Here is a 72089-nt window from a genome sequence, read left to right on the forward strand (position 1 = left end):
ACATGAAATTGGTCACTTGTTCACACATTTAATATTTTCTACATGGTGAATGGCACATAGTGCACTATTATAAGGGATAGAGAACGATTCAGACAGTGTAAATATGCTTTCCATTTGGGTGAATGAAGTCTGGTTTCACATTAGTGTCACGCGAACCTTCGCAAACAGTCTACTCCATCTATTTTAAAGCAACATGGAGGAGATTAGGAGGAGAAACGGTTAGAGATTAGAAGGAAACTAAAGCTTTATACCGAGCTCAACGGCTCTGGCCAAGCTGTGGCAAAAACAAAAATGCTATTGGCTATTTTAAAAAAGGGGAGGAGCTGTTCGGTATGTCCCGCCCTGTCTTCCTGTTTCAGTGGAAATTACGTCAACACATTGAATAATTCTGTGTGTTTCAAGGAACTTCAGTGGGCCTTTAAAGCTCTATCGTGTTTGAAAACTACACTAAACCTTGCCCTACACCTAACCGATGGTGTCAGCAAATACAAATGTGAGATAAAAACACATTTGCTGAAGAAATCATGACATTTTAGCTTTTATACACCTTTTCCTAACAAGCATATAGCGTTTTAGATTATGGGAAGCACTTCCGGTTTGGAGAAGTTCCACTAAAAAAGACTGAAATAAATAATTTAAAATCATAAGATTGCATAAGGAATAACTAATGACAGGCCGTTGAACTATTAGAAAAATAATGCACACCTAAGGTGTATAATACCAAGTATACAATAAGAACTTATAGCAAGAGCTCTTTCAGTCGCTGAATTCTTTTCCTCCTGATTTTTTTTCTTTTTTCTTTCTTTTTTTAACCTTTGCATTCCCTTGTAACAGTATGAACGAATACTGAGCATTTGTGGTCAGCTCTCCCAATTTAATTGACAATATATCCCATGAATAATTCACTGGAATGCATAAGAATCTCTCGATTTCTCCCCAAATCCTCACATCTCTTTCCAGGTTTGTTTTCACACAGATGCTTTAAAATGTAATCGTCTCCCCTTTTCACTACTAATCCCTATTAGCAGTGTTTACTAATGTTTCTAAAGAAGGTAAATCTGTCAAAATGACAACTTTGGAATATTATCACTCAATGTTCAGTGATATTCAACACGTCCATATTAATGCGGAAATAATCAATCTTTTATGGTCTGTTGTAGTAACTCTTGTTAATGCTTTTACACGTTTAAATTTCCATTTAATTAGTTGAAGCATGAGTAGAATAATGTCATCTCATTGTACCTAGTTTTTGGGGTACTTATTGCATTCATAGAGCAAACTTTTCACAATGTTTTCATCCAACATTGTGAATTTAAATTATGCGCAAAATTGGAATATCGCATAAAACATTTGTTTTATGCGATATTCAACGTCACTTCCTGATAAACTGGTGCTAAATATCACTAAGAAAAATGGAAGTTGCTGCAGTAAGAGAAGCCACTGTATAAAATAATTTCGTATATAATAAATTACTAGCGCCTCAGAGTGCGTAGATGAAACGCAGTAAAATTATCTTTCCTGCTGTTTGGGAACACGGTGGTGTAAGACAGTTCTGAAAGGTAATACCAAACTACTTTGATGATGGACTTTGCTCAGGCATTTCAGAACAACCAAAACAGCATTTCAGATTCTGCGCAACGAGATCGGTCCACTGGTTAGTCCAGTTATGCTGTCCCATCGCAAAGTCATGTCTTTATGCATATCAAGGAATTGATTCAGTAAATGTGTTTCCATCATAGTTTATGCACGTTTTCTTATCAGATAAAAGGTTTATCCGACTCATTTGAGAGCATAAGTTTTTTATGCAGATTTTTAGAATTTATGCACATTTTGACATTTCCATCTAGCGTTTTATTATGCAATATCCCAAAACGCACATACAAATAGGTGGATGAAAACATAGCTACTGATTGTTTAAAGTTTAACAGAAGTTATTCCCATAATTTGCGCAAAGCATCATGGGGAATAGGAAAAAGGTGGATAACGACTTGTGCTGTACCAGTAGAGCTGCTGAATAAGTTTACTATACCTATGTTTCCATACACCTATTTTTAGGCACATTTTGGGATATTGCATAAAAAATGCTGGAAGGAAACGCATATATTCTAAAAATGTGCATAAAAAACCTATGCGCTTAAGTCGAATATTTTTTTTTTATGCGATAGGAAAACATGCGCATAAACTAAGATGGAAACACATTTACCAAATTAATTCCTTGATGCGCATCAAAAAAGACGTGACTTTGCAATGGGACAGCATAACTGGACCAGTGGACCGATCTCATTGCACAGAATCTGAAATGCTGTTTTGGTTGTTCTGAAATGCCTGAGCAAAGTCTGTCATCAAAGTGGTTCAGTATAATTACCTCTCAGAACTGTCTTACACGACTGCGTTCCCAAACAGCTGACATCCGTCTCTGAAACCAAGATAACATAACTGAATTTATTGCATTTTATGCACACTCTGGGGCACAAGTATACAAAAATGATTATACAGTGGTTTCCCCTAATTTTCTTAGTGATATTTAGCACCAGTTTATCAAGAAGTGATGGTTTTGTTCTCTTCGACTCACTGAATGGAAACGCTGCCTTATTCGCAAATGTTTTATGCGATATTCCAATTTTGCACATAAGTTAAATTCGCAACTTTGGATGGAAACAGTTTCTGTCAGAAAAGCCATATGTGGAGCTGGATATGTGATGCAAATATCATAATGCATTAGTTTACAAATCATGTGGTAAAAAGTTTGTCAAGGTCATAACAGCAAGGAAATGCATGAAAGTAAGTTTTTATTAATCAATAATCTGCATATGTAAAAGTGTTCGATTCAGCTGCAAACTGCAGTGAACTGTATGTATAGATATGAAAGTTTGAATCATTGATTGTTATTTTCCTGTTTATGAAGCTGCTTTGAAACGATATGTATTGTATAAAGGGCTACTATATAAATTGGCCTGACTTGTTTTGCTCACCAATAGGCCGAAAACACAAATCACAAATTGTCTCAGCCAAAGAGTTTGTTCTACACCCTTAAACTTAAGCTCATAACTCATCCCACATCTTTTATGCTACAGGCATGAATTATTCCTCAAATCATGCAGCTATTACTTTTCTAAGCAATCAGATATGCAGCTTATGGATAATAAACAGCTGAAAGTGCATTAAACGGATTGGATACGAGTCATATCTAGAGACTAGAATAGATACTGACCTAGCAACACCAAGAAACCCTAGCAACCGCATAGCAACGTGTCAAAACCACACAAGGCACATAGCATGGCGAGCACCGGTGCTTGAACTAACATAACCTTATTCATTCACTCTTCAAAATCTCTCACCGTCTGAAACCACAGGAGACTGGTCATTTAAGTCATCCAAAACACTTCATTAAAATAAACCTTAGCTTAATATTAAAGTTATATCAGCTACAGAGATGAGTCAAGAGAGGTGATGTGGAATGGTCAGTGAGTTAGTACTGAGAGTCGCAGTATGAGACGGTGAAAGAAAGTCTTTGAATCAGGTGCATTTCAAGGTTGAAGTGGGTCTGACAGACATTCATTTGAGATTAAGAATAAAACCTGAGGGGGAAAGAACAATGTCACACTGCTGGTGGACTCAGAAAACACTCTTCTCTACATTTTGGAGGAAATTGTTTGATGTCTTCTTTTTTAGATGAGTTACAAAACTTTAAACTTGTGCAAAATAGTCAAACGCCTCAAGACAAATTTCTGAATGATTTTAAACTCTAAAAGTGGACTGGTCAACCTGAATGGGAATGAGAAATGTTTGTTTGTTTTTTTTACCTACAAAGATACGATAAAATAAATCTTACTTTCCTGTTCCAACTAACCAAAAAAGAAGTCATTGTCAATGCTTCATTTATTCTTTAAATCAAATCACAACAAATGCCTCTTTCATTTCTCAATCGTTTATTCTTAGCAGAAATAACATCAAATGAAGAGCAAAGGCAGTTCACACCAAAGACAATAACTAATAATTGTTCTAATTCTATGAGAATAGCAACCATAACGATAACGACCCAGAGGAATGATATTGTTGGAATCACTTACAGAATGATCATTTTCCAGCTGATGAACGATAAAAACATTGACAGGCAATCAGAATCCACCCGAGTCTAAAAAGCGTGTGCATTTACAGCGGAAGACACCATAACTGCGTGCGTGCATATAATAAACAGAATGTTATCGTCTGTTGGTGTGGAAGCTAATATAGTTATCATTATAGTTATGGTTCTTTGTGTGAATGGCCTTAGGTCTTCTGCTTTTTAGTTGTTTCTCTTGAGAAAACATAGTAATCTCACGTGTCTCCTGTAGAGTTTCAGAAGAGAGCAATGCCACTATACACTGTAAAATATATATATATATACACACACACACTGAAAAAAATTGCTGCTTATTCAAATTACTTCATTAAAATGAGCTAAACCAACACAATTCCTAATTTAATTTCATTGTGTTCAATCCACTTAAATATATCTAATATTGAAGTTTACTTAATCTGTTTGTGTTGGGATTACATGAATGAATTTTAATTGAACTGGGTGGTGCTTGTTAGTTCCCAGCATGCATTGCATATAGCTGAATCAAGAGAGAAAATGTTGAAATTAGATGTTATTTTATGGGTTTTGCAGTAAGATGAAAACGGGGGATGATTGATATTGTTTAATAGTGTTTAGTGTTCACTTATATTGTAATTATTAGAATGTTTTAAAGTCCCCCTGTGGTGAAAATCAAGTTTTTAATGTTATTTATATGTCTATCTGGTGTTTTTAACATGCTTTAAGACAATCTTAAGCATGTTATTGTGCTATGAATATATAGTATATATAGAAAAAATATATAATATATATTGGAACTATTGATACTGTAGCTGTATAAGGGGTGGGAAAATAAGCTTTTGCTTCATTCCGCTCCTTTTCGGACGCATGTAATTATTTGATAATTATTCTAAGATATTGTTTTTTTCTTCTGTATGTGGTAAAACACTTATTGTATTTTTATATTTTATTTTATGGTGAGTGTATGATGCATATTACGATGTTATGATGAACTGTATGCCTTTCTCTACTGACATTAAGGTGTTCAAAGCGTTTCTAAGGATACTGATTGTTAGAAGGCAGCTGTCTGACTCGTGAATGTGAACATGGTTTGTGTAACATTAGCAACACATTATTAGCTGTTTGATAATGTAGTCAAGCAAAAGGCTAATCATATTAATTACCATTATGTGTCCGACATTGTAAAAAGCGATACCATTGTGCAGCGTTTACCTCAGTAAGTTGACCGAGTGGATCTCGTCTGAGCTTGTGTGAGAGTGGAGGCGGGGCTAATTAGCATATTCATAGATCCTTGTATATTAAATGAGGCAATGGTGTAGAGTTACATTCAAGCTATTCTAAGGCATTAAGAATTTTTTTCACAGGAAAAAACTTTTAAATATGTCATTTTGGTGATTAAAGATGAGTTTTAAAGGATACAATTATTGAGTACAGGGGGACTTTAAATTTCACTGGGTTACCATTGTGGAGAAGAGTGGAGCATTTGCTTAGGCTGTGGACTGGCACTTCACATTCAATTGCTGCTTTGCCCTATCGTTAGTTAATAGGCTGTTGTCTGCCAAGTAGAGTCTAATGATTCAATCACATAACACATATATGAAGTTGAACTGAATAAATGAACATATTGGATGGATGAATAAATGATTTGGATGAATAAATTATGTCAGGGAACCTCACAAAAATTCACTTTGAGACTACTTAATTGGGTCACTTAAAAATTACTTGTTGAAGTTACATGAACAAATGTGATGTCTGGGAATCTCCTTTTATTGTTTTTCACTGTAAATTATGATAATTCATAGTTTTTAATGCCAAAAAGCACACATTTGACAGTAATTTTACTTTAAAATACATATAATGTATTGTACATATTTGGTATAACTAACAGTTAAGCAAATAAGGTTTCTACTGAGGCATTTTTATGGTCTTTTTTTGTTAAAATGACAAACATTTATACGCTCAAATTTTCCAATATACCAAAGTCCGTGATTGAAAGTCAGAGATCATACATTTCTCAGTTAATATCCATGCTAATTTTACAGCACTGCACTCTTGTGTGTCAACAACCGTCTGTTTTGAGACTTAAAAACCATTTTACATGAAACTGAGAACTCAATTATGTCTCCTGAGTTATGCACGAGCAACCTCTAAGCAATAAAAATTTCCTTTTGGGTAAATGGTTTGTACGGTTTCCACTTTGATATGTTTTTTTTTTTTTTTTTTTTTTTTTTTCAGAGAGGATGGCGGAACAAATTATTTATTTTCAGTGACAGCACAATATGCTTAAGGTGTCACAATAAACTAAGCAATATGTCTTTCCTTTGGGACTGAGCCCAGAGCGCTGTCTAAAGTGAGAAATACAACGCTTTCCTTCAGTTTATTCAATTAAAATGCAATTGTAATTTATATACATTTACATGGATTTATTCCACATCAATGCCATATATAACATGGCTGTGTGGCCATAATGCGGAAAAACATCATGAATATTGGCATAAAAGTTTTCCAATCGCACATGGACTAAATGAATCAACCGTACAACTCTGAGTTGTTTTTCTACCCAAACGCTGGGTTGAGCCTGTTGGGTCAATTTGTGGGGTTCTTTTTTTTTTTTTCATGGTTGGGTAGTTTTTGTGTAACCCAGCTGTTGGCTGGTCAATCTCACTGACAGTTGAAACAATACACCCCTCCCCACCCGCAACAACCTGATGCAACAACGCAGCGCTGGCTTAGTTTACTACAGCAACCCAGCTGTTGGGTTCAGTGTTGCCAAGTCTGCAGTTTTCCCAGAGAATTGGGCTACTTTAACACTGTTGCTGTGGGTTGTTTTACATGTCCAATCCCAAGCAACCACAAATAACATGATATTTGAGCGCCTGGAATGCAAATTTTACCAGGGGAACCCCACCAAAAATGCAGATTTTACCACCCAGAATGCAATTTTTACTGGGGGACCCTCTAAAACGCGATTGGACTAGTTTTGGGCTAGTTTTGAGTAGCAATTGAACAGATTTTGTTGTGAAAACCTGCCAACCCTGGATGGGTTACACAGAGCGTGGGCTTTATATCGTCTATAAAGTCTTTACAGTGCTTGAAATCATTTTATTCAATGCAACCCGCTGTGCTTACGACAGGAATATATGTAAAAAAGCATATTTTTAAGCATATTTTGGGTTCATTTTAAGCCAGCAATATAGTAATTTTTGATCAATAGTTGAGTTTAATAAAAACAACCCAGCATGTTGGGTCAAACGTTTAACCCAGCCAGCTGGGTAAAAATAACCCAGCGCTGGGTTTGTCCAATTTTGACCCAGCGCTGGGTTGCCAAATAACCCAAATTGGGTTGTTTTTAACCCAGCATTTTTTAAAGTGTAGAATGAAGTCTCAATACTTAGAACACATGTAATTCCAAATACCCTAAACAACTTGAATTCAATGGAGGTTGACTGGAGTTCATAGGTTCACCATGCCATTTTGAGACAAAAGCTCATTTCAGAATAGCTCGGCCTGTTATGCAGTCAGAGAGTGGCTTTACTGATAAATTGCATCTTGTCATTTTCAGAGCACTGTTCCCCATTCATTGAGACTGAAAGAGATTATCGATTAGGTAAATGTTTTAAGGGTTTCATGATGTGAACCGCAAAGAAGAACAAAAGCAAATTTGGAACAGGGCGTCTCTCATTTCTGTCCTTTCAGAACAAACCAAGTGAGGAAAAACTTGCTAAACACTCACAAGTGCCACATGAGGTCTTCAATCGATCCAAAAGACTCATTCCTGAGGTTCCATTCTCTCTTTCCTTATGCCTGCCAGGAACTAAAAGCTTTCTCATCTCACGCTCGTTCCAGACTCATGGCCCTATTCCTGCAGCAGTATCAGCCGCAGCCCGGCGGCTCGCCTGTCTTCTGAACCATTTCTTAATTACTTTCAGACGAGACCTGACAGAGAGCGCTCCCTCTGATTAACTGGACGCAGCGAAAGCTAATACCTCCAGCTGCATTCATAAAGTCCATTAGGGGAGTTCTGGAGCATTGCAATGATATTGTTCTCCATTTTTTTCCATTGCTTTCCGCCATCTTGAATGAAGTGCGCTCTTGTTGTGCTCCCAGTGGGTCATTTTATGGCAAATCAGAGTAGTTTAAGCACTCACAGTGGGTGAAATTAAAATACACCCGCAGTCTATGCTGGAAGAGACTTTCAGAACGTATATTATCACTAGCGAAACAACCTCCTGAATACGTTCATGCAGTGATTAAAGTGTGTTCATAAAGTCCAGCCGAGGAAAGTCTTTAAACAACTGCTGCACACAAATATTGTTGCACAAGTTATCCCAAAAAGGGATAGTTCATCATTTACTCATTTACCCTCAGAGATTTTTGAATTTTTTTTTTTTTTTTTTTTTTGGTTACACTTCATTTTGATAGTCCACTTTAGACAATCTACTAACTATAAGTAACTTTGAAACTACATGTCAACTACCAGTCATTACCAACAATGAACAATATAACTTTCCTATAACTTCATAAATTTACTCAATTGTCCTATCCAATTAAAAGCCAAAAAAAGACATCAACAACCCAGAGTTAAAATATGTAGAGAGAAACTGGCAGAAAAATAAAAGGTTATTGAACATCCAAAAATGCACTTCTCAGGCAGACAGAGAACTTTTGTGTTACAGAAACTGACTCTGACCTCTCCTATTTAACGGTTTGAGGTTTCATTATGGTTGTATAACATCATACATTTTAAATGCTATGCATTCAGTCAGCCTCAGTAATCTTATGGAGTTGAGGTGGCGTTTACAATATTGTTTTTGACATTAAAAGGTCAATACACACACACACACACACCCCTGCCATATACACACACAAACACAAAACACACACAAAACCTTAGAGTATAACATGAAGACGCTTGATAAAGCAGAATAAAGTATGTATAAATGTCATGTCTTTCTCCAAGGATACCTTATTCCTGAATCAAAGAGTTTTTTAAGGGACTACAGATTATTAATTCATGCTCACTCTATAGAGACGCACTGAAAAATGTTTAAGAGGCTTATTGAACAGGGGAAATAAACAGTAAGATGTGTTAACACTCCAGTAAATACCAAAGACGCATGAATAAAGTCCATATGAGTCTGTCACCACAGGTAAAAAGAACTAAATGCTTTTAGAATCAATTCTCAATGTCAGTCATTGTCAAGAAAAAAACCTATAACCATAAAACCCGAATAAATCATGCACTGACAGCAGTAATTATGCAAGCGAACAGTTTTTTTTAGTGGTTTTACTGGCACATAGCTCATTTAAGTAATTACCCAGAGGTCAAAGCAGACAGTCTTGCATAAGCCAGGGCAAGTCGTTTTTTGAGATTTGGTCTTGTATTTTCCAGCGCTAATGTGATCAGAAGCATCGGGATAAAAGTTATAGCTCATGGTCTGCAGAGCTGTCGGAGGGCACTCTTTCAGATTACAATATCAGCTCAACGTGTTAAAGGTAGAGCTCATCTCTGCCTTTTCTTTAGGCACAAAAAAGAGTGGCTATAAAGATGAAAAATGGCATGAAAAGTAGCTTAGCTGTTAAGTCGGTGCTGGACTCTTTACAAAACTTCGCTGAGAAGAAAATTGATATCAAAATGACTGCTTCAAAATGTCATGCTTCATGATAAACGACCAGATAAATCTTTAAAACCTTTTCATCGCAGTGCCACGTTTCTTTTCAGTGACTCAGTAGTAGGAAAATAAACTTCTTTTAGACGTTTCTGACTTTATAACCTTTACGCTATATTCCAAATATTGATGCCGTTTTCATTTTGAAACTCAGGAAGTGTTGTTGTGCTAGGAAACTTTGACTTTCCCCTCCAAAGAATCCTCTAGGAGCTACACACAGACCGCTGTGTACTTCGGCTGTTGAAATTAGATGTATTTTTCACACAACCTGACATTTAAAAAACATATTCTTTAGGGATTCAGTACCGAGTACATTCTGTCCTGTTAATTTTGTGATTCACATGTATAAGTGCCTTTAATGTGAGGTTAGGACAAAAAATAATTACAGACTTAAGCCAAAAATCAGCACTGTATTATTACATTAATAATTTTACACATATATATATATATTTAAGGTTACTTGAAGCTACTTGAAAAATATGAACTAGTTTAAATTCAAAGCCATTTTAAATGACCCTAATCAAAAGTAAAGTATTAACTTCAGCAAGTAACTTGCCCCACAATGGACATCCTGTAAATGATCCCTCAACTCATGCTGAGAGGTTTATTACTTTTACTTTTGTAAACAACTGGCCTAAAATGGGTGAAAAGACATCTTACATTGGAGGAGGCATCTCTGTATTTCCTAAATAACAGAATATCAGATACATGCACAGTAAATTCAGAATGTCTGATCTGTGCCAAAATGTATTGATGGTAAATATCTATTAATAACAAGTTACCACTTTTGGTCAGTGATGATATTAGTCAGTCACTTTTCTTTATGATGATGACAAAAATATATCACCTGATCATCTCCATTTCTGGCTTCCTTTGTGACAAATTATGTATTTTGGTAAACACTGTTACAAAGACATACAAATCCAAGAGTCAAACTGCCAAACTAAAGGAAACACTGATCGCCATTATGGTGACCAAACATTTTCAATAAAACATCAATATAAAAAAAACTCTTCAAAAAAACATTAAAAAAAGAACAACAAGGTGAAGCTCTGTCAATAAGTTTAAATTGGCCACACAAACAAAATTTTGATTCTGAAATTTGTCTTTTTCGGATTAGATGTTTAGACATTTATTTCCCCAAATTACATTTGACAGACTTTAAGTATGCCAAATATTATTACAAATTATCAGCCACACTGTTTTCAGATATAACAAACTTTTTTTTGTTTTCTTTGCATTATTCGAGAACTGAAAACATGGCATCTTTGTTGTTATTTTGACCAGTTGTCATTTTCTGCAATTAAATGCTCTAAATAACAAAGTTTTTACTTGAAATTTGGAGGAAATGTGTTATTATTATTAATTATTCCCTTTCCTGGCATTCTGATTCAAAATGTTGTGTGTTGCGGCCAATTTAAACACTTTAATTGCAAGGAAGCCATTTTCTAAATTCTAAATTTTATCCACATTGACAGAGCATTGCTATGTGAAGCATATACACATTTCTTGTATCTGATAGGACGAGAGCTCTTCCAAGCACTTGGACTTTTCACAATTCTATTTCTGTTTCAACTCTGTATACTATTTACAATCCGTAATTCAAATTTGGGAAGTAAAAAGGAATGTAAAAGACATTTCATAAATGTTTCATTTACAAGGCAATTAAATTCTCAATCAATCATAGTAAAATCATATAATACTGCAATGATAGCTGCTGTCACTGTACTGATGATGATTCACGATGAGCGGCATATGGTAAAATGATGCGCTTAAAAAGTTTAAGGGAGTTTATGAGGGTATTTTAGACTAGTTTTAAAGAATAAAAGACATTGTAAATCTGTGTTTTCAGCAAGAAACTGAGGAGAAAATGAACAAATAATGCACTAATGATAATGCTCATGTATTTTCTCCCATACAGCTCTCTTACTGAACTTTACAGAACTCCTCTCATGGTCAATTAGAAAGCAAGCAAGCCTTTAAATCTAACAGCTGAGGACATAATACTGTAAACGTACAGGTTACACACTCATCATTTGATCATATACATCCATTATTACCTCTGCGACTGCACAGAGGTAATTTAATGTTTAATGAAGAAACTCAAGTGGTTGAGAATGAGTGTTCTGTATTAAATATACAACACGCATGTTCGGCCAGGACAAAGATATCACAGATCGTAATCAGATGAGTCATGTTATTATGACCTTTAAAAGTCATTTTAAACACATATTGCTCTGTATCAGAGCTGATTCCGGTCCAAACCGATGGAGCTGCTAATCTGTGATTAGCTGGTGAGTCAACAGCAACTCCTGACTTTGGCTGATGATGAGAGAATTACAACATAATTACATTTGACATTAATTAGAGATCACGAGAGCATCGCCTACTGTCTGCCAACAACTTTAATTTATTCAAAGGGTGATTCCGATGAAGCATTAAATAGTCAAAACAGTCCTCAAGGCACACCAAATCGTTATAAAACTATTTCACTTTTGCATCGATGAACGATGGTTTCCTTTCTAAACTTCTGCAGGGCAAACTTTAAAATCATATACTGTCATATAAAACTTCTGATATTTATAGTGCCCTCCGTGGAATCAATGAGAAATGGGTGCTTATTGTGCACAGACTGTCATCATTTACACACCCTCGTTCCAAACCCACATGTGTCACGAATATGGCTCCTTCGGCCCTTCCTCCGGACCACCGGAGGGAGCCATCACCGGAATACTGATCAGTTCTCATTCGGACTACGTTTCCCATGGGCCCTCACTCCTGGGACTGATTGCACACACACCTGCACCGCATCACACTCACACTATATAAGACACACTCACACACACACACATCGCGAAGTCTTGATTTGCCGAGGTGATCATTTCTGAGCGTTTTTCTGTGGACTGTTTATCTGTTACCGATTGGACTGTTTATTCCCTGCGACCCTTTGCTGCCTACCCTGATCTGTGCCTGTTTCCTGGACTGTGATTGTTTGCTGCCTGCCCTGATCCTTGCCTGTACCCTGACTCTGTTTGTCTGCCGCCTGCCCCGACCATTGCCTGTTACTGTTTATGCCTCTGCCTTTGCCCTGTCTACTCTGTAAGTACTTTTAATAAACTAGCTGCAAATGGATCCACATTCTGTCGACCCATCATTACAGAAGACTTCGCCAATCAGCGATCCAGCAGCCCTCATGCAGATTTCGTCAGAACTAACTGCCCAGGCCAACCAGCTAGCGGTGCATCAACATCAGCTTAACCGCTTAACTTCTCTTACCGAAGAACTGGTGAAAACGCTCCAAGGCCTCCGATTTAGCCCTGCTGAAATCGCCACACCGCCGCCCGTTGTTCCCGCCAATCCAGGCTTCGCGGCCTCCCCTGCGGTCAACCCTCGCCTAGCGCTCCCAGAAAAGTTCGACGGCAGTCCCGCCAGATGTAAGGGGTTCCTTCTCCAATGCTCCCTGTTCATCAACCAACAACCGTCTCTGTATCCCACCGAATCCAGTCGGATATCGTTTGTGTGTTCCCTGCTCACTGGCAAAGCACTGGATTGGGCCACCGCGGTGTGGAGAGATGACAGTCCTGCGTTCCCCACCTTCCAGGACTTCTTGCGAAGCTTTAAAGAGGTCTTCGAACATCCCGAAGGAGGCAAGAGCGTCGGCGATCAGCTATTGTCTCTCAGCCAAGGTAAACAAACAGCAGCTGAGTACGCGCTCAACTTTCGCACTCTCGCCGCTCAGACGAACTGGGTTGAGGACACATTAAAACTGCTTTTCCGAAGGGGTCTATCACTGGAATTACAAGCCGAACTCGCGTGCCGGGATGAGGGAAGCTCGCTCAACGCTTTCATCGAACTGGCCATTCACATTGACAATCTGCTACGCACCCGACGACCCGTTCGGCTATCCGCCTCAGCCGGACCCGCTTTGGAACCCATGCAACTCGGCTACACTCCGCTACTTCCCGAAGAGAGAGAAAGGAGACGACAACTACATCTGTGTCTCTACTGCGGCCAGGCCGGCCATATCAAGATTAACTGCCCCGTACGACCTCAGTCTTCCAATCCCAAAGCGGCGAGTTCTGCACCACACTCCAACTGCTTTAAAATTCCCATTCAGATTACCGTAAATGGCCAACGTCTATCCATTCACGCCTTGCTGGATTCTGGAGCCGCCGGGAACTTCATGTCTGATGCTTTCATCAAAAGTCATAACATCTCACTAACAGACTGTAATTCCCTGTTGACAGTGGAGGCGCTAGATGGGAAGCCCATCGGCGGAGGCAAAGTGATCCATATCACAGACGAACTCGCTTTACAAGTAGGGGCCCTTCACCATGAGCTCATTCGCTTCTACGTTATCCACTCACCCAACAACCCCGTGATCCTTGGTCTGCCGTGGCTCAGAACCCATAACCCACACATTTCCTGGAAGGAGGGCCAGATTGTACAATGGGACGCCAACTGCCATGCAAACTGCTTGAAACAAATCACTCCCCTGCCAGTTCAAGCCGCTGCACTCCACGATTCTGACACCGAGAAATTAAACATACCCGAAGAATACTCCGATCTGGCTGTGGCCTTCAGTAAGAACAAGTCCACCGAACTTCCTCCTCATCGCTCCGGGGACTGTGCCATCGACCTGTTGCCTGGAACCACACCTCCCAAGGGCAGGATCTTTCCCCTGTCACAACCCGAGTCAGCAGCCATGAAAGCCTACATCAAGGAGGAACTAGCCAAAGGATTTATCCGCCCGTCCACATCACCGGCAGCCTCAGGATTCTTCTTCGTCAAGAAAAAGGACGGCGGATTAAGACCTTGTATCGACTACCGTGGACTCAATGACATCACCATCAAGTTCCGGTACCCCTTACCTCTAGTTCCTCCAGCCCTCGAACAACTCAGGCAGGCCACATACTTTACCAAGTTGGACCTTCGCTGTGCGTACAACCTGATTCGCATCCGAGAAGGGGACGAATGGAAGACAGCTTTTTCCACCACCACTGGTCACTACGAGACCCTCGTCATGCCGTTCGGGCTAGCCAACAGTCCCTCTGTCTTCCAGTCCTTTATTAACGACGTCTTCCGTGACATGCTTAATCGCTGGGTCATAGTCTACATAGATGACATCCTCATCTACTCCAACTCTCTCAAGGAACATGTTCAGCACGTACGGGCGGTACTCCAAAGACTGATACAACACAAACTTTATGCAAAAGCAGAGAAATGCGAATTTCACCAAACCTCCACAACCTTTCTGGGTTACATTATCAGCCGTGAGGGCGTGGCCATGGATGACAGTAAGGTGAGGGCGGTACAGGACTGGCCACAACCTCGCACACTGAAGGAGTTACAACGGTTCCTGGGGTTTGCCAACTTCTACAGGCGATTCATACGGAACTTCAGCGGTGTTGCAGCCCCGTTAACGTCCATGACCAAGCGGCAGTCCTCACGTCTCATCTGGTCCTCTGAGGCAATACAGGCTTTCCAAGAGCTAAAGGAGCGTTTCACGTCAGCACCCATTCTCCGTCACCCAGACCCTGAACTTCCCTTCATTGTAGAAGTGGACGCCTCCAGCACGGGCATAGGGGCCGTCCTTTCTCAGCGCCAAGGTAACCCAGAGAAGATGTACCCGTGTGCTTTTTATTCCCGGAAAATGTCGGCGGCTGAACGTAATTACGATGTGGGCAATCGGGAATTACTAGCTATGAAGGCAGCACTGGAGGAGTGGCGTCACTGGCTGGAGGGAGCAAAACATCCGTTCACCATTCTCACAGACCATAAAAACCTGGAATACCTGCGTTCCGCCAAGCGTCTAAATCCACGGCAAGCTAGGTGGGCCTTGTTCTTCACGCGCTTCCAGTTCTCTGTAACTTATAGACCAGGCTCTAAGAACACCAAGGCAGACGCGCTGTCCCGGCAGCATGAGGAGGTGGAACGGACAGAAATCGCAGAGAACATATTCCCTGACACCTTACTGCTGGCTCCAGTTCAATGGGACATTATCACAGAGATCACACATGCCAACGAACAGACCACTCCTCCTCCAACATGCCCGCCGGACCGCACCTACGTCCCAGCACAGCTTCGGGACAGACTACTTCATCACGTGCACGACTTCCCAAGCTCTGGTCATCCGGGTGTTACAGCCACTCTCCATCTGCTACAAAATCAGTTCTGGTGGGACTCCATGTTATCCGACACTACCCGCTTCATCACTAACTGTACACCCTGTCAAACCACCAAGGCTTCACACCAAGCGCCAGCTGGACTGTTACAACCATTACCCATTCCTCAACGTCCCTGGTCTCACATAGCCATTGATTTTGTCACGGATCTCCCAGAATCCCAGGGCCACACCACCATACTCACAGTCATCGACCGTTTCTCAAAAGCATGCAGACTCATACCACTGGCCAAGCTACCCACAGCATTCGAAACCGCTGAGCTTCTATGCAATTATGTGTTCCGTTTCTATGGACTACCTGAGGACATTGTATCAGACAGGGGCCCACAGTTTACATCTCGAGTCTGGTCATCCTTCTTCAAGAGTCTCAATATCAACGTCAGCCTCACTTCAGGGTACCATCCAGAATCCAATGGCCAAACAGAGCGCATGAACCAAGAATTAACACGATTCTTACGCACCTACTGCCAGCGCAACCAGACTGACTGGAGCCGTTATCTGCTCTGGGCGGAGTACGCCCAAAACTCCCTACAGAAACCTGCCACTGGTGTCACGCCCTTTCAGTGCATCTTGGGCTTCCAACCTCCATTATTTCCTTGGTCTGGTGAACCATCCAATCTACCGTCTGTTACTGAATGGATGCAAAGAAGCGAAGAAACCTGGGACCAAGCTCACCATCACCTACAACGCGCCGTAAGAAGGCAGGAGATGCAGGCCAATCGTCACCGACGTCCCAATCCCCAGTACGCCGTGGGACAATGGGTTTGGCTGTCCACCAGAGACCTCCGGCTAAGACTTCCATGCAGGAAACTCAGTCCCAGGTTTGTAGGGCCCTTTCAAATTATCAAACAAATCACCCCAGTATCATTTCGTTTAGACTTGCCTGCTAATTACCGTGTCTCTCCCACTTTTCATGTTTCGCTGCTGAAATCCTCCGGGGGTCCGAGAGGGGAGCCAGAGGGAGCCGAGGTCCGCTCCCCCCCACCCTTGATGATTGAAGGCGAGGAAGCCTATCAAGTACGAGAGCTGCTCGACTCCAGGCGCCGGGGTAGGAGACTACAATACTTAGCCGACTGGGAGGGGTACGGCCCGGAGGAGCGATCCTGGGTCAATGCGGATGATATCCTGGACCCCTCACTCACAGAGGAATTTCATCGGACGCACCCGGAGAGACCGGCCCCTCGACCACGTGGTAGACCCCGGCGTCCGCTTCCTCGCGTCTGGAGCCGCTCACAGGGGGGGGGCTCTGTCACGAATATGGCTCCTTCGGCCCTTCCTCCGGACCACCGGAGGGAGCCATCACCGGAATACTGATCAGTTCTCATTCGGACTACGTTTCCCATGGGCCCTCACTCCTGGGACTGATTGCACACACACCTGCACCGCATCACACTCACACTATATAAGACACACTCACACACACACACATCGCGAAGTCTTGATTTGCCGAGGTGATCATTTCTGAGCGTTTTTCTGTGGACTGTTTATCTGTTACCGATTGGACTGTTTATTCCCTGCGACCCTTTGCTGCCTACCCTGATCTGTGCCTGTTTCCTGGACTGTGATTGTTTGCTGCCTGCCCTGATCCTTGCCTGTACCCTGACTCTGTTTGTCTGCCGCCTGCCCCGACCATTGCCTGTTACTGTTTATGCCTCTGCCTTTGCCCTGTCTACTCTGTAAGTACTTTTAATAAACTAGCTGCAAATGGATCCACATTCTGTCGACCCATCATTACAACATGACTTTCGTTTTTGTTTGGTGGAAAACAAAAGGAGATGACTCTTTTCCATAAAAACGTGAATAGGGATGAACTCAATCAAGCTTTAAAATGGCAAAAGCACCATGAAGATATCATAAAAGCGGTCCATGCTAATATTCCAAAGTCTTCAGCTTCTGTAAAATATCATAAAGACCTAAAGAGATGATGCAGATTTTGTGAATATCATGAAACCTGAATAATGTCCTTCTGTCTGTTTTACAGACGGTACTGTAAGATCAATGAGACCTCATTTATATGTCATTCACTGTGTCCATCAAAACTTTGATATTTTAAACTTTGAGTTATCACTGTTTGATTCAGCAATTGAAGGATCAGGCTTTTAACTTCCCCATGAAATGGTTTGACAAACTCAGTTTTCTTTCTTATAATGATCTCTATCCTGAAACAAAATGTCTAAGACCTTGTCCTCTTTTCAAATAATCATTTTGTCACAGCCTGGCTAGTTGGTGGCAGGTGGACATTTTTATTGTAGAAAGTCAATATCATATTCCAAAAATAAAACTGATCATAAAAAAAATGCATTTTATATTGACAAGTTTAGTCATTTTTGTGGAAATATCACTTTTATGTATAGCCTACATTCTGCAAGGGTTATAAAAAAACATTTTCAGACTTTAGTCTCTATTGACTCAAGTGATAAACCTACTGTATGTATCTGCTAAAAGTGTTTTAGAGAATGAAAAAAAGAACAAACAATTAAAGGGGGGGGGGCAATCAATTAAGACCACAAAACATGTCTTGGCGAATAGTAATTATTGCATTAAAAGTAAACAATTATGACATACTAAGTCATAATTATAAGATGAAACGTCAAAACTATGACTTAAAACTCAAAATAACAAACAGACAAAATTCAGTTTCTGATATTAAAACTCGAAATTATGACATACTAAGTCATAATTATGACATACTTTAGCTATAATTATGAGATTAAAATGTCAAAATTATGACGTTTTGTAATAATCATGACTTTTTAAGCCATAATTTCGACTTAGTATGTCAATTTCTACTTTGTCATTATTGCGACTTTTTTCAGTTTCATCTTTCATCTCATAATTATGACTTAGTTTGACATAATTTGGACTTTTGTGTGATAATTATGGTTTATAACAGCCTGATTTTTTCTCTTATTTTTCTCTTATGTGGCGGAAATGAGCTTCCATATAGATGTGCTGTTGGATATTACAGAAGTCTAACAGGATGGAAAGCGATATTAAGTTCATATGAAAAATATGTAATTACCATATCGAATTAAAATATTCTCAATAAGGCTGTTTAAGTAGTGAAAGGGGGAAATGAAGAAAAAAATTGTCAAAATCTACTCAGATGAATCAAAATCTACTCAAATCAAATCAGTGAAATCAAATGAACCCCTATGTTAAAATACAATTGTTGTGATAAAAAATAAATAAATAAATATTAATATTTTTAAACATATTTCAGCTAATATAGGCTATAAATAACACAACAGAGGTTGACTGACTCATGAAAACGTACAGTTCCTCTGTAGTGCCAATACTGTACAAGTTAACAATAGAGACTGATAAATCAACACTTGTTTGAGCTGAGTTGAGAACATGCAGCCTATCAGCTACCAGCACAGATCTTCAATCATTAAACCACTAAACCACATCCACCCCCAGACGTGTGACGTGTGATCGCTGCTGCCCATCCGCGACGCTCCTGAATCGCTCGCATCGCAACATTGTAACCGGTGGATGCAACACGTCCCTCAGACTCTCTGGTGCTGAAGCTGCGCGCATCCGGAAGATTCCAGCATCCCGCAACCTTTCCTATCTACAGTATGGATCATGATGCCTTTTATCGCCTGATGAAACTTCCCTTCGCTTTAATCATCACGAATTTAATATTCGTGGGGATCGGTAACCTGAGATACTAACGGTTTCTTGGTAGTTATGACTGGCGCGCAACTGCGCTCAATAAGCTGACGCTTTCATTTAGTTGCACTTCAGCTTCACCAAAAAGCGCGGAGAGATTTCTGGAGTGAATTGCTTTATAAACGCACAACTGGAGCAGAACCAGTGCCATGGGTAAGAACATAAAGCAAAGAAACATTTTTGTTGGTTTGCTAAATGACCACGTTCGCGCATTTAAGTGCGTAATGCCATGACATATTCGAAGCGCATGCAAACCATTGAACTTGAATCATCTGTTGCAAATGAGATAATTGTGTGTTTTTGGACGCGTTTATTGATTATGGATTTGTGCGTGTGTTTTTTGCATGCATTTTGATGGTCAATCAGTTTCTCCATTCCTGATTTCAGTCATGATCTGTTTATTCATCACTACACGTTTACTCAAACGCCTTTTAATTTATAGTGAAATACGGAGCTAAAATGTAAAAGAGTGAATGCTTCTGGACTTTTACATGAGACTTTATACAGAGCAGCGATTTTTTTAAAGATATGTATGAGAAATATATTAACAAAAGCATCTCTTTTCTTGTTTATGGTATAGTCTTTTTCTTCAGTTTTGTATTTGTCTAATTATTAATGGACATTGATCAAAAAGGGGGGAAAAATACTTTCTTTTCTTTACTGAAAACGGTGTTGCCCACAGTAACGAGTGCAGCAGTAGATGTTGCACATTGTAGGAAAATGTCACCTTTTTGCCATCACTAGTTCTTTTTTTTCTTTTTTTTTTTTTTTTTCTTTTTTTTTTAAATGAACATGGACCATTTCAACTGATCCGAAGGCAAAAGGGTGACATGATCTAAATTCATATACATTGTAACCTAAGAAACATATAATTGTCCATATAGTATCAGAGTTTAAAGCTGCAAGCAAGCATAATAATAATAATTATAAAGAATGACCACGTTTCTTTTCGCACACCCTATCAAATGCTTAGAAATGCTTTATGATAGGCCTGAGTCAAATGGAAGCGTTTTACAGTGTTGTAATTGGTCTCTTGCTGGTAGTCCAGTGGAGCATGATAGACCTTTCCTTTGTATTTTGCATTCTGGGCTGCACTCAGCAGTTGCTAGGCTTCACAATGCTAAATTTCCTTGTGCTTGACACTGAGATCCAAAATTACCTCAATCATCATTTGAATCAGTGGCCATGTTACAATCAATTAAGGCTGTGCATTAGAGAGCGCCTCCATCTGTGGACACTGCTGATTCTTTATGCTGCTTCTGAGTAAGGTATAAATAGGAGCACGTCCTGCAGTTATGTCCTGCAGTCCTGTGCCGGAAACGCTGGTTCGAATCCCGCTCGTTGTGGTGCGAGTAGGGGTACATGTGGGAAATAAGGTTTTGAACTTTGTGACATTATTTAAAGGCACAATATGTAAAAAAAATTTTTTGGGATTAAAATATCCAAAAAACACTAGAACAGTGTTATATGTTTTGTTGACTTGTGTACTTACATTATCCCAGATGTTTCCAAGAATGTTTAAATCCAGAGAAATAAGCAATTTTAACCAGGACATGGACCGTGTCCGTGCGTCGCCTATCAATGACAAGATGCTTTAATATATTATATGTTTTATTAGACAGGTGAGCAACTGTTTGGATAGATTTATAGACAGAAAACTAATCATTGTTATATAGCTCAACATGTTTAGTCTTATTGTTTAAATCTCATTTCCTTGATTATATTAATATGATATTCTAATATTGATCTAATTTACTGCAGTGTGCTACAAGTGTCTCATAGCAGCCGCCGAGCAAACGCTCACAGTAACGTTATAACATCATTTTCAACACACTCAAATGTATCTAATATGATAAACAGCGCTGACATACGCGTGACCGGAACAAGCGGAAGTGGCGACTGCGGCATAATAAAAGTTCTGCTGCTCTCGAGGCGTGTGTCGCGCTCGTCTCTCTTTAGTAAAATCGCTCCAGCGGCGTCATTCTCCTCCTACAACACTCGGCCCTGCTCTGCTTCGTACTACAGTAACATTAATAATCTCATCCATGAACATGATTTCTGCCCGAGTCCCATCCCGATTCTTTTCCACCAGCTGTGAGGTGATGATGACAACTCCCAAGATTCCGCGCTAGATCTTTGTTTTGAATAGGCGACCTCTAGTGGTGAAAAACTACATATTGTGCCTTTAATCATTTGAATAATCTAAATTTTAGAAATAGTATAAATACAAGCCTGCTTAAAACCAACTTGTATGACCAAGGCATGATCAGCTTGAACTAAACCTGTTATTAAAAGTTAGTTTTAAAAAAAAAAGAGGTTCTCCTACAGAAACTACATGTGAAAACCAGAGAATTCCATACTTGGCATAACATGTGGAACTGCATCCTATAATGATAAATGAAGAAATTCTTTAACAAATACTCATCACTGGAACCATTTTGAGTCTCAGAGCTAAACAGTGTAAAATTAAGTATGTTGACTTGAATAATACATTTTCAAACCACAGATATGTTAATGTGAGCAAACACTTAACGTATGCCAGTATAACTATGAGAAAACACCAGCTGATAACTGCATGCTCTATCAAGATTAATCTAATTTAATATTATTTACAAAATGCATTATCTTAAGGACTCCAGGGCAAAGAGGGGTTTTGTCCATATGGCACAAGTCCAACCACATTAGGAATATTCTGAAATTCCAGTCATGCACACCAAACTAGCTTTAATAGAGTATTAAAATAGGCATGACTGCCCAGACTGTACATGCAGCCACAATACACTTAAAAACATGCTTTATTTAATACATACCTCATATTATTATTAGTAGTAGTAGTTTTATGAAGGATTCATCCATGATTGTTTCAAATAAATAAATAATCTTTCAGTAGAACTAGGGTGACCAGGCGTCCCGTTTTTCCCTTTTGAATCAATTTAGACTTAGAATAATGCTAACCAAAAGTCAAACTGTTAAGCATAGAGTAGTTTTAAGTTACTGTTGTAGGTAAAGCTGCCTATTTAATTATAAATTGAACAATGAAAGCAAATAATGATGGATTTGAAACAGCAGTTTAACTAGGATAAGCAGAGATGCTCTGGAGAGTGGACTTGACCTCCACGCCTCAACGTTTCAGTCCTCAAAAGCCTCCTCAAAAGGGAGTGTTTCAGGAGGGATGTAGTCCTCCACATCCCACTGCAAACTCACATTCACAACTCCATTTTGCTATGAAACTCCCGCTTTAAACCATCAAATCAATTCTGATGGATAAAATCAAGTCCCATTCTTTTGTAGCATTGGATATCCTGTTTCACTCAATAAAAACACACTACGGAAACAATATTGTTTGTTTATAGTTTCATGATGGGAAAAAAGTAATTTACATTACATTCAGTGTATATATTCTACCTGGGATTTGAACCTTTAACCTTGACATTGCTAGCACCATCTGAGCTATAGTAATTGCAGAGAGAACAGATGAGGTTGAATGCTTGTTAATTTCAGCCTCACCACTGACAAAAATAATGAAATTCTCAGAACCACAATATGTTTTCACCTTTTCCTCCGGCAAGGTTTAGTTTGCCCTCTCCTATGTCTCTTGACAAGGCTTGTATTTCAATCAGATTATGATTGGATGACACACAATAGACTTAAATTAGGATTAGCTACGCCCTTAAACATTAAACTGAGGACAGAGAGGAAAAACATTATAAAAAGCACAGCAATCTCCTTGCAGGGGCAGTCCATTGGGAAGGGTCCCTGTGGACTGACAGCCTGAAAAAAAAAAAAAAAAAAAGGAAACTTAAATAAACCTCAATTGGAAAGTGTTGGCAACTCATTCTGTGGACTGGGAATTGAAGCTTGAGTGAAAGTTAATCTACCACAAAGCATGACATCAAGCAAGATCATTTAAAGTTTGAACTGGGGCTGTCATTGATTAAAAATGTTAAAGGGGACCTATAATGCCCTTTCACAAGATGTAATATAAGTCTCTGGTGTCCCCAGAATGTGTCTGTGAAGTTTCAGCTCAAAATCCCCCACAGATCATTTATTATAGCTTGTCAAATTTGCCCCTATTTGGGTGTGAGCAAAAACACACTGTTTTTGTGTGTGTCCCTTTAAATGCAAATGAGCCGCAGCTCCCGGCCCCCTTTCCAGAAGAGGGCGGCGCTTTAACAGCTTGCGTTTCGGTTGCTTAACAACTACAAAGCTGGAGAATCTCACGCATCCAAAATGAGGATTGTCAGTAACGGTGTTCAGCCTTACATTGTTCAAACCGGAGTCGACACTGATGGAGAGACTCAGGAAGAAGTTACAACTCTTAGAATGAAACTGGACATTTCTGAATGGTTAGTGGATAAATTTATGTAGTTGCTGTGGAGTTGATTCAACTCATCGACTAGCATGTCGTCATGTTAATCTTTTGTGCAAATCCAGTGTTGAATTGACCCTCGTTTGTGAAGCAGTCCGGCGTAAAATAACAGCATGGCAATAACACTCTACAACAACTCTTCCTCTTCTCTAAAGCAGCCAAACATGGTCTCACCCCTTTTGTTGCTTGTTCCTGGGGGTGGGGTTTATGTAAATTTTGAGGCGATGTCACCAACCCGGGAAGAAGCTTGTTGTAGTCCCTACCAGCCGTTTGTTGTAGTTCTTATAAAGTGATCGTAACTTTGCAGCAACATTGCACAATACCTAAAGTTACTAATTGAATTAATTGCATCATAATGCCCTTTAATTAATCATTTTCAAATGTATTGCATATATCAATATAAGCTGAAAAAATCTCCTAAATGAAGATAATGGATTATTTAAAACATATATATATAATTGACCTAATTTAATTGACAGCCCTAGTTTAACTCTTAGTAACCCTAGTAACTCTTGACCTTTCTCCATCTGGTACATTTCTGGTGTTATTGGTTGTTGATTTGTTCTTTGGATAAAAAGACGTCAGTCTCTGCTAGCACCAAAGGTGTAAATACCCTTGTGTACCTGAAGAAACTGATAAATGTGGCTTGTCTGACACATTTGCTTTATTTTGTTTGTTACCCTGCTACATTATTTCTCAAACCCTCACTGCATTCATCTTGTTTCTTAATCATCTCCTGCTGAGTCTGGCCCGGGTATTACTCTCCATGTCAGGGTAATGGAACAGTGCAGGATTCATTTGAAATATCAACTTGTCTTTTTGCCAGAGGAGATGGCAGCTCTCATTCTCTCGCGCTCTTCTCCTCATCCTGATGTCGAAAGCCCTGTTAATGGCCTTCTGAACCACAGAAACATGAAAATGAATGTCCTTGAATGTCAATTAGTTTTCCTTGAGCTTCCAAAAAAGAGGTCTCTTAAAAAGTGGTGGTGACACGGGTGAAAAGTTCAGAGGTTCTACATTCAGTCATTCATGTCATCTTGTGCATCCATCAGATCAGGGAACAACAAGAATAGACAAGATGAAACAGTGCTTACAACACAATTTTTTTATGAATCATGCCCATTAAATCCAGGATTGTGTATTGAGGAAGTAAACAGATCAATTTCTAAGAAAATCATAAATACAAGTAATGTGTAGCATTATGGACACTACAGCTTCAATAAAACTCTCCCTCCATGCAGAACATATTGGGTGGCTATGCTTTTAAAAACAGCCTTATCTGCTCTTGATTTTAAACAGTTAAGTGAGAGGAAAACATTAAGCGAATCAGCTCTGCAAATCTTTAGCCTCTAATGACTCTCAAAGGTTTAATTTGCTCATTGATTTCTTTAACAGCCAGACCTGGAGATTGATTGCAGAGGTTCACATGCAGCATGAAGTTTTTTTCCTGTTGTACCAATTTAATAACAAGCAAGAGAAAATGTTCCAAGTTGCTCATGAAATACCCTCGAGAAAAACCTATCCATATCTCAGTGAGAGTGCAGCTCTCGTCGAATATTTTGTCCCTGATTAAGAGAATGTGCAGTATTAATGGGTCATATAATTATTTATAAAATGTTGCCTTCTGAGGCAGCTATATAAGCCAGCAGGGAATACAAACAGCCAACTTGGTTGTGCGTCTCATGTTGGAAGAATAACCACATTCTTATGGGTCTTTATCCATTAAGGCCATGTCGCTAATGATCTCTGCTGCTAAGGGAAGCAGCGTGCTCTCAATACCATCTCTCTGTTCCAGTAACTAGTCAGCAGGAGATGGGTGACTGGCCTTTAGTCACAGAAACATATTTACTGCCCCAATAGGACACTATTATATAAAATTGATGAGTGTGTAAACCGTCTGGTATGCCCCATTGCTGTTGCACATCTCTTCTTGTTAAAGCATCAACGCAAAGCAGCAGAACAGCAGGGATCTTATTTGTCATGTGTTCCTTGCTAATGATACAAGCAAACTTTGAGACGGATGACCCTGATGTTGCCTTTCTCTCGCTTTTAATTTAGCGTGACGCCTAAGATGCATTCAGTGTTTGGCTGCTTTGAGCTACGTAGATTGTGAAGGCATGCTATTTTTAATCTCCAACATTAGTTAAATCTTTCGAGGGGGTGTACAAGGAATGACGGACTGCTCTATGCATATGTTAGACGTATGCTGATTAGCTTTGCTCTGATAAGTGGAGCTCATTGATATTGCCATTCATTTCAAACACTCTCTTCGCTTCCCACTCGCTTCCATTTTGGCTGAAACCCGGGTACATTAAAAGGTGTAGCGCTAAATAATGGATAATTCCACTCGAATCCTCGTATTCAATTAGAGGGTCCCCAGTGCGTTTTTTAGATTTCATGCATTATGTCTTAATAGCTTGAAAACACTCGCCACACACTACAGGATGTTCCCCATCCATCACAGTCATGAATCGTTTTCCTTGATGATAAAGGTGAGGCTGTGCATAATGGATGTGCTGCGCACACACTCTGTCACCTGCAAACCTGTGCTCTCCAGGGTGAATACTAAAACTGACCTCAAATGTTGTCTGTCTGTGTTCTGTCTGTGTCTTTCCGCAGGGCCCTTACTCTGGGAAGGGCGCCTGTCATGTTTTCTTCTCCATGCTTCTGTTCTCCTGCTGCTCAGCAAGGGGGAGCGGATGTGCCCTGTGAGTTGCCGCTGCGAAGGCAAGATTGTTTACTGCGAGTCTGGCGCCTTTCAAGACGTCCCGGAGAACATCTCTCTGGGGTGCCAGGGACTATCCCTGCGGTACAACAGCCTCCTGTTGTTGCTACCTTACCAGTTTGCTCACCTCAACCAGCTGGTCTGGCTCTACCTGGACCACAATTCAATCAGCGTAGTGGATAGACTGGCCTTCCAGGGACTTCGTCGGCTAAAGGAACTAATCCTAAGCTCTAACAAGATTGTGCAGTTGCAAAACGGCACCTTTGAGACTGTCCCAAACCTGCGCAACCTTGACCTGTCCTACAATCAGCTGCAGGACTTGATACCGGGGCAGTTCCATGGACTTCGCAAGCTTCAGAATCTACATCTGCGATCAAACAACATCAAAAACATCCCTGTCCGTACGTTCATGGAATGTCGGAGCCTGGAGTTTCTAGATTTGGGTTACAATCGCCTACGGACTATCACTCGTACGACCTTCCTGGGACTGCTCAGGCTGACAGAACTCCACCTCGAACACAATCAGTTTTCCAGGATTAACTTTTTCCTATTTCCACGCCTCTTAAATCTGCAGGCTCTTTATCTGCAATGGAATCGCATACGGACAGTCGTCCAAGGTTCGCCTTGGACTTGGCACACTTTACAGAAACTGGATCTATCAGGCAACGAGATTCAAATTTTGGATCCTGCTATTTTTAGGTGTTTGCCCAACTTGCATACGCTCAATCTGGAGTCTAACAAGATCAGTAATGTGTCCCAGGAAGTGGTTTCATCGTGGATCTCCATTAGCACGATCAACCTGGCAGGAAACATATGGGACTGTAGCTCTAGTATCTGCCCTCTGGTGTCTTGGCTGAGAAACTTCAGGGGAACTAGAGATGCCAGCATTATTTGCAGCACTCCCAAATCGCTTCAGGGAGAAAGAGTCATGGAGGCAGTGAGGAACAACTCAGTGTGTGAGGAGATATTCACTGTGGAACCGACCACAGAATTAACTCTTCTTTTGACTACTACTACGACAACTCTTTATGTGACAAAGCCACCCACAATCACCACTACAACCCCACACACCACAACTAGGAGGCTTTCCCAAGTTACTCACATACAAAGACTCACCCCAAAGGTTTTATTCCCTGTTCAGTCTGACAAAGAATTCCTAGTGACGCCTAGCAGCCTACCCTTCACCCCCGAACCTGAGTTTGAGCATATGACCTTCCACAAGATCATCGCCGGCAGCGTTGCCCTATTTCTCTCGGTGTCATTAATCCTATTAGTGATTTACGTGTCGTGGCGACGATACCCTAACAGCATGAGGCAACTCCAGCAGCACTCCATCCGACGCAAGCGCAGAAAAAAGACCCGAGAGCCTGAACATAACATCAACTCTCAACTGCAAGAGTATTATCTAAGCTACAACCATGCCAATGTAGAGACGATGGACTCTTTGGTTAACGGGGCGTGCACCTGCACCATCTCGGGCTCCAGAGAGTGCGAGGTATGACCTACCACTAAAAAAACGCATTCTCTGCACCGGGGAGTCAGAGGTAAACTTTTTTAAGAGCATGACTGCCCGTAAAATTCTCTTCTCTTTGCCCTGTTGTTATTTCGAAATGCTCACATATATTTGCATGAGTAGAGGAATAGTTCACCTAAAAACAAAAATGCTCTCATTATTTATTTACCAAATCATTCCAAACATGCATGCTGTTACTGTTTTTTCATAGATCCCCAAAGGAGAATCTTGATGCAAAGATTTTTTTTTTTTCATACAATAATATTTAAGTGACTATGCCTGTCAACTCCCTTCCCCTTAGGAAATTAGCATAAATCTAGTCCATTTGACTCGTGCACTATATTCCAACTCTTCTAAAGCTTTTAGCTTGACAAGTGCACAAGTCATATCAACAATTTTTATGGTTTTGCCATTTTTTTATAGCTTCACAGACATGGTCACTATGACTGGTCCCTGTGTTTTAAGAAAAAATAAATAAAATAAAACATTTAAAAGGTACCCCCTGCATGTTCTACAGAAAAATAACAGCATACAGGTTTAGAAAGAGTAAATAATGACAAAATGGTCCATTTTGGGGAGTGCTTGAGTTGATGGGGGATTTTTGGAGCCCTCCAAAGATTTCCTCCACACCTCCCTTATGATCAACACTGCACAGGATGTTAGTCACTATTAATAAAAATGATGAATGAAGTAAATCAGTGGTGCTTCACAGCAACTGTAAAGGATTGAGGCTGCTCACTGAGAATTAAATATGTCTCATCATGGCAGGTAACCGAGCAGCATCTGATCATATGAAAGTCTCCTAATCTGCAATGAGCCAAAAGTGAAAGAGGGATGTTAGGGATGTTAAAGGTCAGATCAATCAAGTTATAGTATATATATATATATATTAGGGGTATAACAGTACACAAACTTGGCGGTTCGGTACGTACCTCGGTATTGAAGTCACGGTTCGGTACGGGTTCGGTACAGCAGGTGGAGAAAACTAGACACAAAATTGCTTCTTTTTTCTTCTTTTTTTTTTATTAAACAATGGTTTATTGGAGAAAAAAAAAACCGTGTCTTTCTTTAATTAAGTTCAATTATAATTAACATTTTCTTAGAGAAAAAAAAATCTATCTCAGCTAATGCTGTAAACTATACACAGAGAGCCATTTCTTGCACATTACTATAATATTAAAGATTACAATTAACAACAGAGCACAAATTATTAAATTCAGTTGCTATTTATTTTTAGATATTATAATCAACACTCAAAAAAAAAAAAAATGTAAATTGCACATGAGGCAGGTTTTGCATTCATTTCTAAATCTAATAATAAAATGATTACTCCAATTCATTTTTGAAATATGACCATTTACACAGTTACTGTCATAACTTGTTTTCATGACAAATTTATTTAAACATTAAATAATTAATACATTACTAACAGGTAAAGTAAATATAACGAATATATAAGCTAATATAGTGCATATATTTAGTGAAATGCACCTCTCTAGTGAACTAACATGCTGTGGACACTAAATGACTTGCCTGAGGTAAATGTAATGCTATGTAAGATATTATTCTCAAGCTGTTTTATTGATGTCTTTCCGCGGTTGAAACACTGGTTGAGAGATTACACGCATATCTAGATTGTCGGTTCTTCTTCTTCTGTGCCTGCTGTGGCGGTTAGCAAACAGCATTGCATTACCGCACGCGCCCTCTTCTGGATTGGAGTGTGAATCACTTGTGACTGACTGCATTCTTCATCTGACTGTATGCACCGAACCGTGACGTCCATATATAAACAACAGGATTCAATCACATGACCTCTCCCTTCCCTTCATATGGAAAGCCATATTACTATATATCACAACACCAATAAATAAATAAATAAATAAGACTCATTGGTTTTAAGTGAACTATTCCTTCATGTTGGAGTTGTTGGAGCCATGGCACAGTGGGTAGTGCATGTGCTCATTAGGACACATGTTTGAATCTGTTCTACCTAGTTTCACACTGACAACTGATGTTGAAAAGTTGTAAACAAGTTCATCCTTTGACCATCATAGTAGTTCATTCAATTTTTCAACCCTTGAGTGCTTTTAAATTGGCCCTATAATTTTCTCTTGATGGTCTCCCTCAATTAAACCTAACTCATAGCTAACAATCCCAGCAGAGCTCTGTCATCGTTAGTTGCCTTACAGAAACTTAGCCTTTCTGACACAAAACAACACTCACAATGACATTATCGTGAGTCACTATTATCAGCCTTGTGTTTATCATGGAACAAGAAGGAACTGAAATAACGTTCAGTAATTATGTACTTAAATTACGGAGCTTTATTTTACAAAGCATTCTTTTTTCTTGATGCATTATGCTGCATGACTACATTCTTTGCCCTTTACCAGTACCAGCTGTTGGAAATCAATGTACATATTCATGTTTTCCAACACCTTCAATTATCACCTAGTCTTTTAACTCCTGCTTGGGGCTGCTACGGTACATCATTCATTTGATCACTACTTTGAAGCTCTGCGCTGTAATGGGTCATCGCGTATTCAGTTTTGACATTTAATGAGCGGGAGTGCTCATTTATGTGTGTTATTATTTATCTTTTTGTCAAATTGACCTGGCTCTAGTTTAGTCTCTCTTATTATTTTGGGTGATGCAAAATAATGAAAAGTTCCCTCATAAAAGCTTTTAGAAACCTAACCAAAAACTGCATGACATTTTTGATGGGGAAGACATATGCCCTAATTGTAACTAATTTCACTTTCTGTCCCACCTCGAGAGAAAAGCACAGCAATTGTAGGTCACGCTGGTTGATCTGTGCACAATCTATCAAATCCTCATTGTATCTGTCAGGCTGAAACACTGTTCTGCCATGCATTACTGTGAGTCTCAACTGATTGACTATATTGATAGGGCCACAGAAATCAGGAGGTTGAAATGCAAATTATAAAAATAGGCTTATCAATTTAACATATAAATTTAGTGTAATTAATAAGTAATGCAATTTATCATGCCTCCTAATACTCAAGTGAATTCCGTAATAAGGGATTTTCTAATTATGGAAATTCAAGCCTGAAGTATCTCAGTCTGCAGTCAGTCCGGACCCGTCTGCTAATATTAAATCCTACATAAATAGCTGCTAGTACATAATTGCTTTGGACTTTACGTCAGGGTTGCACGTTATTTTGATGATCCACTTTAGACACTCTACAAACTACAAGTAACTTTACAACTGCATGTCAACTAACTCTCATTAGAGTATTAGTAGACTGTAGTAGACTGTTAGGTTAGGGTTCGGGTTAGTAGAATAAGTTGACCGTCACAATAAAGTGTTAGCTGATAATAAGCAGACAGTCTACTAATACTCTACTGATTAGTTGACGTGTAGTTGCAAAGTTACTTATTGTTAGTAGAATGTCAAAAGTGGTCCATTGAAAAAAATTTTTAACTAGGTCAGTGATATCCATATTATTAAAAATCAGTCTATGTAACGACCTATTGACTTCTAAAGCGACTTTTCCAATGTTTTGAAATTCAACTATTATTTTCATTTGATGATTTTTCAATCAGTTCTGAATAATTTCATCAATTAATTGGCATATCATAATTTGATTAAATGAATTTCCATGCTTAAATTGATTCACAGCCCTAATTAAATGCAACAAACCACATAATTGTGCATAGTTAATGCAGGACAATAAATAGGTTTGTTAAAAGGAAGGAGAAAACACTTCCCTTTTCCTTATATTTCGGTGCAATTTCATCTGTATATTACAATCTAGCCAAATTAGATGCTAATATGGCAAGAAGCTTAAAATGAACCCAAAATAGGTTGGAAATTAAAAATCAGACACATAATTACTAGAGGCAACAAAAATAATCAAAAGGTGAACATTTATTAATAAGCTATTTAATAAATGTTTATTGTTTAATTATTATTCATTAAACTTATTATAATAAATGTTTGTTTATTATATATTTAATAAATGCTAATTTCCAACATATTTTGGGTTTATTTTAAGCAAGCAATACAGTATTTTTTAAACAATAGTTGGGTTAAATGAAACTACCCAGCAGGTTGGGCAAACATTTAACCAAACCGGGTTAAAACAACCCAATTGCTGGGGTTTTCCATTTTCAACCCAACTTGGGTTGTTTTTCCAGCATTTTTTAAAGTGTACACATTACCAGGTAAATGTCTGCAGAGAGCATAAAACCATTGCAATTCAGAAGACATTTAGAAACCAAAACAGCAAATTGTCCTATTCCTATCCCATTCTTGATGTCCAATGCAGCAAAACCAGCTGAGAACCACTGCCTTAACTTGTGTCACCATAATGATGGAAGCGATGCTACTGGCTTGTCTCCAAAGTGCTGATGTGTGACATTCAGAGAATGTCACATTTTACTGTACTTGATAATTCCATAAAGATGTCAATCATTTCCCCACCAGTCTCGAAAGCTCCCAAATTATAGAAATATAGAGTGTGGCATATGCAGTGTGGCATTTAGAGCTTATATTACCTCTCATGGATCAATAAACTGCATCATTCATCTCTCTGTTTACCCATACAAACATTTTGGTCTAAAATATGTCTGGTTTTTAGGAGGCTTGAATATTTTAGGATCAGAAATTGAAGGCAGAATACATTTTGCATTTGGGTAAACATCATATTCACATGCTGTTCATGTGCTAATTTTTCAGTAGATCTCCCTTACGGTTGACAGTACCAATGCAAAAGCAGCTGTCGGTCGTTTGTGTTTTGATTCATTAAGACAACCTGGTGGAACAGGCATCTTGAATTTGCAAAGGCAATAGTCGTGGCATAACCACTGTATATCAAGCTCTATTTTAACTTGCACTTCAGTACTGTGACTAACTTCTCCAATCTTCTGGTGACCCTGTAATCAAAATTGTTTTCCTAGTATGTCAATGGCACTTCCACCTTGGCTTCACACTTCTAATCTCAGCATGAAATTGCTCATTTTTAGTTCCTAAGTGGATACTTGCTTGCTTGTCTCTGCTGCAGATAAGGATGCTTTGCCTCCAGAACCATAAAGTGAAGTGAACTTGGAGTTGTAATTTTGAGCTTATTTTTTAGACTGAATGCACATTTCTTCAGGTCCAATTTCAGGCAGTGTATTTCAAAGTACATACGCAGCAGGTCATCATACCATGATTTTTATAGGACAAATCAGGGTTTTCCAGTATATGTGTAGGTGATTAGAGGTTAGATAAAGTCCCTGTGTGAATCTCATAAAGCCAATCAAGAACATGTCTGAGTCATAAAAAAAATAAGAAATAATAATTTGCATAAAGAAAATTAAGCATATTTGCATTACGAAATTATTTTCATTACAATTAACCACATTTCTACACTTTACCATTCTGAAGTTTTAATTTAGATTTTTTTATATTCCCATTATTCCCATTACTGTAATTTATTGTGTCTAATATTATATTTTAATCAGCATAAATTAAAGATAGTACAACAAATATGTGTATCAAGACCTTATAACATACAGTGAATATTTTTTCATTACCGCAGTAAGAATATGTGTGGAAAAAATGGCTGAATTATAGAAAAAAGGCATAATTTTCTTCATGCAAAACGTAGATTCTTATTTAGAAATAGCATTGGGTAAGCTGCTCTAAAACGTTATTAATTACTAGCTACTAATTACATCTTCAACAGTGTAATTAGATTAGTGTACTAATTACTTACTCTCTATTAAAAAGTATTGCATTAATTATCACTAATTACTTTGTAAATCCCATCTCAACCTCAACCAGTTGAATAATACAAGGATAGACATGAAAATGGTCTTTTAATTTATTCTGTTGAATAAATAATATAAAATTGCATAAATTATTTTTGAACTGACCAAAGTACTTAAAGGGTTACATTAAAAACATTTTAACACCGGACATTAAATTTGATATTGAATCCATGATATTGTTTTATAGAATTGTTCTATAGTCTAAAGTATTTAATGCAATTACAACAGAAGTAACTGTTATTACATTACAAAAAATTGAAGAGTAATTCCTTACTTTATTACAATAATTAATTACTTAGTAATGCATTACACCCAACTATGGAAGCTTGTTTCCGCCACTAAATAAAAAAATAAAAAAGGTAATTGCGACTTTTTATCTCACAATTCTGACTTTTCTTCTTTTCTTCTGAGTTATAAAGTCAGAATTGCGAGATATAAAGTCAGAATTGTGAGATATAAAGTCAGAATTGCGAGTTATAAAGTCAGAATTGCGAGATATAAAGTCAGAATTGTGAGAGATAAAGTCAGAATTGCGATATAAAGTCAGAATTGCGAGTTATAAAGTCAGAATTGTGAGATATAAAGTCAGAATTGCGAGATATAAAGTCAGAATTGCGAGTTATAAAGTCAGAATTGCGAGAAATAAAGTCAGAAGTGCGAGATATAAAGTCAGAATTGCGAGATATAAAGTCAGAAGTGCGAGATATAAAGTCAGAATTGTGTGATATAAAGTCAGAATTGTGAGATATAAAGTCAGAATTGCGAGATATAAAGTCAGAATTGTGAGATATAAAGTCAGAATTGCGAGATATAAAGTCAGAATTGTGAGATATAAAGTCAGAATTGCGAGTTATAATGTCAGAATTGCGTGATATAAAGTCAGAATTGCAAGTTATAAAGTCAGAATTTTGAGATATAAAGTCAGAATTGTGAGTTATAAAGTCAGAATTGTGTGATATAAAGTCAGAATTGCAAGTTATAAAGTCAGAATTTTGAGATATAAAGTCAGAATTGTGAGTTATAAAGTCAGAATTGTGTGATATAAAGTCAGAATTGCAAGTTATAAAGCCAGAATTGTGAGATATAAAGTCAGAATTGAGAAATATAAAGTCAGAATTGCGTGATATAAAGTCAGAATTATGAGATATAAAGTCAGATTTTTCTCAATTGCGAGTTATCACGCAATTCTGACTTTATAACTCGCAATTGTGAAAAGTCAGAATTGTGAGATATAAAGTCAGAATTGCATGATTTAAACTCGCAATTGCATCTTATTTTTTCACAGAATTGAGTTATATCTCACAATTCTGAATTTATTCTGAATTTATAACATGCATTATTGTGAGTTATAAAGTCAAAATTGTGAGATTTAAACAATTTTGCTCACAATTGGACGATAACACACCATTCTCACTTTATAACTCGCAATTGTGAGTTTATATCTTGCAATTCTGAGAAAAACTTCAGAATTGTGAGATATAAATTCGCAATTGCGAGAAAAAAAGTCAGAATTGTGAGATAAAAATTCGCAATTTACTTTTTTTATTGTTTATTTCATGGCGGAAACAAGCTTCCATACCCAGCACCGTTTATAAAATATATATTTTAAAATCCTAGCGATATTGATCAAAACTGGGAAGCTGTGTGAACAGGCCTACTTTGATTGTGTGATTGTGACTCATGCTGATCATTTAGCCAACAACACTATCAATGAACTGATAACTCCATCACTTCCTGCAACAAAACAGGCCTAATAATAATCACTCTAAATCTGCACTCAGAATTAAAATGCACGTGGCTCTTCCCATGAGTAAGCCAAGGACGATGTTTACACAGACGTCACGTTTATTAGCAATCTTAAATCAACAGTCTAAATGGATGAGATAAAAGACGAAGTGTATTAACAGACTGCATGTAGTTGGCACATTTTTCTGAGCCTGCGGCGTTTTCCGAGGGAGAATGCGGTGTTTGTTTTGTGTCAGGAGCCTGCAGACTGACAGATCGAAGTGAAGATGCTAATATTATGTTTATGTGCATTACATAGGAAATGGATTGTGCTGCAAGGTGAAGAGGGATTTGTTTCATGAGCTGTGAATAATCAAATCATAAAGATCAATGTGAATTAAAGTGTTTCTGTATCAAGATTTCATATTTGAAAAGTAATACTGTAAAATCTGCAGTCGGGTTTGGTGACTCATAACTGCCAAATAAAATGTGTTGTATATTCTGAGGAATATTAAGTGGCTTCACATAAAAAATATCAACCTGTGGAGGAAGCCATTCATATGACCTCAGAATATTGCGTATTGTGTGTGAGGAGAATAAAATATTACAGATAATCCAACACTGAGCTTCAATCCTCCCTCCTGAGACTCACACTCTTTGCATAAGATGCGCATCCCTTGTTTTCACTCGGATCAAAAGCAATGTATAAGTCAACATGATATCCAAACTGACATTTACTTTCTTAATATAAAAGTCTAATATGAATCATAAAAATGATAATAACTCTGCTCACCAAGGCTGCTTTTTTTTTTATATAAAAAAAATACAGTAAAATTGTGAAATGTTATTACAACTTAAATAACTGTTTTGTATTTGAATATATTTTAAAATGTAATTTATTCCTGTGATTCAAAGCTGAATTTTCAGCATCATTACTCCAGTCTTCAGTGTCACATGATCCTTCAGAAATCATTCTAATATGATGATTTGCTGCTCAAGAAAAAAAATCTGATTATTAATGTTGAAAAGAGTTCATATTTTTGTGGAAACCATGATACTTTTTAAAAAGTAATTTCAAAAGAACAGCATTTATTTGAAATATATATATTTTTTTAACAATGCAAAAGTATTTACTGTCAGTTTTGATAAGTTTAATGAATCATTTCTGAATAAAAGTGTTCATTTTTTTCACTAACCCCAAACGTTTGAATGGTATTGTACATTATCAATTATAAAAATCAATTAACATGCAGCTGATGTCATCAAGCTCTCTTATTTTTCAACCTCTCCTCCATCTGTCATATAGAGACCATTGAATATATTCACGAACATTGTTGGAGCAAGTTACTTTTAAAATTAATGCATTACAATATTGCGTTACTCCCTTAAAAAAGTAACTAATTCCATTACTTTTTATGTAAAGTAATGTGTTACGTCAGTTTTGCATTACTTTTTCTCACCTGGGCTGGGCTTGTTTGTTTTTTAATTATAAAAAAATAATATTTTTGGCAAATGTAAAGGCCCTTTTACACCAAAAGTGAAATGAATAAGCCTCAGGCTGAAGGAAATGCAAATTCACGCCTGTACAGTAGAGGGCGCAGCTCAAACCTTTCAGCTGTGCTGCCATTTTGGATGTCAGAAGAAAGTTCAACACTTTTACTTCAGCAATTAAAAAAAGGAAAGAAAAAAAAAACACGAATGTGATGTTTAACTCAAGTCATTTTTGCTTATTTGTATGGTTGAATTGGATCATCAAAGGTCAGGAGCAAAGTTAAATGCATAAAGTATATTTGTATTATATTTAATTATTGCAGGTTTGCGTAATATTCTGAGTTTGCATTTCACGGTTTTCTTCCTTTTGAAGAATACTGAATGTTTTTGTGCGATGAATAAATGCTCACATTCAGTCTAGAACTACAATAAGCATCACATTTACACAGCACACACAACACCTCTGCGCTTATGCTGCGTTCACGCCATGTCGTAATTACCATAGTCTCAAGATAACGACACGTGACGTTCTATTCTGAGCTGTTCACATCCTCAGACCGGGAATTATGAGTTTCTATGACAGAACTATCAACTACTAAATGAATTTGCAGGTGGTCACGTGGTACAAGTAGGAGCTCTCTGAAAATTCCCATCGTACAGTACATGGTGTAATTACGAGCTCTACGAGGACATGATCGCTTTTACAAGTTGAAATCTCGTAATTACGGTAGTTACAACATGGCCTGTACGCACCTCTACTCCTGATTTCTCTCAGCATGGGGACAGGAGTGGTGTCAGTCAATAAAAGGGGAAACAAAGTAACTTGCATTGCTTATTTGAAAAAGTAACTCAGATATTTTGTTGTAAAGTTAAAAGTAAAGCATTGTGTTACTTCTAATGCGTTACCACTACACGTCCTGATTTTGCAGAGTAAGGCTATGTTCACACAGTTAGTCCAAATCCAATTATTTGTGTATCCAATTGGAATCTGATCTCAAATTATTGACTGTCCACATTGTGTATTGCAACCGTTCAGATCTAATTTGTGTGTCCATGCCGCTCTTTTTCATTTTTTCCGGAATATCTGCATTGGTTTTTATGGCATTGATGTTGCGTTGGTAGGTATACGCCAAAAACAACAACAACAACAACCGCAACATGGAGGGGTTTGCAATACATATATTGTCTTATTTACAACATGACAATGTGTAGAAGCCGCACTGGACTACAGCGGCAGAAACGTACGAGACTGGTATGAGCGGCTTTATTCCACGCTTGTCTCCACTGGTTTCAAAATATGCATCCGTCATATTGTCATTTTCTATTCGTCCGGCACTTTGCAACAACACAACCTTGTTCCTGCAGCGACTTTCAGCATGTTTCCTATAACAACATGATGTTTACATTTTACGTGGCGTGAGAAAGTCACATAAAGAGCAGTCAGACTGAAACAGATTTCCAGAAATGCAATTTGAATAGGATTTCAAACCACATGAATGTAGTTCAAAATGGATTTGTAAAAATCATATTTCATGTGATTCCTTGAAATTCACACATGCTAAATCTGATCGGATTTCAATTGGATGTGCACAAAAATCGGACTTGGACTGACAGTCTGAACGTAGCCTGAGATGCGTTCCAGGGTCAACATATTTATTCCTGTCCAAACATTTAATTCTAACCATACCTCTACCCCTAACCATACCCATACGTTACTCCTAAAATCACAGTGAAATGATAGGTGAATAAGCACCTAACCCTGGTTGTAAGCCTAAACTTGACATAAACTGTAAACTTGTCCCTCAAATCTGATCGGTTGATTGGAATGTTGTTCCAGGATCAACAAAGATGTTGGTCCAGGAACATGTTGCACTTGGTGAAATCTTGGTGAAAAACTGTTCCTGAAGGACCAAATCAAATTGCACCTAGTCACATCCAGACCCCCATTATAGCTTTTTTTCTGCCTAGGAACCACAAACGTAGAAGCAAGAGACTGTCTGACCACAAAAACGACAAACCACAGTTCGTTTTCACGTTCTGATTAGGGCTGTTTTATCTGAAATAGTTCATACCACAATAATAGACCAATCATTTAATTGCTGTAATTGCACAGCAATTCATAATTTGCATTTTTTTTTTTTTTTTTTTCTGTCTAAAAGTAGTTTGTGATTATTGCACAGAATCAAGCCTAGAAATAAGCAGTTCTGCTCATGGATATCTAGTTCACTTTCCAACAACTGTGTCAAACAAAACACAGGAGTATCTTGCAAATGTTTGATGCACTAATCTGGCAAACATCTCTAGTTAAGATGAGGGAACAGAAATCGAAAGGTAACTTTTGCCAATGTACTCATTGTATCAACACTGAGTTATTTACTTGCTGTAGCTCTCGCTTCTCCTGTCCTACTAACATAATGCAACCATTTCTGCTTATTCTCCTCCATTTTCCTCCATAGACATTTAGCTCCATATCTGCTGAAAGCAGCTGCCCTCTCTGCATATGCACATACCGTCTGCCTGCACACACACACACACACACACACACTGGCAGTATGACAGCAGAGGTGCAGAGCTTGAGGGACGGTTGAGCTCAGAGGTTAGAGGAAGTCCTCCCTTATTAGAGAAATCCATTGGCACAATCGCTTCATTACTGCCCTTGCGGTCTCCTTTCTCTCTCAACACTCTTTAAGGAGTGAGAGAGGAAATTAAAGTGAGCAGAGAAGCACAGAGCAGAATCCATCTTGGATTAAAGGTGCAGATTAAAAACAAACTGTGCGGCAGGATGTTAAGGCTATTTATATCACACACCGTGATGAGACTTCATCAGAGAAAGGAAGAATTTGCCTGAACCCTCGACCCAGTGGCTAATTAAACAGAAGGGTAATTCTCATATTTGCAGTTCCTTCAGAGTTCTCTTCTAGTTTTCTTTCTTTCTTCCGTGGAACACAAATGAGGTTTTGTTCTGAATGACTGATATGTTCTTTTCCATACAATAAAAGGATGCTGTAGAACATAATAGTGTTCTGTTGCTTTAAATTCTCAGAGCCTATAGCAGACTAAGTTATTTTAGCTTGTTTCTATGTATGTGTGTGTTATGGCAAAGAAATATGCTCATTGCTTGTCGAACTCCTGCATCTTGATAAGTAAAGACACATTTTGTTAAAGAGAACCGTTGCCTACCCATTCGTCGTTCAGCAGCTCCATAAAAAGGCAAAAATACATTATATTTCCATATACTTCTGTACATTTCAAGTCGTTTGAAGTCAAATGACAGCTTGGTGCTTATACTGTCATTAAGTTTAAAAGGCCTCGTCCTCATTCACTTTAATTGCATTAAAAAGAGCAGCTAGGACAAAGTGCTTTTGTGCTCCACAGAAGAAATAAGGATTTTATGAGAAAAGATTTGGGTGAACTACTACTTTAGAGCTAAAACACACATTACCAGGTTACGGCTTCGGCTCATGGCGAAGTTCTTTTTCATTCTTCGCTTAGGGGTAAAAGAAGTTTTTACAGTATTAAACATGAAAAAAAAACAGCATCAATGTCTCTTTCAATTAGAATTACAACTTTAGTTTCTACTATAAAGGACGTCTGACCTTGATAGACTGAACCAGTGTTGCCAACTATTTTCAAAGGAAAGTAGTTAAAGCCTGAACAAAAAGCCCCTAAAGTTCACTAGATGACGTCATGTATCAATTAGCATATCCATGACGTCAACACGTCGTACTTGCATTCTGCCTAACGCAGCAGATAAGTGATCCAATGTCATGTGACATTTGGAAAGTTACTTGGGTTTGGCAAAAAAGTCGTTAGATTTGTCGCTAGGCACTTTTTTTGAAGAAAAAGTCACTAAAGGGGTCTGAAAAGTCGCTAAATCTAGCGACAAAGTTGCTAAGTTGGCAACACTGGACTGAAAAGAAGAAATGAACAGGAGAAGATTTCCATCTCAAAGAAGGCGGAGTCTCAGAGCTACACCTACCTATTACATCATCACCACGGACCAATGGTAGTTCAATGGTGTTTACGAACCAGAACAAACTTTTCTGGAAAGTTTGCTTTGATGAAATAAATGTTTTTCTCCAAAACACATTGGCCACACTTATTGGCACCCCTAGAATTTTTTTATGAGTAAAATATCTCTGAAGTATATTACCATTCATATTTACATTTTTTTTTAGCACACCAGGGTGATCATGAACATGAAATTGTCCAGCCGTGACTTCCTGTTCCACAGGAGTATAAATATGAGGACACACAAAGGCCAAATTCCATTAATCATTCATCACAATGAGAAAAACCAAAGAATGTAGTTCTGATGTGCAGCAAAAGATTGTCGAGCTTCACAAAATAGAAAGTGGCTGTAAGAAAATAGCTAAAGCATTGAAAATCTCCATTTCCACTATCAGGGCAATAATTAACATCAATCAACTAAAGATGTTACAAATCTGCCTGGAAGAGGACGTGTGTCTAAATCGTCCTAATGCGCGGTGAGGAGGAAAGTTTAAGTGGACAAAGACTCTCCAAGGATCACAGCTGGAGAATTGCAGAGATTAGTTGAGTCTTGAGTCTCAGAAAGCCTAAAAAAATGATCAAACAGCACCTACATCCCCACAAGTTGTTCGTTAACACAAGTTGTTAAATATACTGCTGGATCTTTAATGCTGTGGGCCGATTTTTCTGCTGGAGGTCCTGGACATCTTGTTCAGATACATGGTATCATGGATTCTATCAAATACCAACAGATAAAAAATCAAAACCTGACCACTTCTGCTAGAAATCCAATAATGGGCCGTGGTTGGATCTTCCATCAGGACAATGATCCAAAACAAACATCAAAACCAACACAAAAATGTGTCACTGAGCACAAAATGAAGCTTCTGTCATGGCAGTCCCAGTCCTCTGACCTGAACCATAAAGAAAATGAGTGGAGTGAACTGAAGAGAAGAAGCACCAACATGGAGCTGGGAATCTGAAGGATCTGGAGAGATTCTGCATGAAGGAATGGTCTCTGATCTCTTGTCAGGTGTTCTCCAAACTCATCAGGCATTATAGGTGAAGACTCAGAGCTGTTATCTTGGCAAAAAGAGGTTGCAAAAAGTATTGAACAAAAGGGTGCCAATAATTGTGGCCAACAAGTTTTGGAGAAAAAACATTTTTCATATTGTGATTTTCCCCCACTTTTAATTCCTTTCCTTCAATGAAAGATTAGATTTTTGCTAATTTTATGAATTAAAGATCAAAAGGATAAACAATGCAGATTTATTTTTACAGTCATCTTTGATCATTTTTACCAAGGGTGCCAGCAATTCTGACCACAACTGTAATAAAAGTATTATTATGAAAACTGTATAATAAAAGTATTATTATTCATAATAATAATAATAATAATAATAATAATAATTGTGGTATCGAATATTGATATTTTTCAAGGTATTGTATGGAAGTTCCAGTAGCGTGCCAACACTACCGCACAGTATGCTAATATTCCCTTTCAAACATAGCCAGCTTCCAAATCCAAACAGCATTGAAGAAACAGAATTGCAGTCTAATCAGCCAGTAAAAGAGTATTTCCTGCAGAGAGCTTTGAATATACATCTTTAAAAGGTCAAAATTCTCTCTCAGTTATCAGCACGCCTGCAATTGTGGAACTTATTTAACTTGATTCGGTTATTCACAGCTAACAAGCTGTTCCACATTTTGCCTTCTTTCATAAAGGGGGAACTTAAAACTGCAGTTAAACTTTTTCTTGATTTCCCCTCTGAGAATGTACCCATGTCTCCCTGAAGATGCTTGTCTCTTTTTTTTTTTTTTTTTTTTTTCAGCAATTACCAACATTTGACATATAAAAGTCATTCTCCTGCTAGTAATAGAGACAATTATACAGATCCAAACCTTTACGACCCCTCTGGGTGTGCATTTGCATACTGCCATCACAGCCGTCAAAAAGAAAATTGTTGCATGACCTACATGCTCATTTCACTCCACAGTTTTCCCCATTTCCATGTTACCTGATTGGAGTATGAGCGAATACTGTGGGTGGGTGCTGTGTGCACATACATGCAATCACCTCTGGGATCTGATTCAAATTGAAATAATGTAAAAATAAACTAGTTACACGATTGGCTTGTGCGCTATATTCAGGTCTTCTGAAACTACACAATGCTGTGATCATATAGCTCCATTTTTGAGTTTTAGAGAGGAAGATTATAAATCTTTTCCTTGCACATGCCATCATTTGACTTCAAAAGAACTGGAGTATAGAGCATGAAAGTAAATGAAGAGCATTAGCATAAAAGAGCCATATTTAACAATTTAATGATGTCAAATTTGGCCATTATGAACTTTGGTGGCGTAACAAAGACCTGATTGAAGATTCTTCCAAATTTATTTTGGATTCCATGGACAATCAAAGCACACAGGTTAGAAATTAATTTGTTCAGTAGATGTTATATAGCTTACAAAATAATGCATTTTTCCTAAGGATTTTTCGGAGAAACGTCTGATGCATGTTGACATATAAAATGACTAATATTTATATACATAAAAAAAATTCTATAAGACTCTTGAGCTATGAAAGATAAGCTTCAACCTTTCTGGGTCTTTCTACTGTTTGATTCACTTCATCCATCTGCCACATTATATGAAATGTGTTCAAACCTAGCCAAGTGTTGATGTTGACATTTTTATTTGTCATCATAAGAATTTATGTGGCCCATCAGTTAATTTGCTTCACCGCATGACTCATGATTCTATTGTACAGGCGGAGAGGTGGAGTGGCCATCAAGATTTATATACGCGCATGTTTATGTGTCGCAGTGTTTGGCTCGCTTCTCTTGGAGCTGCTGTCCTCTGTTCACAAGGGCTGATAAATCAAGGGCAAGTTTGCATACAAACACATGCAGGTGTTAACACGCATGAGTGCAGACGTGAGTGGAAAGGGCAGTTAGGCTACAGAGGTGCGTTTATAACAATCCAGAGCTGGTATTATGATAATAATTGCTATTTTGTACAGAAATGAGTACCTCTGATGGACAGGCTCATTTAGAGTCTCTGAGGAAGACTAAATCAATGATAAGGTGAGCGCTATCCGTCTGGAAACTTGTATTGCAGGACTGATGAGGTGCAAATTAAAAAGCCATTAGTGAAGCATCTCTCACCATGGTGAAAAGAGACCTTGGGTTAGTGGTTATCTCTTAGGCCTGAGTGATTCATAACAATCTCAAAACCCAAGATCAATAGAAAACAAAGTTGGAGTTGAGGTTTACCCTGACACGAGATGATAGATAGATAGATAGATAGATAGATAGATAGATAGATAGATAGATAGATAGATAGATAGATAGCAGAACGAATTAACTAAGTAACAAACTAACTAACGAACCAACCAATGATACATAGATAGACAGATAGCAGAACGAACCAACGAACGTTCGATCGATAGCAGAACGAACGAACTAAGCAACGAACTAAGCAACGAACTAACGAACGAATAAACCAACAAATGAACCAATGATACATAGATCGCAGAACAAACCAACCAACCAATGAACAAACGTACAAATGATCGATAGATAGATAGCAGAACAAACCAACGAACCAATGAGCCAGCAAACAATAGATAGATAGTACGAAAGCAGACAGACAGAACAAAAACGAACGACAGACAGACAGACAGAAAGCAGGCAGACAGACAGACCGAATGAACGAATGATAGAACAAAAGCAGAACAAACGAACGAAAGAACGAAAGAATGATAGATAGATAGATAGATAGATAGATAGAAAGCAGAACAAACAATCTAACCAAGTAACTAAACTAACTAACGAACCAACCAACGAACAAACCAATGATAAATAGATAGATAGATAGCAGAACGAACGAACGAACGATCAATCAAAAGATAGATAGATAGATAGATAGCAGAATGAATGAACTAACGAACTAACGAATAAACTAATGATAGCAGAACAAACCAACGAACGAACAAACCAATGAATGAACGAACGAATGAACGATCGATCAATAGATAGATAGCAGAACGAACCAATGAACCAATGAGCCAACGAACAATAGATAGATAGAATGAAAGCAGACAGACAGACAGAACGACAAACGAACACACAAACGAACGAACGAACGATAGATAGAACGAAAGCAGACAGACAGAGAAAACAAACAAACAATAGAACGAAAGCAGACAGAACGAACGAACGACAGAGACAGATAGATAGAATGAAAGCAGACAGACAGACAGAACGAACAAATGAATGAACGAACGATAAAACGAAAGCAGACAGACAAAACAAACAAACAATAGAACGAAAGCAGATGGACAGAACGAACGAACGACAGACAGATAGATAGAATGAATGCAGACAGACAAGAACGAACGAACGAACGATAGATACCTCAAATGATGCTTTTAAAGGCTCCCTTTGCAATTTCAGTGTTGAATACTTTTACAGTACAATGCTCTGTTCATTGTAATCTATATCTTGCAATGACTTTGATGATTGTGCTAATGTAATATTACGCAAAAAGCTCACAATAATGCTTAAAATAATAAAAAGATCAATTTATAAAAAAAAATGTTAAGAATAAACATTTCCAATATCAATTATTGCCATCCGACCAATCAAACTCTCTAGTCACTTCTGGCAGAAGTTTGCTTTATGCAGATTTAAATGATGCAGATGCCACAGGTTGCACAGCATTCCCTCATCCTTAAATGCATTGAAAGGTAACAAAAAAGGCCCAATACAACATTAGATAGTGGTAAACATTTGTTGGGCTAATAATTTGTGCTAATATACCCTATATATAATAGTTCTTTTTGAATAAATCAGTCAAGAGTCTTACAGTAATACTAATTGGCTGTTCATGTCTATTATGAAGTTTTGCTGTAAAAATGGTTATTCTATTAAAAATGTAGCTTATTAATATTAAAACAATCCACTTGAAATAAAACCAGTTGGGAAGCACTAATATATTTGCCTTCCTGCTCAGAAAGCAGAACCACCTTCTTACCTTTTTCATGTCAGTGGCTATTTACAGTAAGAGTAAGAGTGAAACTGCAGTACTGTTTGCACCTAATGTAAACAGCAACACAAAATATCCGTTTTAGAAAAAGTGCAAATAGAGATACAAGTCACACAGTGGAAGTTGACTTGCTGTTGTTCTTAGTATGTTGTCAAAGCAATGGTGGGTGGAGTGAACACAGCTTTATCACTAACTCAAGGCCAGATATTTATACTTTGTGTAAATAGACTTTGACTTTCCTAATTAGTTTGATCATGTCAACATATTTTGCTTATTATGCATGCATGTTTCCTGCACATAATGTTTTTGAATTGCCTATATAGTCAATATAATAACACTAGAAACAAAGTACACCTTCTTCTCCATGTTCAGCTCAAACATGGATACTGAATCCCACTCGGTCCACTTTGCGAGACATGAAAGATGATTTATTCAGAAGCTCAATAATTACAACTCTGTGGAGCCCTGCGATTGTGAGATTAGACCCCTACTGTTTTTGTGTCTTCACACAGAATGAATATCATATATTCAACTAACACTGCAAAATAAAAGCAGCATGTAAACTCCTCCGTTTGGCACATAATTACGCAAAAAGATTGTTGGCTGGATGAAAGCACATTTTAACCAGGGAAGATATGTAGCCACTGCAGATGATTTGTATGCATGCGGTAACTCGCATTTATTGCAAAACCACCAATCATGCATGGCTTCTATACCAGAAGGGACCATTTTATTGCTTAATTATTATTTTAAACATGAAGAGCTGTTTGCCGCACAGCACAGGTTACTCTCTACATGAAGATGAGCGGATGTGAAACGTGTGAATTAAGTGAACCGTTCGCCTCGCAAACACACCATTTAGAAGTTAATTGGACAAAGACATGCTTTTAAAAATGTTTCTTGCTGCAGGAAGAAAGATACCAAAAATATAGTTCTGACAATTAATTGATTCCTCAATGAGAGTCTAAGACAGCTTAGCTCGATTAACAGCAAAAGATTGTTTGCACAAGAAACATCATCTTGGGAATGCTATCAAATTAAACACATTTGAAAGCTAATTTGTCTGGCTGCATTGAGTCTGGGTGTAAACAACATGCTTAATGCATTCCAATTGTGCTGGAAAAGTGCCCACTACAATGCTATATTTGTCATGTAAACCTTATTCTTTCTCGGTTGTTTTCACAGAATGCATATGCGTATCCCAGACCGCTACCGGGGACTTGGATGGGAGACATACCCACAATTCACTGAGGGGGCCCGTGAGAAAATGCACCACTGCCCATTGCGATTTGCAGTGGCACAGATAAAGCCTTTCCTGGATTTTGCTTCAGCGCTGAGAATTTTCCAACACAAAAGCAGCGGAATCTGAAAAGAATTAGGCTGGATGGGCGGCACACATCCTCAACCCCTCATTTTGGACCCTTTCAAAAGTGGAGCAAGTGGATACGGCATCAATTTGACACCCCGTCCTCAAACAAAACCGGTTTGGTAGTCACTTCGACCAACAATAAACGTCCCCCACAATGGGGCTGGCAAACATGCAAGGCAAATCTATTCGTAATGAACCAGCAAAATGTTTCTCGACGCTGCCATTGTTGCTGTATGATAGCTACTGCCTGCTCTCCCCACGGAATCAACACCTACCGTCCCCACTTCCTCCAACCTCCCGTCCTGTTCATCCCTTTGTGTTGTGTAGTGATGTATTCATGCCGAACCATTGGAAACGTCTCTCGTGATCAGTGGACAGTAATTGCTCAATTGAGTGCAACCCACAAGGATGTTTCCGAGGACCGCATGACAACAGAAGATATTTTTGACTGCTGTGAAAACATAATGAAAAAAGCCTGTTTGTAAGGACTGTAACCTCACCACGAGTTCCCACTGTGATTTGATTTCAACCCTGGCTGAACGTGGACTCACCACAGGAGAGTTGAATTGTGGGTATAGTATGTGTGTTGTGGATGTGTTTTGTTTTTTCTGTTCCGTTTAAACCTGGAATTTCCATGCTTTCCCTGGATTGTCCTTTCTCTTTGTTCAGACTGAAAATTTAGCTGACTATTTTTGTATGAGCACCGTATCATCCTTACGTGATTAATCAAAGAGAGAGCGACTTTAAAAACTCTGAGATACCTTAACATATTTTAAACACTTGCATCTGGATGCCTTCTTGTCGCCCGACATCTACAGCCACTGATCAAACCATCAACAAACCGGACATTTTCTATAACAACCAGAACTGTCATTATTTTGTGCTGCAAACTTTGCATAGTGTAAAAACAGTGGTTCTCAACTGATCAGGGTCGTAGACAATAAACAATAGAATGCAGCTAACCATATAATTATGCATAGTCAGGAGAGCAAAATAAATGTTTTGTTTTTGGCGTCAAAGGTGTGTGTGCAATCAAACTCCACAGTATTTTGGCACAAGTTCATCTACTAGACAAAATATGAAGCCAAATTGGAGAGGGTATATGGCATAGTCCTCAAAAACCGTGAACAGAACTACTGAACTGAAAATATGACCCAGACTACGTTAAATACGGGTTCACAGGGTTTGCATTGACCACAATGTGTTTTATATGATGAATTATTTGTGTGATGAGAGCATCATACTTTAGAAACCAAAATTGTTAGCTTTTGTCACGTTAATAATTTAGCATATTGTCTGGCCTTTGCATTTCTTGGAAATATTACTACATTTTAAAGTTTGAATTTAAGGACATTTTTTACTTACTTTTTGTACAATAAACAATTTAGATATCACGTCGGGTCACCACTTGATTTCCAATGTAAAATCCAGGTCCTGTTGAGAACCACTGACACAAAACCTTTCTAAGATTTACACACTTACTATCATATAACAACCTATGGAAGCTCGTTTCCGCCATGGAATGAAAAAATAAAAATAAAAAAAGGTAATTGCGACTTTTCTCACAATTCTGACTCGCAATTGTGAGTTTACATCTCTCAATTCTGACTTTTTTCTCTGAATTGCGAGATATAGTCGCAATTGCGTTAAAGTCAAAATTGTGAGATATAAACTCGCAACTGTGTGTTATAAAGTCAGAATTGCAATATATAGTTGCAATTGCATGTTATAAAGTCAGAATTGTGAGATAGTCGCAATTGCGTGTTATAAAGTCAGAATTGTGAGATATTGTCGCAATTGTGTGTTATAAAGTCAGAATTGCGAGATTTAAACTCGCAACTGCGTGTTTTAGGCAGAATTGTAAGATATTGTCGCAATTGTGTGTTATAAAGTCAGAATTGCGAGATATAAACTCGCAACTGCGTGTTATAAAGTCAGAATTGTGAGATACTGTCGCAATTGTGTTATAAAGTCAGAATTGCGAGTTATAAAGTCAGAATTGTGATATATAGTTGCAATTGCAAGATATAATGTCAGAACAACGAGATATAGTCGCAATTGCGTGTTATAAAGTCAAAATTGCGTGGTATAAACTCTCAATTGCATGTTCTAAAGTCAAGAATTAATAAAGTAAAGAATTAATTATTTTGTGGTGGAAACAAGCTTCCATAACAACCATCTACATTCACCACAAGTATGAGGAGATTTACAGGACATTACCATTCAAAAGTGTGAGGTCTTTTTTTAAAAGAATTTAACACTTTTATTCAGCAAGGGCGCATTTAATTAATCAAAAGTTATTTTAAAGACATATATAATGTTATAAAAGATTTCCATTTCAAAACTATGCTGTTCTTTTTCATCAAAGAATCCTGAGAATCACGATTTCCACAAAAATATTAAGCAGCACAGCTGTTTTCAACGTAATAATGAGAAATGTTTCTTGAGAACCAATTCAGAATGATTTCTGAAGGATCACGTGCCACTGAATGGCTGAAAATTCAGCTTTCCTACCACAGGAACAAATTACATTTTATAATACACTCAAATAGCAAACAGTTATTTTAAATTGTAATAATATTTCAAAATATTGCAGTGTTTTACTGTATTTTGATCAAGTAAACACAGCCCTGCATAAGAGACTTTAATCAAAAGCATCTTACCAACCCCAAACTTTTGAATGGTATCTGGTACAGCTGAAAGAAGTCACGTGTAACAAGTTTGTCTGTGCAACAGGAGGACAAACCTATATATTAATGCAGATAAGTGTAACCAGTACATCAATGAATGAATGGAAATGGACAGGAAGCCACTGGAAGGATTCTGGACACACACTGCCATCTGGCCAAAAGCCCCCTTAATTTTTGTGTGATCATTATAATTACATCCATCATAATTGGTTAACATATATGGAGCTGTGTCTTTAGCAAGAATGAAACCTGCCAAAGTAAAACAAAAGGTTATTGTTATTGGTCAAATTTATTGGCTAAAATTTGAGTTGGAGGTATACTAACTAGAAAATGTGATGCTTGCACATGCAAAACTGGCCAGCAAGGTGTACTAAATGGTTTTAGTGCATTGCTATGGTGTTCTGGGTTATTGCACCATCATAAAAGGCCCACACGCGAGCCTCTATGATGTTCGGATCTCTATAGTAAAGGCTTGGGTCCTTTCTTCTACATCTGTGGGAATGTTTTGCCTGTTTTATCACCTGCCAGGCAGAAATCATAAGTCAGATCACTTAGAAAAGTAATAGCACATCTCTCCTCAACAAGCCGCATGATTTGTGGTATCACGTCCAAAGTAAAAACGTTGCGGACGAACTATAAATGGATGAGTCACGCACTAAAACAGCTCTTAATTCTGAGCAATAGTGATAGTTATGTTTGCCTATGCAAACTCCACTGAGAAAATATGTAAAGCAAACCACTGAATGGTGTGCTATCATGTGTCCTTTAGTGAGAAATGCCCACCCTTGAAGTCTTGTGTTATCAGATCCGCTTAGGGAGAACTGCATCTGCCAAGAACACACAATCTATCAATGTCACTGGCGGGATGGTCTGACTGTGGGGGTTTCTGTGCAATTTACTTACAAACATTTCACATCCTCTTGAAGAACAAGCCAAATATTTCACAGATCTCAGATTAGGAGAATGGCTCTTCCCTTATTTATTGAATCATCAGAGATATAATAAAAAAAAAAATAAATAAAAAAATAAAAACAGGTGCTTAAAGGGATCACCCAGGAAAGTTCACCCAAAAATTTGTCATCAGTTATTCACTCTCATGTCTTTCCAATCCAAACCCGTGAGACTTTTGTTTATCTTCAGAACACAAATGAAGATATTTTAATGAAATCTGAGAAATTTCTGTCCCTCCATTGAAAGCTACACAACTACCACTTTGATGCTTCAAAAAGTTCAGAAAGAGATCATAAAACTAATCCTTATGAATTGAGCGGTTTAGTCCAGATTTTCTGAAGAGACACGATCACTTTATATGATGAACAGATTTAATTTAGGCTTTTATTCACATATAAAAACATTGATCAGCAAACATAAACAGAAGCTCAACCGAACCTGCTTGATGCGCGAGAACAAACCTCTTGTGGAAGCTCAAACGTGATGCGTAACACGAGAATGAACCTCATTGGTTCTTGAGGAAGCTCAAACGTGATGCGGAACACAAGATGAACTCTCATAAAGCGATGGTGTCTCTTCAGAAAATTTGGACTAAACCACTCAATTCGTATGGATTAGTTTTACGATCTCTTTATGAACTTTTTGAGGCGTCAAAGTAGTTGTGTAGCTGTCAATGGATGGACAGAGAGTTCTCAGATTGCATCAAAAAGATCTGTGTTGGGTTTGGAATGACACGAGGGTGAGTAATTAATGACAGAATTTAAATGTTTGGGTGAGCTAACCCTTTAATCACGCTTCTCAATCTAAAGCGTGATGAAGTGTCTTCATACCTCCTTTTGGTCAGATTAAAAAGATCTTTTCTATAGTTCACGAAGGCTTTTCACATGTTGATCGCTCAATACAAATGCATATCTGCTACCCATCCACTTCTCAGAAAGTACAACGACCTTCGGTTTCTAAAGCAAAACTAGGCTGATGATGAAAATGCGGCTGATGCAATTCGCTTCTCTAAGAGGCGTCTATTAGCTGAACATATTCAAGGTTCTGTGCCATTATGACTGATCTGAAGTAGACAGACAGTAAAGGTGTAACTATTGATTTGCATTTAGAGCTCATGTGTGAAAAGGGTCAAGGACAAATTGGCCAGTTTTGCTCTCTCAAGTAACCCTCACATTTTATTCAAGGACACGTGTTTTGTGTGAAAATGAGGATTCTTTATGTTTTTTTAAAACAGAAATGCTGTGATGTTATATTCTATGGATTTGTCTTTATAAACTGTTATTCTAAATTCTAAATTCAGCGGCATCAGAAAACTCCATTTGTTGATGTTTTGAATTTCAATATATGTAAGTAACTCTTAACCCAAAATTTTACCTATTGCTAATATATTCCAAGGTCCAAAATTTCACAATTAAACAATGAAAACCTGGGATTATTTTACCCCTTAAAACCTGGAAAAACGAGAGAAGCTCTTTGGTATGTGCCATTCTAATTTCTTATTTCAGTAGGAATTAAAACATACTCTTATTCCCAGGTCATTAATGCAAGTGAATGGCATTGACCTTAAATCCATGGTAATTTTTCAGGTCACCTTTTTAATTAAACTTTCCACTCAATTTGTCATGCTGATAATGTCATTTGCAATGAAAAACATTTACCAAATTGATCTAAAAATGCAAAATAGAAACATCTCTTTGTAGTGTTAGATTTTGGATCCCAATGAAAAGTAAGTGATGCACAACTATGGTCTATATGGACATTAAAACCCAGAGACAGATGGGTTGGTTGGAGGTTAACTGCACTGACAATCTGAATCTGTGCTTGTGAGTGTTTGTACGAAGGTTAAACTGCTCCTCCTGTACTTTAATACCAGAAACATCATGTCTGAGTTCAAGGAAAACAGTCACCCATGTCATATGCAACACTCACAGGATTCACAATGACAGAAGAGACATTTGAGAGCAAGTTCAAGGAAAGTTTCTGGGTTCAAAATAAATTAAAGTCTATCGACAACTTCTGTGACATGATCTCTCAACCACAGAAAGGCATTGATTTGTACAAATGATGAAATTTAACCAGATCAAAACTGTACGATATCAAGCTGGCTCATTCAAATAGGAACTGCCGCTCCAAAAAGGACAAAAAGTAACATAAAAATGGTCAATCTGATTTGTGCACTTTGTGTTTCAGTTCCTCTGATGCTTTTGGATCTGGTACATTGTTATCATGGCTTCAGAGAGGACTTTGAATGTTGGGATTTTGGCACACAATCCAGTCCATCTCTTGTATGGATTGATTTTTTTTTTTTTGTTATTGTTGTTGTTGTCATTTTTGGAGCTCAATAGTGCCAGTTCTAATTCACTCGTGGGAAAATGAAAAACAAATATTCTTTTTATGTTCCAAAGAAGAATAAAACATATAGGTTTATGACGAATTGCTTGTGAGGTTCTGCTATTGTAAGTCGTTTTAGTGACAAAATCTGACGTCTTTCCACTTTCATCCAACGTTTTCTCTCATAACATAATCTTGGATAGCAAGGTAGCTATAACAGAATGAATTTTTCCCCCTGGAAATGTGTAATTTGTGCAGAGTGAGCAGCAGTACTGACCCTGGTTAACAACTTCATACCAGTTTGATCGTGTTTACATTGATGCACTTACAATGGAAATCATTCTGAAGGTTTGATGAGTTTTATATTGGATATAACTTTGTGCAGAAAAAGTCAGGTGTTTTTAAATCACACTATTTCTCATTAACACATAACATGGAGAACACATTCCCCCGGTTTCACAGACAAGGCTTAAGCTAGTCCTAGACTAAAATGCATGTTTGAGCTGTTTTAACTGAAAGCAACATGACATAGATTAATATGTCATTGCCATTGTTTTGTCTCAAGATGCATACCGGTAAAGTTTTTTTTTTTTTCTATAGGGAACATTTATAAAAGCTACTTATATGCCCTAATTGAACTAAGGCCTAATCCTGGCTTATTCTAAGCCCTGTCTGTGAAACCAGGCCATTATGTTTAAGTCTTGTCACCATACTTTTAAAATGGTGTACTTTAAAGTTTAACCTTGTTCAATGCCTTAGCCGACAGCGGACTACTGTAAGTGCATTAAGGTAAATGCATCTTGTGCCTGTTTTTACAAACTGATGGTTTAAGGTTGAACTGATTTTCTCTGGTAATCAACAGCATGTCACAGATGTTGTCCATTTAGCTTTGCTTATTGGACCTGGAACATTCCTTCATTAAGAATCCATTACAAAGACACATCGAGCACACTGTGATCAACTCTGCTTCTGTATGTTCACCATTCTCTGTGATCTTTGTCCACACCTGGCTGTGCCTTGCAGTGTGCATTTCATACAAATATCACCAAAAAAAAAAAAAAAAAAAATCACACACACACACACAAAAAAAAAAACAAGATCATAACGCTTGCCATGTTCATGTGTACAGACTTAACTCCTGGACCAGAGGTAAAAGATATGTTGATATTTGTATTTTTATCTGTATCCTCGGTATGTATGTTGCTCCCTTTCTTTAGAAAAATAAAAGTAATACTTTTCCTGAAAGACTGTGATTTGTCAATGTTAAAAATATGAGCTGGTGACTGAAAGGTCGTAGGTTTGAATCCTGCAGGACAATAACATTACACTTATATTAAAATTTGCTTATATAAAACAAATAATAATTTAAAAAAAAAAAAAAAATGTATTCCAAACCCAAATGCAGTTTCTCATGAAATTTTTCATGTTTTATCTATTCTCATCTAATTTTTGATTTTAAGATGTCTTAAAATGCACATTCTGTACATAGATCAGGGGAATGAAGTGTACATAAAGACAAAAATGAAATATTTATAAATAAATGAAAACAAAACGAACAATAGACTGAACGAACGAACGATAGATCGAACGAAAGAACAAACAATAGTTTGAACAAATGATAAATCAAATGAACAAATAAAATATAGAATAAGAAATGTTTTTATAGATAGAACGATAGATTAAACGAACGATAGATCAAACAAACGAACAAAAGAAATAAAATATAGAATAGGAAATAGATTTTTTACATAGATCGAATGAACAATAGATTGAATGAACGAACGATAGATTGAATGAATGAACAAAAGCTCGAAAGAAAGATAGAAATAAAATATAGAATAGGAAATATTTTTTATAGATAGAATGATGGATCGAACGAACGATAGATCGAATGAATGAAGGATATAAATAAAATATAGAATAAGAAATATTTTTATAGATGGAACAATAGATTGAACAAACGAACAATAGATCAAACGAACGAACGATAGAAATAAAATACAGAATAGGAAATAGGTTTTTTATATAGATAGAACGATAGATCGAACAAAAAATAGATCGAAACGAACAAACGATAGATCAAACAGATGAACAAATGATAGATCGAATGAACGAAAGATAGATCAAACGAATGAAGGATAGAAATAAAGTATAGAATAAGAAATGTTTTTATAGATAGAACGATAGATTAAACAAACGATAGATCAAACAAATGAACAAAAAATAAAATATAGAACAGGAAATAGATTTTTTACATAGATTGAACGAACGAACGAATGATATATCGAATGAACGAATGATAGTTCAAACAAACAATAAATCAAATGAATGAATGATTGATCAAGCGATAGATCGAATGAATGAACGATAGATCGAATGAACGAACAAAAGCTCAAAAGAAAGAAAGATAGAAATAAGATATAGAATAGGAAATATTTTTACAGATAGAATGATAGATTGAATGAACGAATGATAGATCGAATGAATGAAGGATAGAAATAAAATATAGAATAAGAAATATTTTTACAGATAGAACAATAGATTGAGCAAACGAACGATAGATCGAACAAACGAAAGATAGAAATAAAATACAGAATAGGAAATAGAACGATAGATCGAACGAGCGAATGGTAGATCAATCGAACAAGTGAATGATAGATCGAACGAAAGAATGAATGAACGAATGATAGATCGAACAAAAGATAGATTGAAACAAACGAACGAAATATCAAAGAGACGAACAAACGATAGATTGAATAAATGAAAGATAGATAGAACGAACGAACGAACAATAGATCGGACGAATGATAGATCGAATGAAGGAATGAAGAAACAAAGGAAGGAAGGATCGATCAATAGATCGATAGATCGGACCACTATTCTCTCTAACCTAACTGCAATACACTTTGTACAAAAAAAAAAAAAAAAAAAAAAAAAGGAAGTCTGCTAAATGACTACTTACAGCATAAAGGGATGCTGCATTAATATGTGGGCCTAATATAAAAGTTTAATCAGAACGACTGCCATCCAATCAGTCCCATTCTGTATTTCATAATAGCACAGGACAGAAGCAATTGTTTCTCCATTCTTCCTCTGCAGGGGTGAGATCTCTCTCTCTTTCTCTCTCTCTCTCTGCTGTGCTCCCTGTCGGTTTCTCCTCTGACGGTGAGGCTGGAGTTACGGGCGCAATGGTGTGTGAATAATGGATTGCCAAGCTGTCGTTGTCACTGGCTCGCATCCTTAAGAGGACACTAATGCGCTTTTAATTACGAGTGTCATTATAGAGACATATGAGTGACACAGTTGCAGTCATTCCAACATCTTCCTCTTAATCTGCAGGGCTTGCGGTTTAGTTTCTTAGTGGATTAAGCAGTAATGAAGTCATGAACTGTGTTGATTTCTGCTGAATGTGAATGTTCTCGCAACATGCCCTTAAAGGAACCTAAAGGAGGTAATGGTGTCTTGATAGAGCACACGTTGACCTTGTTTATATCACAAAGGATTACAAGCGGTTACCAGTGCAGATATTTATTCCACATCCCACCAATAAATAGAACCGGTCAAAAGTTTGGAATAATTAATATTCTGTATTGTTTCTGAAAGTCTCACCAAGAATAAACAGGACAGGAATCACCGTATCTATACTTTGCTACAGCAAGAATCTAATTATTCGGCTCACGTAAATGATTTGCCTGTGCCTGATTTTGCTGTGCAGACAAATTGTTTTTACAGTGTACATCGGAAGTGAAGGGTGGAATTAAACCGTCGTGTATTAGTTAAATACCTCCCACGCTTCATCTGAGATGATGGGCCCTGCTCTGCTGATTCATTTAATTTTGTTGCAAAAAAAATTCATTTGTACAAGCACCTCACATGAAGTGTCACTCATTTAATCTGCTCTTGCAGTTATCGTCATAAGAGACCTGATGCAGGGTAAATACAATGTGAAACTCTTGGGGATTTAACCACAATCAAACAAGTCTCATAATGAAAGGGAGGAGGGAAAAAAGCATGTTTTCTGTGTTGCAGAAATTAATCACGTAAGCAAAGTTAAATATGGCTCTTATTTTCCATCTATAGGGGACAGCGACAATGAAAGTGGTCTTTGTTTGCAGGTGAAATTCACCTAAAGAATTGATTTTACTAGTGGTTATGTAAAAGTATATGCGTTTGCATATGCAGTTCAGAAAGCTAAGACATTTGTCTCTCAGAGTTTCATCTTCATATTCCATATTCTAGTAATGAAGTATGTTTACGAGCTGATTGATTAATACAATTTAAAGGGGTCCTATAATGCCCCTTTTCACAAGATGTAACATAAGTCTTTGGTGTCCCCAGAGTGTGTCTGTGAAGTTTCAGCTCAAAATACCCCACAGATCATTTATTATAGCTTGGTAAATTTGCCCCTATTTGGGTGAGCAAAAACACGCCGTTTTTGTGTGTGTCCCTTTAAATGCAAACGAGCTGCTTTAACAGCTCATGCTTCGGTTGCTCAACAACAACAAAGCTGGAGAATCTCACGCAGCCAAAATGAGGATTGTCAGTAACGGTGTTCAGCCTTACATTGTTCAAACCGGAGTCGACACTGATGGAGAGACTCAGGAAGAAGTTACAACTTTTAGAATGAAACTGGACGTTTCTGAATGGTTAGTGGATAAATTTATGTAGTTGCTTTGGAGTTAATTCAACTCATCGACTAGCATGTGCTGTCATGATAATCATTTGTGCAAATCCAGCGATGAATTGACCCTCATTTGAAGCAGTCCAGTGTAAAATGAAAGCATTTACAACATTTACAACTCTTCCTCTTCTCTAGAGCTGCCCAACATGGCCTCACCCCTTTGTTGTGTGTTCTCGGGGGCGGGTTTTATGTAAATTTTAGGGTTAGTGATGTCACCAACCCAGGAAGAAGCTTGTTGTAGTCCCTATAGCCGTTTGTTGTAGTCCTTAAAAAGCAATTTCTGCAAAAGAAAATATCTCGCTTTGCATTGAACTTTGAGCGTCGTAACTTTGCAGATGTTGTTTATGCTCAAACAGCAACATTACACACTAACTAAAGTTAAAAAAGTCAAATCATAATCTGATATCTGAGGTTTAATAAAGGCCAGGACTTGCTGAATCCACTTCACAACACAATTATCTGCCTCCAATTATCCTATCCGAACTCTTGTCTGACAGCTTTCCCTTCAAAGCTAAATTCATAAAATGATCTCATGATGGGAACCGAAAAGTTCCTATATATGAAGTGCCTGACAGAACCCTTTAATGGGATAGTTCACCCAAAAAATGAAAATTCTGTCATCATTTACTCACCCTCGTGTCATTGTTTTGCACATTTTGGAAAAGTAATACTGCAGAAATAGTATGAGAAGTGGTAGTATGGTAGTAAGCTTTCGAACATCACCAGGCTCTCCCAATCAGTTTCAGGTCTTTTGACAAAAATAAAGTAAATAGCAGCTTTGAAAAAAGAATTAAGTATATCAGCATGCAAATGCGGTTTCTCCATGTACCCAAGCATGCAGTTTCCAATTACTCTTATCAAATCCTTTGTGTCTGTGCAGCACAGTCTTATATGACTAAAAGGCATGGCTGAACAATAGTTTTGTGGCCAAATCAAATGTAGTATTTCTGGCAGAAACACATTGTGGCTAAATCAAATCAGTGCTCATTTATCATACCGTTATCTGATATCCAGTTTAATAGAGGCCAAAACTTGCTGAATCCACTTCATAACGCAATTATCCGCCTCCCAAACTCTTTTCTGACAGCTTTCCCTCCTTTAATTGAATAGGAGGGAAAATCTGTGCTGAAAACAGTTTTGGTGTCCTGAAGGGAAACTCGTGTAATTGCAGCAAAGCTTTTAAAATTATGTTTATTGTGTCCTCCTGTGGATTTTTCTCCCCTGCACAGGATGAATTTGAGAAATCTCAATCTATTATGAACTTAATTCATGTCGGATTGTAAAACAACTACATTTACTCATTAAATGGGGGTTAAACAGTTTGATGTGGATGCTCTTGGGATTCTTTGGTTCATTTACAGCACTAATCACAATGCCTCTTACAACTCAGTCCCACTGGTTACCCAGCAAACATTGGTCCGACGGCAATGTTGTGTCCCTGGCCAAAAATAGTCGTGGTAGGATGGCACAAAATCTGTAAAAAATATGTAACAGAACATTTCCTAAAAATGCATTCCGATACATTTGTACATGTCTACAATTCTCTGGGGTTGCATGTATAATTGTTACTTTGACTTTTAACTATGTGTAGTTCAATATATATTAATTAATTAATTCATTAATAAGATAAAGTCAAAGACGTCTGTTCAAATTTCATTTTGAAACTATTTTTCAACGATGATGGGACGTGTCGGAGGGACGTCTTTTCAACGGTCATTAAACGTCCAAATGTTTGCTGTGTTGTTTTAACCCAGCGGTTGGGTTAAATGTTTGCCCAACCTGCTGGGTAGTTTTATTTAACCCAACTATTGTTTAAAAATGACTATATCACTGGCTTAAAATGAACCCAAAATAGGTTGGAAATTAAAAATCAGACACAATTACTAGAGGCAACAATAATAATCAAAAGGTGAACATTTATTAATAAGCAATTGAATAAATGTTTACTGTTTAATTATTATTTATTAAACTTATTAATAAATTTTCATTTATTAAACATTAATAAATGTTAATTTCCAAAATATTTTGGGCTAATTTTAAGCAAGCAATACAGTAATTTTACAGTTAAATAAATAACAGTAATACAGTTAAATAAAACTACCCAGCAGGTTGGGCAAACATTTAACCCAACCACTGGGTTAAAACAACCCAATCGCTGGGTTTGTCCATTTTCAACCCAACTTGTTTTTTTTTGTTTTGTTCTTTTTGTTTGTTTTTTGAACACAGGTGTTCCATGAAGAACCTTTAACATCCATGGAACCTTTCCATGGCACAAAAGGTTCTTTATAGTGAAAAAAGATTCTTCAGATCATTAAAATGTTCTTTGCACTATGAAAAAAAATGGTTCTTTTAAGAACTGATCACTGAAAGCTTCTTTGAGGAACCAAAATTGGACCATCTATGGCATCGCTGCAAGTGAAAACCTCCATTTGGAACCTTTATTTTTAAGACAGCTATAAATTAAAAAACTGAACCCGTATCTCCAGGATTTTGCACACACTATAAATCTTACAGTTGCCCATTCTCAACATCCTCACTGCTGTTTTTCTGGTGTTCCTGTCATTATGGGCAATGTCATTGCCCATAATGCCCTTTTCCAAAAGCTTTTTACGTGTCAAAGATTGTGCTGCGACACAGTGCCGTTTACCCAACATTAGAACAGACATCAGCCCTGACATTTCAGTAACTTTTGCTGGCTTATCCTCCAACACAAGTCATGTGCTTCAGTCCTGAGCTTTATAAATGTCTTGTACGATTTATTTTTAGAAACAGGCCAACCACAAACCTACAGGATCCAGCAAATGTTTGCTTTATTCCTTATATTTATTATGTACACTCCTTTTCCCTCTTATTTTTATACAAATCTAGCATATAGGGTGGCTAAAATTACACCATATTAAATGGCAAAATATGTTCTCAATAACTGCACTTAAAAAGGTTGAATCAAGTGAATTTGGTCAATGCAACATTCATATTACATTGTAGAAGAAGAAATAATGCTTTTAAAATCTATTGTAATCTATTGCTATTGAGGGTTTTTTTTTTTTTTTTTAATTAAAAATGCACTTTTATAAACACTTAAAAGTTTAGCATTGGTAATATTTTTAAAAATGTTTTTGAAAGAAGTTTCTTATGCTCATCAAGGCTGCATTTATTTATAATACAGTAAAAACAGTAATATTGTGAAATATCTATTTTGCTATTTGAATATATTGTAAAATGTAATTTATTCCTGTGATCAAAGCTGAATTTTCAGCATCATTACTCCAGTCTTCAGTGTCAGAAATCATTCTAATATACTGATCTGCTGCTCAAAAAAAAAAAAAAAAAAAAATTAAAAAAAAGAGATTTTAACTGTAAAATATTGTAAAAATGCTACGGGGGGGGAAAAACTGTTAATAGGTAAACTAAGTTCCCTAAGTTAATTTTACAGCAAAATGCTGTTATTTGTATAGTTTTAAAAAATAAAAAAGAAACAAATCAGCATATAATTTACAGTCAAAAATTGTAATTTTCTTGTTTGTAAATTACAGCAGTTGTATACTGTAAAATTTACAGTTTGTTCTGTAAATGTGTTAACAGTTTTCTGTATTTTTAAAAAAAAATTCTGGCAACCACAGCTGCTAAAATTATGTTGTAAAAACTACAACATATTTTTTTTTTAACAGTGTGATTATTATCAATAGTGAAAACAGCTGCTTCTTATTTTTATGGAAACCATGATACATTTTATTTTCAGGAATCTGATTAATAGAAAGTTCAAAAGAACAGCATTCATTTGAAATAGAAATTCTGTAACATTATAAATGTCTTTACTGTCACTTTCAATCAATTTAAAGCATCCTTGCTGAATAAATGATTAATTTTAAAGACATTTCAATATCATCATGCCTCATGCATTTAATATGTAGGTCTAAACTTTGGTTGTAAAAATTAAACTAAAACCATGTAAATATATATCTAATCCATTCATACAGAACCCCCCAACCCCATCTGCTTCTCTTGATAAATGGATGTGTTTGTTTGAGTTACAGAGCATTTCATTGGGTTTCAACTGCATCGCAGTACAATATCTGTACTGGAGAACAATACAAAAATACTGAGTAAGAATTTTCTTTTACTGTCATTACACCAATGTTGAGAATCTTTCCTTAAAACCCTAAAATATTATGCTAAATGGCCAGTAGCATCCCAAACCTTCCATAGTCTTCCAGGTAAACTGAGAGAAACAGGCTCACAGTGCTGGAGTGTTTCCCTTGCTATCCTTAGAGTTAGTGACAATTACAATGTGGCCCTAAGGAAATCTCTCTGTGGGAAACTGTGCTGACGACAATCTGCCCACAGAAGCCTCACAGCCGACACTCAAATTAGTCTTACTCTAGAATTAGCTGAATTTTACCTTTTTTTCTGGCTAAGCAGACAGGTTTCGTGGCTGCCCGACCAATGAGCTCCCTAGTGACAAGCAAAAGATCACTTTGTGTCAGTATCAGGCAAATAGTGTTCCTGCGATTTTTCAGCCAAAACCTGTCAATTTGTGAAGGTGTGCATGTCTGCTTTAGAGGGAAAAAAAAGGATGACAAGGGAACATGGAATTCTGCTCCAGTGTTACAATCTGCCTCAGCTGGCAGCGTTTTCACATGTGAATCATCATGCATTGTTAAACAGCCAGCGTTGTGGTCGTGATATGTACATAATTTGATGAAACACTAACTCAAACAAACATCCATTTATCAAGGTGAATGACATGTGATCAACAACGCGTGGCTCTAATGACACAGCAATGACACAGCATGAGTAACGAGTGATGTGGTACGACATCTCCCAACTGTTCCCTTAACATCAACATGAATTGGCAAAGACAATACTAATGGTTGTTAAAAAGAAATGAATACTTGATAATAAATGAATACAGCAAGGATGCAATAATTTGATCAAAAGTGACAGTTAAGATTTTTTACAAAAAGCACAACAGCTTTAAACATTGATAATAATAAGAAATACTGAGACTGTCCTCCTCCAAAAAAACACCCTATAGGTCGTTTATTCAAGCACCTTATTACGACCTATATTTGCGTTTTAAAGTCATGCGCCCTCTAGCTGGCGTAAAAATAATGACAGTGTCGTGTTATGTCTGTCGTAATGAAATGACGTATGACCGTTGTCACCAATCAAAATGTGTGTTCATTTAAATGCAATGTGTGGACATTTTACATGGTCCCTTACCCGCCATTTGTCCTATTTCCATTTAGCAAAACTCATTTTTTTATTAACGACTACACCTACCCAACCCTACACCTATCCTTAATGATTTATAGTGCATATACTAGAGCCTGACCGATATGGGTTTTTGGGGGCGATGCCGATATTAGGAAGTAAAAAAAAGTCAGATATCGATATATCGGCCGATATTCTTTATGTGTATATTATAGTTCAGTGCCAGTCAAAAGTTTGGACACACTTCCCATTTGTGTGTCCAAACTTTTGACTGGCACTGTATATTGAATACCATATACGGTGAGTATACCCCGTTTGAAAAGTAACATTTTAAACAATATCTCAATGAACACAAAAACAATTTCCAAAATGTTGACAAGACTAAGTTTTATATAACATCTGTTTAACTTATAACATGAAAGTAAGGTTAATAATATAACTTAGAGAACAAAATTTTCAGTTTTACTCAAATTAGGGAGATGCAAAAATGAGTACACCCCACTGAAAGTCTCTGGAGCAAAGCTAAATTTTAGACTACAAATGTCTAATTTAGAATTTAGGAAAATCCAAAAACCCACATTAACAGAAACTCTTTTAAATTAGCATAACAAAACATTAAATCACTACTAAATCTCCCTTAACATTAATCTTGCACACACACAAAAAAAAAATTATCATATAATCACATTATATAACACTTAATTTTAGCATTTACTCTCCCTTTTGAGTGCCATGGGCAAAGCATGCTGGGAAATAAAAATAAATAGAAATGAGTTCGTACAACTCAACAATGAAACAGTTCAGTTTACTTAAAATATGTCAGTGCTGTGAACTCAAAAGAAAAATAAAGTTCTAAATACTCATAGCAGTTCATTTAACTGAACTAATTTGTTTAATTTAAGTTTGTCCTACTCAAACCAATTAAGTATTTTAAGCGTTAAGGTTTACAGTATTTCACAATATTACTGTTTTAAGTGTGTTTTCGATCAAATAAATTCAGACTTGGTGAGCAGAAGAGACTTTTTCAAAAACATTAAGTATTACAGACTCCAAACTCTTGAACAGTAGTACATTTCAATACGTCTTTCATTCCATGAAAGCATTAAAAAAAAACTTTTCTAGAAAAAATGAATAAACAAATGGTTTTCTCTGGTTGCAGTTTGATTAAGATGTTTAATTAAAGACATTGTGTGAATGAACTGTTTGTATCTGCAGGCAAAATCACATTGAAAGAATATTTATGGATTAACTTTGCCTTCCTTACAGACGTTTCATTGCATTTTTCCCTCACAGATGAAAGATGATTGTAATTGCAGCGTTGTGAATTACAGGTTTCCTGGGTATACATGCAAACGTTTTATTTTATTCATATTTTGACAGAATTCTTTTCAGGCTTTTTTTCTCTCTCTCTCTCTATCTCTCTCTCTCATACTATTCAATTTTCATGCATCCCATTTCAAAAGTGTGTAATTTCTGTGGCACTTGCGACACCAAATGGGACTGCAAAAAAAAAATTAAAAATAAATAAGATTTTTACATTTTCAAAAAAAAAAAAAAAAAAAGGGTAATGCTCAGATATGTGCTAAGGTATTCTGACTGCCATGTTGCTATATATTTGCTAGGGTGTTCCAGGTAGTTGCTTACTGGTGCATCTCAAGTTCACCCACAAGTCTTTATGATATTCTGATCTCTAGTTATGGCTCGAGTCAGTGTAAATCATTTGCAAAATTGTTAAGCATGAGCAATAATAGGCCAATAATGATGCCTGGCTTAGCACCACTAATGAACCATCTAACAAACAAGATCAATGTTACTGTGTCGGGCCACTCAAACAAACGTTTTTGAAAGAGTCACAGAAACTCTTCATGAAGTCAAACTACCACTGGATAATACACCGATCAGGCATAACATTATGAGCACTGACAGGTGAAGTGAATAACACTGAGTATCTCTTCATCACGGCACCTGTTAGTGGGTGGATATATTAGGCAGCAGGTGAACATTTTGTCCTCAAAGTTGATGTGTTAGAAGCAGGAAAAATGGGCAAGCGTAAGGATTTGAGTGAGTTTGACAAGGGCCAAATTGTGATGGCTAGACGACTGGGTCAGAGCATCTCCAAAACTGCAGCTCTTGTGGGGTGTTCCCGCTCTGCAGTGGTCAGTCTCTATCAAAAGTGGTCCAAGGAAGGAACAGTGGTGAACCGGCGACAGGGTCATGGGCGGCCAAGGCTCACTGATGCATGTGGGGAGCGAAGGCTGGCCCGTGTGGTCCGATCCAACAGACGAGCTACTGTAGCTCAAATTGCTTAAGAAGTTAATGCTGGTTCTGATAGAAAGGTGTCAGAATACACAGTGCATCAGTTTGTTGCGTATGGGGCTGCGTAGCCGCAGACCAGTCAGGGTGCCCATGCTGACCCCTGTCCACCGCCGAAAGCACCAACAGTGGACACGTGAACATCAGAACTGGCCCATGAAGAAGGTGGCCTGGTCTGATGAATCATGTTTTCTTTTACATCACGTGGATGGTCGGGTGTGTGTGCGTCGCTTACCTGGGGAACACATGGCACCAAGATGCACTATGGGAAGAAGGCAAGCCGGCGGAGGCAGTGTGATGCTTTTGTGGATGTTACTTTGACACATACCACCTACCTAAGCATTGTTGCAGACCATGTACACCCTTTCATGGAAACGGTATTCCCTGGTGGCTGTGGCCTCTTTCAGCAGGATAATGCGTCCTACCACAAAGCAAAAATGGTTCAGGAATGGTTTGAGGAGCACAACAATGAATTTGAGGTGTTGACTTGGCCTCCAAATTGCCCAGATCTCAATCCAATCGAGCATCTGTGGGATGTGCTGATCCATGGAGGCTCCACCTCACAACTTACAGGACTTATTAGGAAGGTAGTCATAATGTTATGCCTGATCGGTGTATACAGTAATTGACTCTAAACTAAAAAGTGGAACAGGATAAATTATTTAACATCAAAACAAAATCACACAGAGCACCTTGCTAACATGCATTCATCATACTGAAAATACTCATCAATAGATTGAAATAGCCTAAGACTGCATATGAATATCAATATAATACTCATTAGCAGAATTCAGATGGTTCTGACTCATTAGCGGTCTCGCAACTCAATCTGCTCTCTTCATGCTCTCCAGGGTTTTGGTCTTCTAGAAAGACTGTGCATTTCATAAGTGGACTGTATGGATTACAATAATATTACAGTGAGCGATGCAGGATCCCTTCAGCTTTTCATCTCCCAGAGAATACTCAAACGCAGACTTGATGACTCACTTGCATTGTCTGGGTCTCTAGATACAAGCCTTTTTGCAGACTTTGTGGGACAGTCAGGAGAAATGACTGCAATTTTAAAGAAATTATTCCCTGATCTCGGTCCCTTCCCTGCGATCAAAACCACAAAGGCAGCACTGTCAAATGCTTTTGATTTTTCACAGATATCTGGCACAGACTGGATCTTGTTGATGGTGTATAAACAACAAGAACAATGTGGGATAAATGAGGTCAGATTTTTTGCAATCTGACTTGGACAACTGACTAAAGTCAAGCAATTACAATCATGATATTCTCCAGATATCACTTCTGATTATAGTATATCATAATGATTGAAATCACCCCTATTTATAATATAATATATTATACTGTATAAGCAGTATCACACGAGTAGCCATGCGATATTGCTCTATATCAGCACGGCTGTGATTCAGCCATAGGCATGAGGCTGCAGGCCTTAATATAGCCCTTGAACCAAATCTGTTAGCTCTAGAACAAATAATAGATTAATAAGAGCAAAGATTGCCTGTTCGATATACCCAAATGAATTATACCTCATGTTTGAACACAATCTACATAACAGCCAGCGGCAAATTCCCAAAGGACTGGCCGAGATTAAGTTGTTCTCGGCGGGTACATGAGCACTGAACGGCCGCTGACGGCCTGGAGCTCACAGCTCCGAAAGAGTCTAAACAAATTTTCAAATAGCCGCTATATGTTTACATATAAATCACATATTTGAGGTCTAAACAACTACATTCTCACCTAAAACACTCTTAAAACTACATTCTGTGACACAATAACAGTACTATCTGTAAAAAATATGGTGGGTTTGCTCGTCCGCCATGACACTCACTGTGACAATGCTGAAAGTGGAGTGGTTGAAACGGTTCCCGTGATGATACTGGTAGAATATCACATGGCTGGAAAGATATCTCAGCCAATCAGAATGAACCGTTGTATAGTAGTTAACATTTGAAGTGGATCAATACTTTTGTCCTAAAACCTTCTTTTTAGGACAACTTTGAACTTTTTTGATGCACTTCAAATGTTGACTACTGTATATAATATAATATAATATAATATAATATAATATAATATAATATAATATATAATTTTTTATCTTTAAATCATGAATACATTTTTTTAAAAATGCTGAAGTTTTTGGTGATTAATATTTTTATGGAAAACGTTTGGGGTAAATAAGATTTAAATAAAAAGTAATAAAACTTTTATTCAGCAAGGATGCATTAAATAAATTAAAAGTGACAGTAAAGACATTATTTTATAATAAAATACAAGATTTATATTTCAAATAAATGCTCTTTTGAACTTCCTATTCATCAAAGAATCCTGAAAAATATGAAGCAGCACAACTGTTTTCAACATTGATCATAGTCAGAAATGTTTCTTGAGCAGCAAATCATCATATTAGAATGATTTGTGAAGGATCATGTGACACTGAAGACTGGAGTAATGATGCTGAAAATTCAGCTTTGATCACAGGAATAAATTACTTTTTAAAATATATTAAAATAGAAAACAGTTCTTTTATATTTTAAAAATATTTTTAAAAATATTACTGTTTTTACTGTATCTTTATCAAATAAAAGGCAGCCTTGGTGAGAATAAGAGACTATAGTTGTCTAAACTGTATATTTTTGCTATATATGTTTTTCAATAAAAACGGTGTCTGTGTATGATGATGTCCGACACAGACCAGGAGTGAGCAGCGTGACGATATTCAAGAATTACAGGACTAGCACTGCAAATTTACAAGAGCGGAAAGACTTGTGATGGAGTTGCGTGAAAGTGGACAGCTGTTGGCAGTCAAAGAGGAAAGAAAGAAGCAATAAACGGAGAAGGATATGAGGAGAGATGAAACACACAAAGTGACTGATGGTAGAGAGCGGGTGAATGTAGCAAGAGCTCTACTTTAAATGTTAGAAGTCTCTTGACGCACTTTTTCCACACAGTGAAGACTTGCAGTGCCTGATCTGATTATGAGAGAAATATAGCCACTGAGGGAGAGAAGACTAGTGCAGCGCTTATAATTTATTCACTTTCTATTAAATTTGAACTTTCTATTATATTTTAATAGACATCAGACGAATTCCAAATGGCATTTTTGCACCCTTGAAGGGCTCTGCAAGAGGACGACATTATTCGTAATGCTGTGAGCATCTAAACCAAATACAAATGGTCACGTCAAGGAAGCAAGTTTGCCATTTGTAATCACATGACCCTAGGCATGTCTTCAACTACTCATTTTGAAAGCTAATTTATTCAAAATCTTATCTGAGATTGTAAAACCCTCAAGGACTTCAGAGCTATGAGCAGAAAATATTCCTTAAATATTTTCGTTCTGTTTTTAATCAAACACGACAAAGAAATTTGAAAAAGTTTGAATTAAAAACACAAATAGTCAATATCTGACAGACACTGGGTCTCTTTCACTAATAATTGCATGGATTATTTCATATTTTTATGCACAGGAGAACTTTAAAAAAATATAAAGAAAAATTCCATATGCACATGCATTTGATAAACTTATTAATGAATTTGGAGTATTCTACATAAATGAGAATTAATTACAGGAATTAATTACATTTTAAAATATATTTAAAGAGAAAACAGTTATATTAAAGGGCACCCCTTTAACAAGATGTAATATAAGTCTCTGGCGTCCCCAGAATGTGTCTGTGAAGTTTCAGCTCAAAATACCCCACAGATCATTTATTATAGCTTGTCAAATTTGCCCTATTTGTGTGTGAGTAAAAACACGTCGTTTTTGTGTGTGTCCCTTTAAATGCAAATGAGCTGCTGCTCCCAGCCCCCTTTCCAGAAGAGGGCGGAGCTTTAACAGCTCACGCTTCGGATGCTCAACAACAACAAAGCTGGAGAATCTCACGCAACCAAAATGACGAAAGTGTTCAGCCTTACATTGTTCAAACCGGAGTCGACACTGATGGAGAGACTCAGGAAGAAGTTACAACTTTTAGAAAGAAACTGGACGTTTCTGAATGGTTAGTGGATAAATTTATGTAGTTGCTGTGGAGTTGATTCAACTCATCGACTAGCATGTGCCGTCATGTTAATCTTTTGTGCAAATCCAGCGTTGAATTGACCCTCGTTTGTGAAGCAGTCCGGCGTAAAATGACGGCATGTCAACAACACTCTACTACAACAACTCTTCCTCTTCTCTAAAGCAGCCCAACATGGCCTCACCCCCTTTGTTGTGTGTTCTCGGGGGCGGGGTTTATGTAAATTTTAGGGTTAGTGATGTCACTAACCCATGAAGAAGCTCGTTGTAGTCCCTACCTGCCGTTTGTTGTAGTCCTTAAACAGAGAATTCTTTAAAAGAAAATATCTTCCTTTGCATTGAACTTTGCAGATGTTGTTTATGCTCAAACAGCAACACACTAACTAAAGTTTAAAAAGTGAAATCATAATCAACCACCCCTTTAAATTGTAATAATATTTTACAGTATTATTATTTTTTTACTATATTTTAATCAAATAAATGCAGCCTTGGTGAGATAAATATAAATAAATATAAATATAAAGTAGTATAAATCAGCCACCAATGCTCTAGTACTCGATCGATTGTCTTGCTATCCATGTAGGTATTCATATTATATTTATATTTCACACATCAACTGGTCTTTACAAAACTGATACACATCTTACCCACAATTCCCATGCTGTATGCAAATTTAACACTATTTCCACGATGAATGCAGGAAAGCACATTTTCTTGTCGAAAGCTTTCTAGCTAAGTATGTGTCTCGAACCACCTCCTGAGTGATCGGAAATCACTATACGTCTCAAATGTGTCTTAGGGGGCAGTTTCACCTATACTTTTCATGATCTGATGGCTATCCGATCAGTAAAAAACGAATGAAGTGACAAAGTGTAAAGACCCCTTAATTTCCAAACTGTTTCCTGACAGGCTCATTTCACAGATCAGTTGTGTTCTTTGCGGGTCGCAGCTGAAAGCAACTGCACACCTTTATCAGAGTGAAAGCCTGTTCTAGAAGAAACTATGGAGGTTGAGCTTATATGCCAGTTTTGGACTTATAAAAATGCCTTTTTTTTTCTTTTTTTTTTTGGTTTTACTTTATTTTGATAGTCCACTGTAGACACTACTGACTAAAAGTAACTTTGCAAATACATGTCAAGTACCTTTCATTAGAGTATTAGTATAGGGTTAGGTGTTAGGGTTTTGGTTAGTAGAATAAGTTGACATGTAAGTTATAGTCAGTAGAATGTCTGTTGGGAGCATCAAAATGAAGTGTTAGCAGATATGTTGTTTGTTTGTTTTTACTGGCAATAAATGGCATTTGTACCATAGCTATGTCCAGCCCTGCAGCCGGTCATCCACTTCGGCCAGCTGTACAGTGACTGTCAGTGAACAGTTCTTTATCTTTGTGCACATGGAGTAAAGTACCTTTATATTTACACTCATCAGTACTTTTCATCCAATAAATCTTAGTGAGCGAGTCACACAAACACTTGGACCAAATCAGCAGAGCAGCAACGACCATAAATATGCAGAAAAATAATCATCATAAATCCCCTACGCTGAAGCTTGCCGGATTTTAATATTACTCGTCTTTTGGCCTGAAACTAAACCAGGCCATTGAAGTGAAAAGTAATCCATTTGGAGGAAAATCTTGCGTTGTGGGTCTTTAAATTGCTTTACCAACAAATCGTCCTTTCCAGCACATCTAAGTGAGTTGCCCTCTTCGACCTTATAAATTACGTTTTCAGTTGGCTTACTTAAAAACAGGATTAAGACTGACACACATTCTTCTGGGTTAAGCCGGCTGTAATCTCTGCTGATTAGATAGAAAAGACTGCCATGTCCAAACTTCTGAATATCTCGTGAGGAAAACCATTCACTGGCGTTCTGCTCGTGCCACTGCACAGCTCCAATTAGACTTATTACACAGTCCATTTCTTCTACTGTACGCTTCAAATTACCCAATATGGGCTCAATAGTTATTCTGAATGTCCTATTTAATAATTAAAGGACGTGGCACAAAAGACAAACTGAAAAAAATACAGTAATAAATGAATGGAGTAAATATCTAAGCAGTCTTAATCCTGTTTTAAATAAAAAAAAAAATAATAATAATAATGTAAGAATAGATTGATAAATTATTATTGAAATGAATCATTTATCATTTAAAAAAAATCAATAAAATCAATAAATTAAAGTTAATTCAGGACCAAATTTTTCAAAACTTAAAGAGATAATGATCAGGCCATTTATGAATAAATAGTACTAAATAAATACAAAAA

The 72089-nt window shown here is 37.4% G+C and overlaps 1 protein-coding gene across 2 annotated transcripts; it reads left to right on the forward strand.

Moving 5' to 3' along the window:
- The first annotated feature begins 19428 nt into the window (after positions 1–19428).
- Positions 19429–54662, forward strand: lrrtm4l2 (leucine rich repeat transmembrane neuronal 4 like 2). Of its 2 annotated transcripts, none has more exons than XM_051904464.1 (3): positions 19429–19762; positions 26598–28247; positions 47435–54662. In XM_051904464.1, the coding sequence occupies exons 1-2, from the start codon at positions 19759–19761 to the stop codon at positions 28202–28204; spliced, it is 1611 nt and encodes a 536-aa protein (XP_051760424.1). In that variant the 5' UTR covers positions 19429–19758; the 3' UTR covers positions 28205–28247; positions 47435–54662. The 2 variants fall into 2 exon arrangements, with proteins under 2 accessions (XP_051760424.1, XP_051760423.1); XM_051904463.1 differs by having other exon boundaries at positions 26598–28198.
- The last annotated feature ends 17427 nt before the right edge of the window (positions 54663–72089 follow it).

The sequence above is a fragment of the Ctenopharyngodon idella genome, chromosome 8, assembly GCF_019924925.1.
Source record: "Ctenopharyngodon idella isolate HZGC_01 chromosome 8, HZGC01, whole genome shotgun sequence".
NCBI lineage: Eukaryota > Metazoa > Chordata > Actinopteri > Cypriniformes > Xenocyprididae > Ctenopharyngodon > Ctenopharyngodon idella.

What these genes read in the sequence shown, in the direction of transcription:
- lrrtm4l2 (XM_051904463.1), top strand. An exon ending in CGGGCTCCAGAGAGTGCGAG is followed by an intron (nt 28,199 to 47,434) that starts GTATGACCTACC and finishes TTGTTTTCACAG; the next exon opens with AATGCATATGCGTATCCCAG.